A 51045-nucleotide genomic window follows, 5' to 3' on the forward strand; every position below is an offset into this window, starting at 1 on the left:
TGGTATTAATCTTAGCGAGGGGCTGCAATCCGATAAGCGGATATATTATTGTGTACACTTATGGATTTCTACATATTGTTGCGAACAAAACATGATGTTAATAATGACTCTAAAGAATTCATTATTGCGGTAACAAATGTAATAGATAAATCCCAGATAGAGTTTTCTATAAGACTGTGGTGAGTTATATTGTGATCGAATGTTTCAGTCTCAGTAAAACTTGTGGATGTCGGTCAATATCGTACACGTCTATACGATGAATAATTAAGTGGAATTGGCTAATAAGTCCCAATATATTCTTAACCTCTTATTCCAATTAGAATATTTACGGTTATATAGAACCATGTTAGAACCCACTACTGTCGAATCACTCCTTAGTCACATCCAATTCAATTAGACCACCCAATGTTCTACGTCGATCCAATTCCTATATTTGTCAAGGATTTCCAAACGATCAGGCTAAACCTCCGCAATATATTACTCAGACAGGCCTCGGTAATGAAGACAACACTCTACAAACTATAATACGCCATCTAAATGCACCGTCGACAGGCATAAACAATTGAAATAATTATTGGGATAAGCCGACGGGATCAGCCAGACCCTCGAGATTCTAACCCTTCCGAGAATCTGACAACGTCTTATGCAAATTCACGAACTTAACTACGATTACATTTACTTAAAACAACTAAACTGGATCTGCGATCCAATTTGAATCTTATTAGAGGGTGTCAGGTATTATAATTAAAAGTGGGAAGTGGTATCTTAGAGCTTTTTGGAGTTAGGACACATTCAATTGGCCCTAGGCTGTGATAACGAAACTTTAATTTATAGCTAGACAGTAAAATGTTACATCAGCATACAATACACGTAGTTAAATATTTCTCTAGTTCTTCTATAAGTTAATTTGAAAAAAAAAAACAAATGTATAAGTATAAAAATTCTACAAATTAAGACTATTGTGATTTATACAAATGAGACAATTGTATCGTTATCCATTCATTAAAATCTGTTGAGATATACGTTTGAAGTAATGAGGAATTAAATAAGCTTACCTCCCAACCAGCAAAGATGTCCTATAACAATAACTTACATCACTAAAAAGCTTTTTAAATGACGTATAACAGTGTCGCGGTGACAAGCTTGTTGTATAATAGCGTTTAATGAGATGATTTTGCTCTATAATCATACACAGCAAATTTTTCCCATAACAAGGTGATGTAAACGTTTATATCACTATTTTATATGGCGTTTATAGAGCAGCTCTTATCCAGATTTTGGTACAGCAATAACAGGACGATATTATCACATAACAGCGCTGGTGGTCTCTTTTTTACAGCAAATTAGTGCAATAAACGATTCTAGGGTAACCTTTATAGTCCCATGCCTATAGAGGCGTAAAAAAATCTACAATAGGACAATTTAGTGTTGTAATGGTTTTCCTTATTACTATTATAGCACTGTGAATCTTCATGGTTGCTGAAACTCCATAATAGAGCAATTAGGTGATATATCCGAGTTTTATATCACTTCTTTGTAACCTAATTGAATTAAATATTAGTGTTTTTCTGCCCATTATAACGCAGTGGTTTAATAGTTGAGTGGTCAGAGTTATAGGACTGATTTACTGTATAAAAGAGTTAATAACTCTGTTATATAACAAAAACGGCGTATTAATGTAGTAAAATGCGACACTTACGAGAGATATACGGCCTATAAGAGAGTTTCTTTCACTTTAAAACAACAAAAACCTGCCATATTGTCAGCACCGTCTCGTAAATAATTGAAGGGTTCTATTTAATAATCATGGATTGAATGAATTTCAAAAAATCGCAGCTTCAGTAACGATTGACACCAGACAAATTCAAGGTGAGGCTTCGAATACGGACAATGATTCCGTACAATCTGTTACATCCTATGAACAGAACCAAGTTAACAGCCATCATGTGGTTTGTGATAATTCAGAAGCAGACCATTCAGACACTAGTGTTTTGCTTGACACTTCGGGATCGGAATCTAAAAATCGGAATTTACACTAGAAAATACAAAATAAAACATGTTATGGGTTTTCTATTTACATCAGGGAACCCTACTAATTTTTTTTTTTTTTCTGTTATGGCAAGAAGCTAAAACTATTTGCCAGTGTCAAGTAAAAGGTAGGGAATCCATACACGGGAAAATAGGATAGTACGATATTTTTCAAGGTGATCAGAAGAGTTAGGCCAAAATTAATACAAGTTACATTATATTAATACATATTATTTACATAAACTAAATAGATTAAATAGAAACTAAAAAACATTATAATAAGCTAGGAATACACATATGTCCTATTCTCATGCGACTTATTGTAGATATATAACTAATTTATTTGCTTCAACACCAACAAATCAAGGTTTTATGGGGATTACAGGTTGAATTCTATAGTAATTCCTTCCCTTATGCTGTATCTGTCCAGACCGTATTCCACGCTTCAAAGAGAAATCGTTTCGGTAATGTTAAGAGATCATGAGAGTAGTTAATGTATGGATACATATCTCTACACTGCACTGCATCCTTGGCCAAGCTATCAGCCCTATCATTTCCGTGGATATATAAATTGAAACTATTGAAATATTTTTAAAACTAATGCCAACACTATTTACATATTTATTATTGTGCGCTGGTAATATTAGACGTTTAAATTGTATTGACTTTTTAATAAGTATGGCAGCACCTGGCACCACCATACCCATCAATTCTGTCATCACCTTAGATTATGTCATCACGAATACAAACATATCCGAATTCGAAAGAAGAGATTTGGTTTTAACCAAGTCTCAAGAGCAATTAAAATAGGATTGTGCTTATTTATTATATGAATTAGATCTGACTTTTTAGGTATCACGCTTCTGCAGTTCCACTGTATTATTTTGGAATCCATGATTACTAAATAAACTATCAATTACTTTATGTAAATTGGCAACGTTGGACGGTTTCAGGGTGTTATTTTTCAATAGAGTGTTGATAAGTAAAGTAATTATATCCATTATCTGGGAAGTTTCAGATTCATTAGGGGCTACTTGATAACCGCAGCCATTTTCAGGCGTAGGAATCTGAGCTTCCCTAATAATAGCATTATGAGCATTTTTATCAAAACCCTTATTAGTCTTAGGAGGCAATTTTGGTTTTAAAAAATAAGTCTTTTTGTAGGATGAATTTGAACTATTTACATTCAATCTATTTGTGGTTGAATAAGCAGATGAAGACATTAATACATCCCCATAAGACTTTGATACATTTGGGTAAAGTTTACTTGCTTCCCCGTAAGATATATTTTTTTCAGACATACTTATTTTAATATCCTTTTGGCGTTTAAATTCTGGACAGATTTTATTAGTTGCGAAATGGAAGCCTGAACATAACAAACATGATGCACAATCTTCTTCGACTGTACAAGTGTCGCCAGAATGATCTTGACCACACTTATAACATCTGGGTTTGGAACGACATATATTTTTAGTATGACCATATCTACAGCATTGAAAACATTGGATGGTAGGGAAAATGTAAAGATTAACTGGCAGAGAGTTATAACAGGCATACACGCGTTCAGGAAGAACTTGACCGTCAAATGTAAGAACAACAGATTGTGTTGGTCTCCAAGATATGGAACCATCAATAATAACCTTATAATTGATCCTTCTAACTTTTATAATTTTTCCACAGCCAGCTGGAGTTGAAATATTTTCTATTATTTCCTCTTGGGACCATTCAGAAGGTATTCCTTTAACAATACCAATGCGACTTATGTTAAATGTTGGTATTTTTGCACTTAGCTTATTTAATTCTAAATTTTTATTTTTAATAAAATCATTAGCATCCTTTGGCGTTGAAAATGCTACAATACAACGATTTCTCCCTATTTTTTTAACACTACCAGATACTATATTTTTAATATTGTTATTTTTTAAAAATCTACCAAAAGTAATGGGATGCAATGTTGTTCCATCGCCAGGTGTTGACTCTGTACGCTGAACATGAACAATATAAGGGAAGGAGTCAGTAGATACGTATTCTGAACGTAAATTTGGTAAAGCCGATTGTTCATTCATATTATTATTATCATTCTTAAAGGATTCATTAAAAGTAACATCAGAATTGGACTTTTTATTAGGCTCAGTGCTATCACTGTCCTGTTTCCTTAGCCTGCGTTTTTTAGGAGTGCTTTCCACCCAACTATTTTTTAATGCAAAATCGTTTTCACATTCTATACTTGGAACCGTAATATAACTAGCTACTTCAGGACCAAGTTGGAAACTTGGTCCTGAAGCTATAGGGTCGGGAGGATCGTTCATCGATCAGCCCGCCAAAATTTGAAGTGCAAAAAATTTTTACATACTATAAATCAGAATAAAATAGACTTACCAATAAAAAACTACTAACTACACTAATTTACAAGTTTATATATAGGAAACAAAAGATATATACAAAGCCAAACTCAATTGAACATTAATTTAAATTTTTTTTCAAATTAAATTTCAAAAATTACACCCGGCTCGTTCGAAGATTCCCGCGCTTTTTCACCCTACTAATTTAATCCAGTATATGGCATGACAGTTGTCAAAACTACGTTCGTTTGCGGACGTATAATAGCCACGGAGTTGCTATTTGGCATCCTATACAGCAATTTGGTGTAAAATTAGTTTTTTAATTACTTAAAACTCAATAATTCGAGGGGGGCATGAAAAAAAACAGCGTAATTATGCATATAATCTATCAGTAAAATTTCATTCACAAGTCAGTTTACGTATCTAACATAATTAACAGTGTAACAAAAATTAATACTCGACACCACGATGATGGTTCCTATAGTCATTTACTCGTTACTCGTTATCAATTGGTACACGATTTACCATTTTGTATTATAATTATAGCGTCGCAGTAGGGAGAGCGGGGATGAAAGTCACATTTTTATCTTTTTTTATGTAACTTCCAAAATACGTTGTTTAGGAATGATATTTGTATACCAAAAGATAGTGTAATTATTCTGTTACAAAACAAATAAACGTATTTTTGTGTAATATTATCAGTTGTAGAAATATTTTGTATTTTCACTCTAAAGAAAAATGTGACTTATAACCCCGGGTCAGGCATGGTTGTCACAATGCCTAGGGTAGGTAGTCACGTACTAAATAACAGGCAATTTATAAATAGAAAGTCACACTTTGGTCTTATAATTTTACGGAATAATTTTTAATTAAGAACTCTTAACCAAATGAAACCGTGTCTACGGTCTTTATTTCAGTCTGAATATTAATCAATCACAATTTTAGCAAACAATAATAATCGTGAGTCAATATAGAGTCATCAAGGACAGATGGACTTCCAGCAGGTTTGTTAGGGTGATTTTCCGGTGTTGATTGAAAATTTACGGCTAAAACAAACAACCTCAAAACGCAATTAAAGTCATCTCGCATACAGGGGGCTGGTTGATAGGTGACAACCAGCCCCCGAAAATTTGTGACAACGAGCCCCATAACACGTTTCATGAAAATAAAATTGAAAATAAATTCCGATCAATGAATATCTAAAAAACTATACTACGATATTATAAAACACATTTCATCATCATCAAATGAACTGAAAGATTATTACTGTAAAACAAGAACGTATAATTACGAGGTTCGACACAGCAGCACAAAAATTTACTTTTGCTGTGCGAAAACAATAAACACGTGTGAGGCCCTCACGGCAGATCGGAGCGGTCTGACGCGAAGTTGGGACAGCGTTTTCACTGTATCGCTCTTGCCACGCTGTTCAACAGACTTATTCGATAGTTCAGTTTTGTGTTAAGACCGCTGTGACAAACAACCCGTGAGACAACCAAACCCGGTCTCCCTACATCGCAACTTCGTGCTACAAAAGATTTGCGGTTACTCTTAAAACACAACTTCGCGCTGTAACAGCATCGCGGTTCCTTTTATATCACTACTTCGCTCTATAACAGCATCGCGATTCTATAAGTGTACTCTTCTATAGGTCCAATTGGCATCTGAGTTGCTGCTACAGCAACACAATACCATCAAATGGCTTTATAAATGCGCCACTTTGGGGTTTATACAACGTTCTTATCACCCTTATAGAACTACCAGTTAGCACCTCTGAAACGTTCTTATCCCTTCTATAGAGCAACGATTTGTTGGTTGGGCTATATGTACCTACATGAGAAATATTAATTGAATTTATCCGCAATGTGAACAATTTAATTGAATTTACATTCGTATTAAAATGGTATTATCTTAGTTGAAACTATTCAATAGGTATAGGTATGGTTTAATTTGTATTGCTTACAAAATTAGGACCTTATACAGCAAATTAGCACATTGGAAGAAAACTCATTCTCTATTTCCTGTACACATGATGTTGATCCTTTTTACTATATTGTACTAATCTAATAATTCACACATATAATAAATTGTTTATCAAGTAAGTTATAACATTTAACGACCTCTCACGGCAATCACGTCAATATAAAGATATCCTTTCATGTTTAGGAACTGGTAGTAATAATATCATTAAACTTAACGCAGTAATAAAAATTCGTATACAACGTGTAATACTAATAAATTTAATTTAAATAGATACGTATACATCTTCCACCCGGAACATTCACATTTAAATGTGGTTTAGTGAACGTACAGACATCGATGATGTTCTTTTTATACTAGAGATTCTTCGTAGCATTCGTAGGTACTTGTCTGAAAAAAAATATTGAGAACATTTAATTTGTACGTGTAGGTAATTTTGTTTTATTAAATTACTTATTAATTCTGTCGCCTAGCCAAATGATTATCGATCTGTAGGAATATGTAGGTAATATTATATTTCAGCCATATTAAGTAATAAAAGGTATAAAATTATAAAGAGAAACAGTGTTCTGATTAATAAATGATGAATAACGATGTGCCATATTTTCTTATAAGTTGTATGTACAGGATATTTAATACCTATAAGATGGAGTAAATAGATTCAAATTCAAATTCAAATTCAAATTATGTAGATTATTTTTCCGACCCAAATATCGACCAATAGAAATGCACCATTCGACGTCACGTGGTACAACCTACATGGTATTATACTGATAATTTTTTGAAAATTTTCTCTGGTCGTTGACGTCAAACTGACAGGTTCAATTCAATTGTGAAATTATTGGCCGACATTTGGGACGGAAAAATAATCTCCCGAATACCACACGAGCTTCAAAATTATCTGGCATTTCCCTCAAGGTTCCCTGCAAACAAATAAAGTCGTCAAGTTTTTCAGGAAAAATCACTCGCGCTTCGCGCTCGTGATTTTTTAACCTTGACTAAAAACTTGACTCCTTCATTTGTTTGCAACGAACCTATCGGAAAATACCCGATAATTTTGAAGCTCTTGTGGTATTATAAGTGATAGGTCCATAACTATGCGCTTACCTACCGTCGTCAGTCACAGAAGTAACAACTTTTTAACGTATCGGTCGACCAGCTGTTATATCTTTGTGATAAATTAATATCTTCTCAATTCATGTGTAAATAAAAAAAAATAAAAAATTCATAAACTAGCTTTAATTTTAATTTCAAGTCCTAGTCCACTTCGCAATCTACATCAAAATAATGAAAAAACAAAGCAACGTCAATGTACTCGCACCGTTTTAACGACGTAGGAAGCGGTTACATCAAAAAGAGATCCATCCCAGTGTGAGGGCTAAAAAGGGCCGGAGCAGCGGTCGTTACGAAATAATGCCCCGAATCAGAGTTTCTGCTTGGGTGGCCACCGATAACAATTATTGTTTTCACCCGGTATTTGCGAAAGGAAACACTGCCAAAATATCTAATTGGAATTTCTAATTAGACATCTGAAGCGCGGCCTAATTAGTTTTCAATGGATGCGTTTTAAATTATTTTGTTTATGATGGTTTTTGAATTTAAAGTCAAACCACAGTTAAAAGTGAATAATTTGATTAAATAACAGTTTATAGACCGGACTCTCAGTGGAGTTTCGTTTGCAAAAATCGCGGACCTAAATCTGACTTCTGATATATATTGTATAGATCCCAGACATCCTATAAACAGATGTTGCCAACCAGTTTTGTGGTCCCCCTGCCCGCACCCCGGTAATTAAATATGGCATACAAAGAAAAAAATAAAAATTTCCAAAACATGCCGTGTGGGGTATCAAATGAAAGAGCTTATTGAGTAGATCACGAATATATAGCATACTATATACATTTCTTACACTTTCTCTAAGATTTTTTAAAAAATTTACGAAAATGGTCCATTTTTGAGTTAACTTTAAACCACTATAGATTGAAAACTCATGAATATATTTTTTAAATTATTATTTTAAATAATTAACAATAGTCCATTGTTTACGATTCAATATTTCGTACAGTGAAATAGTTGCATGGGGGAGTGGGGGGAGCATTCAAAGATGGCGAGTATATTTTCAAGTTCATATAGTATATAGTTATTTTCATCAAATCCACCACATAGCTCACTTATATTAGATTACGAACTATTGAATCATAAACAATGGACTATTGTTAATTATTTAAAATAATAATTTAAAAAATATATTCATGAGTTTTCAATCTATAGTGGTTTAAAGTTAACTCAAAAATGGACCATTTTCGTAAATTTTCTAAAAAATCTTAGAGAAAGTGTAAGAAATGTATATAGTATGCTATATATTCGTGATCTACTCAATAAGCTCTTTCATTTGATACCCCACACGGCATGTTTTGGAAATTTTTATTTTTTTCTTTGTATGCCATATTTAATTACCGGGGTGCGGGCAGGGGGACCACAAAACTGGTTGGCAACATCTGTCTATAGGATGTCTGGGATCTATACAATATATATCAGAAGTCAGATTTAGGTCCGCGATTTTTGCAAACGAACATCTCCTTGGAGCCTGCTCTATTATTTAGTTTATTAAACAAATAATAATGGAGTTATTGATACAAATATGGTAGTTATAAAATCCGTCAGTCCTCGGATCACAGACACAATAGAAAATCTATTGTGTCTCGGCCCGATCGGGCCGCTCGGTGGTCAATGGGTTAAAGCGTGTGCTTGCGTATACAGATATTTGTTATTTATTTGCTTTCAACTCGCTTTTGTAATCAATTCGGTCAAAATTGCAAAAACAAAACATTCATTCAATCAAAATTAATAACTATTAATAAAATTATTAAATTCAAAATCTTTCGCTTTATTATATTAATTACACAACAATAAAAACAAAGCGCAACCGAATATTCTAAACAATGCAATATTGCCAACCCTTTGCCATAAATTGCAAGTGCGATCGCTATTTAAAACACACGGTTTTAAGGAGCAGACACGAGATGTCCGAGGGTCCGTTTGACCGTGGTCCGGGAAGAAAGGGCTCATTTTCATTAGCCAGCTAAGCGTTAGAATATACGTAGATTTATATTCTAATTGCAGTGGTTCTCAACATGTTTGATTAATGTAGTATACTGTCGATTCATTTAATGCAAGTATTTACAATGAGGATTATGCAAGGAAAGTGTTTATTGAATTGTATTAATTAAATCAGTTACTCATTAATTAAGTTAATTATGTTGAAAATGTTATCAGTATGTTATTTCAGTAAACTAAATCACTAAGGACAATATTCATACTGTACTATTGGATAATGTACAAACACTCTTACAATATAGTTAGGTACTTGTCCTGTTTAAATTAGCTAAAATAATATTTTCATTATTTATGTTATTAGAATTTTGAATAACGTGCCTACAAGCACTAAATGCTTGCAATATAAATACATCATAACATTATTATTTATGCTTGTTTTACATTTTTATACGGCTGTTATATGATATTAGCAGTAATAAATTACTCCAAATGGTCCGGGAGCCAGCAGCAGATTTTATGACCAAGTTCCTCTCAAGCGGTAATTAGTAAAATGCATCAAAGTATAGTATTATGAAGCCTCGTGAACGTCAGCTGGAGCTCGGTTGGGGGGAAGAGCGGTTGTAGCCTCCCGTATCAGCTGACGGTTTTTCCACCAAGATACAGCCAGCTGACATATATATTTATCCACAGTTACATATAAGCTATCATCAGGTAAATTTTTGTTTGAGAGGAAATAACGGAAAATAAATTTTTCTTTAAATTTAACTTTCATGTTCGAGACACCAGCTGACGTATAATACACCATGTTGTAACCAGCTGACTATTTTTTTTCGTTGAGATATTGGGTTAGCTACAATTTGACAAATTTTTAGCTGAGAGGAAATGAATGAATGAATGTATTTTTTTTCCTATGTGCGTGGGAGGCTACAACCGCTCACCCCCCCAACCGAGCGCCAGCTGACGTTCACGAGGCTTTATAATACTATACTCTCATGCGTCTGACGAATTATCTCTTGAGAGGAAATAATGAACCAAATTTGCACCTGGCTCCCTAACCAAAAGTTTGACAAACCACGCGTCGAGAGCGAGGGAGTCCAGTGACCCTTTCGTTTGAAGTGAACAAGGTGCTTTTTGCTTGCACCGGCTTCATTCCGCACCTTAGAAACCACGCTAGGCATCCTCTTTCTTTGAATTAACTTGTAAATAATTACATATGATATAAGCAAGTCTGCTCCATTAATAGATATAAATTACTTTACCGAGTTTCAAAATTACTTCATCACCAGAAGACTCCTTCCTTTGCGAGCAGCTAGTACTTTATAAGCTAGTAATTTGAGTAAATTTAACATCAATCAACCATATTCTACGGGTACTTTCACGGAAAACGTGACACTGTATCCACTTGATGATCCAAAAATGTCTTTGACAAGGCCGTACAGCCTTTGTACTTCACGCAAAGGGCGACATGCCCCGCCATTACACCCCACGAGGGCGGACTTGTTTTAAAATGTAGGAAATTAAAGTTTCTTTTTTCGTTGAAACAATTCTAAACTCGACACCAACTTCTGTTTTAGCGTCCTCACATGTTTGCTGAAGTTTTAAAAAAGTTTGATGGGGACTTTTAAATGCCGTTTCACTTTATCCCCGCAATAAGGGTTAATATTTTAATTGGGATTGTGTACTCCAGGGCTTGGGTTGGTGATAAATTTTATGAGAGAGAAGTGTTTTTATTCACGTTTATTTTGTTTAAATATTCTGCTTTATTTATTTATTAAAAAAATGATTTATTTATTATTGGGAAAATTAAAACTAACTAATCTAGTGCGTTCGGTGCTACGCAACTTATTTTAGGTAAGTTTCGTAGCAGTGAACTATAATATCATAATAATATCGTCTATACTTACTAGTAGTATTTAACGATTTCCATCTGTTCTATCATTTAAATTAAAGATTATAATGAATATGCAGCATCATAATATATGCATAGGTACGTAGTTTACACATGTATAAATACTGCTAGGTACTACGAAAGTTTCTACCGCTTGGAATGTTAAATACAATGTAACTCTGAGAATTAAAAAATATGAGAGAATTCAATTGGTTGGTGATAATCATCTGAGGGAAATTATTTTTTACGTACTGTATATTTTTATATTAAGAATAAAATGTATTCTTGTTATCCATATAAATTGAAGCCTCGATCATTCCATCTCAGCCAGCTCTATCAATGATATAAGAACATCTTCAATTCCATTCTAATCATCTAAACTGCATCAATAACACACAGTTCTTTTACTCCATACTCAACACAAGACAGTCACTCAAAGCTAATAAAGTTGCTCGTAACGGTCCACTAGCGGCAAACGATCTGAATTGTATATTATTGTAGCAGCTAGGTAGTCCAATTAATCAGTCTGTGCGTGCAGTGGCGGCTTGGTAATTAGATTTAAGAACAAGCAGGCGTCAGGCGGAGAATAGCCGGCATTAATTTGAGCTCTCTAACGAGGGCGACGGGCGACCGACTGGGACCTTGCACTTCTATGGGATGTGTGGAGTAGCTGTTTGTTTCTTTTTTTTTTGTAGCTTGCTCTTGTTAGATTTTTGGATTTTTAGTTTGAAAGCTTAATAAAAGTTCCATTTGCACACACATTTATAATTCTTACTCTACTTTTTAAAATGAGTTTCGAGAAAAAATAATCTCACCAATAAAATTAAACTGTCACACATTTCACGTACATGTCCTTTTGTTAATTTTACATACAGTATCATTGGGGTTATAAACCTACATACTGTAAGATAGAAAAGAAATTGTTGAGTAGTATTCATAAATTTGCATTGATTTTATCATGAAAGCTTACTATACAATCGTAAATAACTGTAAACACCTTGACAGAAAAATTTACTTTAGTACAATATTTTACTACATAATTATATCACATTTAGATTTATTTAAATTTTAAATAGAAGTCAAATTTACTCAAAAAATAAATAAATTCAAGCGTCTCTACAGTTTCCTCTGTGCCGGCGTAGTCCAGCGTAGCATCGGTCTACGCGTCCACTATGCTATGTTTATTGCAATCTGGTGGCTAAATGCTGCTTACCCGCCGTACCCTCTTTGTTATACCCGATTTTAGACCTTAAATATTTCATTTCGTTTTCATTGTATTCCCTTATTTTTTTAAGTTTTAATATTGTTAATTATTTAGGTAATTGTTATTTTAAATTTAGAATGGGATTTATAATTTATTTGCAGGTAGGTATAATATGATTCCACGTAAAGAATAAATCGTTATAAATACTTAATTAAACAATTATTACATATGTTATAAAAGACAAAAATAGCAACAAAGCATTTTATTACATTACATGTTATACAAATATCATCATATTAAAATGATGCAATCTATCAATATCTTTATTCACAAATACACTTATGTTTCAAACTGTCTTTAATATTGTATAAATAATTATTAAAATTGCTATTTCAAAGCATAGTAAATACTAAATAGTAATAGTTATTAAATTGGTAACAGTGCCTATCATGTCTGTCACTAATCTAATGCTGTGAATATTCTTACGATCTTTCACTAAAGTTACACAAAATTATACTAAAGACTATATCACATCCTCATCAAATTCAACTGCTATTCAAAATCATATTTCCATAGAATTAAAATCAATAACGTAATTTCGCAATCTGCTTATCCTTTGGTCAGCGAAAGGGTTGTTGAACTATCTCCCGAGGGCGATCCCTTGCAAACAATGCGCCCTATGTGTACTCGGACTTAAATAAAAGGTTTGATTTTGTGTTGTAAGGGCCACGTTCAATATTTACTGAGCGAACCTATCTGCATACCTTTCAGCTTTGTGGACTGAATGTATTGTTTTATTTATAGAAATGTCTGTTCAAAGTATAGTGACAAAGGTTATGATTTTTGTGAAGTTAGTGAAGAAGTTAAATAATTTTGCATCAATAGTGTTTACAACAAAATTCTATCAATCTATATATTATGTATTTTTATCTATCGCTCTATAGTCTTGGTCTAAACTCTAAACAAAGGTTAAATATGTTTTTTTAGGCTTGAACACGTTTCATATCTTGAAACTTAGCATTAGTTTAGTTTCTCTATTTTTCTATCCGTTCATCATATTTTCATTATATTGAGAAAAGCAGAAAAAAATAAAAATCTTTTCAGAGTAGTTGTAGGTATGCAGAAATAATAATTTGTTCCAAAATAAATACAGAGGATATAGAATATCTACACTTGTGGAAGTATTAGGATATAGGTATATATATATATATATATATATATATATATATATATATATATATATATATATATATATATATATATATATATATATATATATATAGATTTTCAGTATTCTGTGATTTTAATAACAGTCTAGGTAGACTGCAGTTATTAACATAGTACATATAGCTATATTAGATAGGCAGGTATGCCGTATGTTTCTCACTTTCTACCACATAAAATCTAAAGCGTCAAGGAGAAAACGTCACGAAAGTTCCATGTATTCTTGGTAACTCATTAAAACTAGCTGTGATGTGACACTTAGAAAGTTTTCCAATCACGAACTAAGCCAGTATGTGAAATCAGCAGCTGTTAAAGTGCGTGATTAAAGTTTCAGTTAAACAGGGCGTCAAAACTAGTGTGTGTGTGTTCGTGTATCACAAGGGTGGTGACACACACATGTGTTAAATACAGATAAATAAAAACTTTTCTTTGAAGCTCAGGATTTATTATTTTTTTTGGATTTTAAAATTCTATATTAATCATAAAAAATATATAAACAGTTGTTAAAGTAAAAACTTGAATCAGGAAACGTTGGTATTGTTACTGTTGGTGCAAATTAGATTAAATAAATAAAAACAATTAATATTTGAGTGACATTTAATCGAAAGAAAAGTAACATAGACAATTACTAAAATAATGAAAACGATATTATTTACACTATAAATAACACATTGTTAGAATGCAATAAACAAATACCACGCATCACTTCACCTAAACTGTCCGATATCCTCCGCTCAACAATAATTCACAAGAGCTTAAAATCTAGACTTATCCCTTAAGCAGATTGGATATATATCGGGGTGGTTAGACTGGCTTCGTTACCCCGAGACACCCTCATAAAAGTTATTAGATTGATTATTAAGATGCCACGTAAACAGTGTATCAAAATAATCTTTCATATATTATGCTAATATCTTATTTAAAAATATTGTGATCATTTTTGCAATAAATTTCCCGGTTAAAATAGTCAGTAAGTTATTCGGTAAGTGAATTTATTTGTAATTTAAGTATGTAGTTTCGAAGATATTGACAAATAGTATTTTGTTAGCAAATTAAATGAAAATGTGAATGTAAAAATGATTCATGTAGCGTAGGCGTAAATCGTAGCATGCGGGGTTACTGGAAATAAAAGTTTTGTATGAGACTACTTTGCAAGTAAACTTTTGCTTAAGTTGCATAAGTTTTATCCAAGAATTGAAAAATCGGTCCTTAAAGAATTATGCCATCTATGAAATTTTAAAAGGAATTTTGTATATTACAGCTTATTTTTTTGAATACCTGGCTGTTCGAACTCTACACAGAATATATTTTTGATATTAAAAATAGAGCAATAAGTTATGTTTACAATAAGTAATGTAAGTGCATCATTTTGCACGTACATACAATAATTAACACTATTCTAATATCAATATACATATTAGAATAGTGTTAATTATTGTGTTAGAGATCAGAATAAATTTGGAAATTTATTATTTTAAGTTTGAGCAAAACTTTTAAAGTATACAACACTTTCACTTTCCATCAATGCCATCACATACAACTTGAATCACATTGATTATTGCGAAGACGATCCCGACAGCGGATGGAAGAGGCTGCGAGGACGAGTGTCAGTTACTACGGCGACTGCTAAATGCCGCAAGAGGCGCGTGCATCCCGCTTGCTCCACCGCATTCGGGGCACCTCTCGCTCGCGCCGGCGCGAACACGTGTTTATTTGTATGTTTTATCCTTCGGCGGCTTTAAACCCAACCCACCCCGACCGCAAAGTGCGCTACGCCGCCCGCCGCGCCCGCGCCGTTGCCGCCTCTCTCGCCGCTGCCGCGGAGTCGCACCGACTCGCCCGCGAAACTTTGTCCGAAGTCGACGAGCGCGGACGTACACCGCGTATTAATAGCCACCGCGAGCGGACACCGCAATACGATCACGGCCCACTGCGAGTCTCATCCCGACCGCGCTCTACGACGCACGCACCCCTATCGCTCACTTGTAACCCTTCTTAGCGAAGCGTTCGATTCGAAACGTCAACGCAACTCGACTCCCGAAAAGTATGCCGGTCGCGACGAAAGTGAGAGGGACGTGCGTGCGATTGTAAATACGGGCACAAAAAGTGCCGCCGTCATTGAAACTAGTGAAAAGTTTTTTCGCCGCGCGCGGGGGAGACACCCCTCACGGCCGGAAAAAATCTGCCCCTCACGTCCCTCGCCCCCGAACCTTTCATTCACCGGGAAAAAAGTGTGGCAAGGCCGCTCCGTGACGTCATCGCATCTAGTAGCCACGCGTGTTTCCTAGCAACGTGTCACACCATCAGTCAATCAGTGCAAGTTCTAATGTGTTACGATGAGTGACCGTAAGTCGTCGCGGTCGTGACCGGAGTGGGTGGTAGTGAAATGTAGGGAGTGCGAAGACGGTGGACCTTATGTGTAGCACACAGCGGGCGCGGGTGTCGAGGATGCACCTGACGGGGGCATCGAGTGGCGCGGTGTCACCGGACACCAGCTCCACTCTGCTTCACGAGACGTATACGAAGATGACGTCCGATATACTCGCCGAACGAACTTTGGGTGACTTTTTGTCGGAGCATCCTGGAGAGTTGGTCCGGACGGGCAGTCCGCACTTCGTCTGCACGGTGCTGCCTCCTCACTGGCGGTCTAACAAGACGTTGCCGGTGGCGTTCAAGGTGGTAGCGCTGGGTGATGTCGGCGACGGCACGCTGGTGACAGTGCGGGCTGGGAACGACGAGAACTGCTGTGCAGAGCTGCGGAACAGCTCGGCGGTGATGAAGAACCAGGTGGCCAAGTTTAATGACTTGCGATTCGTCGGCCGGAGCGGTCGCGGTGAGTGCTGAAGGTGCAGTTATTGTTACACATGACATGATATCTACAACAATAATGTACCGTGAATTATTAATAGGTTTTTTAATTTTAAATCAAAGCATTATAAATATTTGCGACAATTTATCTATAAGCTTATTTAAAAATATTTAATTGAAATTATATAAAACTAAAAAACTAATTGCTACAAATAAGCACTTCAATCGCACCGCGTTTTAGCACACTCGTGAATAAAAACAATAATATTATACAAAGATAACAAACACTTACCAAAACCATTTAAACAAAACCCACAACACTAACCTTGAAAACAGTAAGAAAAGCGAACCAAATTGTTTCAAATATGGCATTCGAATAATCAAAGTGCGGGAAAAGTTCGCGACATTGCAAAAGGTTGGAAACTTTTTCCGAGGTACTTAAGGAAGTCGGATGAATGTCAAGTAGGGCGGGATTGCCCCGCGGCCGCCTTAAGAAGTTTGTGTTTACAAATTACCTTGCGAACTTTTACAACTTTTTTCAATGGATATTTAGCGCGTAATCGTTTTGATTGTTGGTTAATGGGTGTTAATTGTGTTGCTTATTATATTTAATACAATTAACGTGACTTTTATACAAAAAATAATAATTAATTAAGCAAAATAAGTAAATCAATTGATTATTATTTCTGTAATTTAAATTGAAGTGAATTTTTAATTATAATAATTATTGCCTTTAACTGTTCCTATATTGTGATAATAACAAACGATAATAATTCCAATTGTTTTAGGCCGGCAAATGATATTTTTTGTTAGCGTTTAAATTTACTTTATATTAAGCTCTGTTTGCATAGAATAAAAACCTATCATTATTTATGAAAATAAATACGTATTCATTATTTCATAACAACACAACACTACGATATTTTCGTAAATTTTATAAATCGCATAAATATTAGAATTTAAGCAAGTTTCAAAAATATTAATAAAATAAATATTTCCTTGCAAGTAGGTATTTATTGAATTTATTGCAGATTATTAATTTATTAACATTCAAACCATTACACCATACATAGAATTTTAGATTCGTTTTGTTAACACCTAACCAAAACAATCCAATTTTAAGTCAGTCAAATCCAACGTTTTATCAGTTCAAGAAGACACAAACTATGTTTTAAGCACTAAAACTTAATTTTCACCATTCCTTCAAATAAATCAAGTTGTTATCAATTATTATTATCATACAATCACAGGATATTCGAATACCCAATATGTATATAAAAAAAATCGGTTTATTACCTACCTACTCTAATAAGCGAAGGAAAATATCGTATAAAAAATCGAAACGCGACGTGACGAAATATCAACAAGGCTTGTATAGTGAACACCTGCAGAGTGAACAAAAATAATCTAGGTACGTATTTATGGTATGGAGATTTTAAAAGCACATTCAATCAATCGACATTCACAAATAAATAAAATCAACAAATATAAATTATGTAAAGTTTCTTCTCATAGCCGGTTTCACAGCTTCTGGATAAATTATGTTTAGGTTACCTGTGCCTGCCAGTAAATAAAGTGTCAATTAGGGTATCAGGGACTCTATCAGCGGGCTATGTTACCAGCCTTACCTTGGTATGTTAAAGATGCATATTAAACGTAAAATATGTAATCCTTATGATTTTTCGGGTTGTCTGGCAGAAATCTCTTACAGCGATAAGACCGCCCTCTTTACATATTATAACTTGTATCATTCTTATTTTGTAATCTTGTATTTTTGTGTGCAATAAAGAATTTTTCATTTCATTTCTTTAAACGTTTAGATTTATAAAAATAAATTAAGTAGGATTAGTTTACCAGGAAGTATGGCACATCATCACATCACTGCATAGAAACTAAAAAGTCACCCGACGCGTCTGTCTGTTTGTTCACGATAGGTAGGTAAACTGAAAAAGTACTGCACTAATATTCATTCTGTTTTAACTAGTGGATAGCGTGGTTCTCGCGTAATGTTTATTTATCTTTTATTTATTGGTGTTTTAGATAAGGCGACTGTTTATTGTAACTTTATTAAATTATTACTACTATTAGATAGACTACTATTAGATAATACCAACCTACGCAAGCTATTCGGGAAAAAATTGATTTCATTAAAACAGAATTAAAATATTTGTATGGTGTAATATTTACGTAGATGAGAATTGAGAAGTGGTGTGTTCAGTCAAACCTGTCATTCACTAAAGTTCACACAAGGGAACTTATAAACACACAATGCAATGAAGCCTTGTTTGTTTGTGTACTAAAACTCAATACATTCAAACAATCATTTATCTTTTCAACTAGACTTCCTCAAGAAGCACTTTTGAGTTATCAAAATACATAAATTGATATTAACTAGGTAACTCTGCAGTTACACTTTAAATTATCTACCTATATCAATTTTTAAGCTATTGCATAGCTTCTATCGCGGGCCTTGAGCGCGGCGACCGAATGTAAAAATTCCGTAACGAAAAAACCTAACACCCCCCCCACTCCAACCGGCACAGCGATGCAATAGCTTTACCGCGGCAGTCCTCAAGTCTTTTTTTTATTAAATTTTTTCATAATATATCATAATAATTATGGCAAAGAACTGTACTGTGGTTCTTAAGCGACAAGTTCCATGGATTTACATCTAGATACAGGGTGTCCCAAAAAGTATGGATGAACTGAAGCCAGGAGGTAGAGGACCTAGAGGGCTATCCGAATCACCCCCATGTATGTTATGCGATTTTTCGTAGTTTCGGAGTTATGACTCTTTTTTCAATTTTTCACTTATCGCCGAGTACGATGAGATTTTGACTCATGGTGACGTCAATTATTGCGGTAGATGCTTGATTTTTTTTGTGTGCTAAGCTGAAAGATAGGCCAATTCAGTATGGTAACATTTACTGTCGTAAGATCTTTGAATGGAATAAAAAAAAAGAATTAAATGCCAAGAAAGATAAAATCACCCAGTAAGTTCACAACTTCAAGGGCCCGTAAAAAATAAAATCACATAAAAAAAGTTTTCTGTTTGGCTTTTAAAAACTTGCTCCATCCATCAGGTAGCTACCCTAAAAATTTAATTTTATTATTCAGAAGGCTTCAATCGAAAAATTGAAATCTAAATGTGGTAAGTGTAAAAATTTAATTAACATGATGATTAATAAAAACAAATTAAAACCAATAACAAGGTGTTTAATTACCAGAATTGTTTAAAATAACCCCGCTGTTGGTCAATGCAAGTGCGATATCACCGTAAAAAGTGGTATTTAAAATGTCTGAATGCCCTTTTATCATTTTTAATGGTTTCTTTTGCTACTATGAATTTCGGGGTTATTTCGTCCAAATTGTGGCTTTCTCTCGTTTTTGTAGTATTCCCTCGGAAAAAAATCAATGGGATTTATGTCTGGCGACCGTGTAGGCCAGGCTAAAGAGCAAAGATACCCTGAAAGATGGATTGGTCGTTGCAGCCTGCGCATGCGTCGGTGACGCCTGCCTTAAAGCCTGGCCTACACGGTCCCCAGACATAAATCCCATAAATCCCATTGATTTTTTTCCGAGGGAATACTACAAAAACGAGAGAAAGCCACAATTTGGACGAAATAACCCCGAAATTCATAGTAGCAAAAGAAACCATTAAAAATGATAAAAGGGCATTCAGACATTTAAAATACCACTTTTTACGGTGATGTCGCACTTGCATTGACCAACAGTGGGGTTATTTTAAAAATTTCTGGTAATTAAACACCTTGTTATTGGTTTTAATTTGTTTTTATTAATCATCATGTTAATTAAATTTTTGCACTTATCACATTTAGATTTCAATTTTTCGATTGAAGCCTTCTGAATAATAAAATAAAATTTTTAGGGTAGCTACCTGATGGATAGAGCAAGTTTTTAAAAGCCAAACGGAAAACTTTTTTTATGTGATTTTATTTTTTTACGGGCCCTTGAAGTTGTGAACTTACTGGGTGATTTTATCTTTCTTGGCATTTAATTCTTTTTTTTATTCCATTCAAAGATCTTACGACAGTAAATGTTACCATACTGAATTGGCCTAGCTTTCAGCTTAGCACACAAAAAAAAATCAAGCATCTACCGCAATAATTGACGTCACCATGAGTCAAAATCTCATCGTACTCGGCGATAAGTGAAAAATTGAAAAAAGAGTCATAACTCCGAAACTACGAAAAATCGCATAACATACATGGGGGTGATTCGGATAGCCCTCTAGGTCCTCTACCTCCTGGCTTCAGTTCATCCATACTTTTTGGGACACCCTGTATATGTATTCAGTTAGCTCTTTCTCTTTTAATGTAGCAGTCGTGGAGGTACATTGAGGATGATAAGATAATTACTAAACGGTTACTTATAAAACCAATCTAATTTTCTAATCTTCTTCTTATATATAAAAATGAATCGCAAAATGTGTTGGTAAGCGCATAACTCGAGAACGGCTGAACCGATTTCGATAATTCTTTTTTTATTATATTCCTTGAAGTACGAGGATGGTTTTTATGTAGAGAAAACGTAAATATGTACCACGGGCGAAGCCGGGGCGGACCGCTAGTCTTATATATAAAAATGAATCGCAAAATGTGTTGGTAAGCGCATAACTCGAGAACGGCTGAACCGATTTCGATAATTCTTTTTTTATTATATTCCTTAAAGTACGAGGATGGTTTTTATGTAGAGAAAACGTAAACATGTACCACGGGCGAAGCCGGGGCGGACCGCTAGTCTTATATATAAAAATGAATCGCAAAATGTGTTGGTAAGCGCATAACTCGGGAACGGCTGAACCGATTTCGATAATTCTTTTTTTATTATATTCCTTGAAGTACGAGGATGGTTTTTATGTAGAGAAAACGTAAATATGTACCACGGGCGAAGCCGGGGCGGACCGCTAGTTATAATATAAAAATGAATCGCAAAATGTGTTGGTAAGCGCATAACTCGAGAACGGCTGAACCGATTTCGATAATTCTTTTTTTATTATATTCCTTGAAGTACGAGGATGGTTCCTATGTAGAGAAAACGTAAATATGTACCACGGGCGAAGCCGGGGCGGACCGCTAGTTAAAATAAAAAAAAGATTACTCTAACTATTAAGTTAGAGTAATCATTTTTTATTTTATTTCAATATACTTTTCAATAATACCATGCAATAGTTACCAAGCCACAGACCCGCTTTCCCAAAATTACGATGATAGAACGACTACTTTAATGCTCTGACTTGTGAAAATTATTTTATAACTTTCGAGATCATTCATCATTTCATAAAAATACAAGAGCTTAATATAGTCATAGTTTCAAAATACATCGCTAATATTATCGTCACGTTAAAAAATCTTATCTACCTTCATAATTTTGACAGCTTTTGTATTGGCATAGTTTTTCACCAATTCTTTTTCAGTCGTTTTTGTAATTCGTTAAAGATTACAGGTATGCACAATTTTTTTAATGAAACCTCCGAAATGTTAGGATGACCCGACGCCTATGCTTCAGGCATTCTGCATTCAGGCCTTCAAAAAATCTGAAACACAAATTAAACATGTTAATAATTTTTGCAGAGCTAGAGGCAAAGGATAGACAGGCAGAATACTTATCCTGATTTTTCTCTCTTCTCTCTTAAGATTTCAGTTTAAATTTAAAAATGAATGTAAGCTAGTAAAAAAATAATCTATACAATAATATAATAATATTATAAAGCTGAAGAGTTTCTTTGTTTGTTTGAACACGCAAATATCAGGAACTACTGGTCCGATTTGAACAATTCTGTCGGTGTTAGATCTAAGCCCATTTATCGAGGAAGGCTTTATTATATCATCACGCTAAGACCAACAAGAGCGGAGCATTGCGGGTGAAACCGCAGGGCACAGCTAATAAATAATACAAGCGGAAGCGAAAGAAACATAAGTAAGTATAAAGTTGCCGGACGACAACCTAGGTACGTCTAAATTAAGGTCCAATTCATCCAAATGGACGATAATTTTCTGATAGCATAAGTAATTTTGAAGCTACAAAATGTTTTGACACCGATGTCGTTCTAAGTCAATCCCCTGTGAGTGATCCTAAACATTTTTAGCCACTTTTTTTCACCGCAAATTATTATTGTATTCTATTTTTTTTTGACACAAGAAGGAATAAAATGAGATATTAAGCTACCACAGTAACGGTCAATTAGAATTTATTTATTTCGTTAATTAATTAATTGAAACGCATGTTCTTTACGCGATCTACTCGGAAAAAATGCATTTACAAATTTTCCTAATATTACAAATACACACCTACCTAATATTTTATTGATTGATTATTAAAATCGTGTTAATTTGAATATAAAATCTGACCCACATTAATTGTTTACGGGGTTTAGGAAACCATGAATTATTGCAACCTACCCCAATTTCTATAATTGGAATAAAAAATAATCACTTACCTATAATTTTTCTACATCTATATCTGTTGATATAGGATCATCAGTTTATTTTCCTTTTTGAATTATATACTAGATATAATAAAAAAATATACTAGAAAAATATACTAGAAAAATATACTAGATAATAGATTTATTAGGTTACACTGTTACTAGTCTAGTGACTAGAAACTAGCTTATCTAGCTTAAACTCGCTTCTTTAGTGTCGGGCAAATATCTGATTCTGTCCATGCACCATGGGACAAAATGTACTGACAAAACTAACGGGCTACACAATTACCATAACGTTTTAAAGAGGAGTGATATTTATTTATTTTATTTTTGTTTGTTTGTATGAAATAGGTTCCGAAGCTAATAAGAAATTTTAACCATTTAATTCGCGATGCGGATCTTTCACAGGGACCACATTCAGAGAACAGTCTTTGACCGTAACATAAAGGCTGGCCCAAACCTTGACGTCATTATGTTTTTTTTGATTCTTTACATTTTAGGAATCAGAATATACCCCATTGTGTGCGACGCGGGTTATTTGTGATATATCAATCACGTCATGTCACTAAATTGAATTCGTAAATGTAGTTTATTTAACGTTATGAATAAAAAAAAACAGTCATTTGGGATCTTCCCAGGTTTATGTTACAAAACGGAACATTAAAAAAACATCAACAGTTTCTTTAATAAGAAAATTATTTCACCTCAGAACTTTTTAGTGAAGAAAACTTTTAAAAATTATAACTCGAATACTAGGAAAAATCGGAGGACATACATGGGGTATATTCTGATAGCCCACGATGTGAGGAATCTAAAAAAAATATTGATGTCAAGGTTTTCACCACCCTGTATAATATACTCTTCTTATGGTTACGTAGAATTTAGACCACAGGCCGATTATTAAAATTGCGGTATTATTTACATTTTTGTTTTGTTTTAAATAAGTATCGTTTTATTATTCAATTTACGTAAACATAGTTAAGTGATTTGTGTACCTGCTAAATTACTTTTATAATTTACCCGCATTGCTCCGCTCCTGTTGGTCTTAGCGTGATGATAGCCTATATTATAGCCTTCCTCGATAAATGGGTTATCTGATACCGAAAGAATTTTTCAAATCGGAGCAGTAGTTCCTGAGATAAGCGCGTTCAAAGAAACCAACGAACACTTCAGCTTTATAATATTAGTATAGATTTTTCCACAGTTTTTTTTTTTATTATTGCATCCGAACGGAATAAAACTAAATTCAATGGGATATCTATAGGAAACTATATTGCACGCCTCATAAGCGAAGCGTTGAGGTGGGTACTACTGTCACTTCGCGCAAAACATCTGATTTTTCAAACTTAAAATGTCTTTATGTATCATACATTGCACTTGTAAGATAATACATACACACACATATTAAGAAAAAACACTATTTTTAACGTTCATGATATTTTTGATGTCATTTTTGTTATTTAAACTAGTTAAAAAACAGTTTAAAAAAGTTCTGTCTTGGACGTCCGTGTGTCTGTATGTGCGGATCCTTTTTCTTGTTAACACGATAGCGACCGAAATACTTTACTTATCGAGTCTTTTTTTTTCTCTTACGCTTGAGTATGCTCAGGAATAGAACCCTTTCATTTTTCAGGGTCTGATTCGATGTGGTTTAATTGTTATTAAATAAACAAAAATAATAATTAATAAATATTTATTAAAAAAAAATTATGAGGCGTGCACTTTTGGATTTTCCAAATTATTTTGAACTACGCGTGACCAATTTCTATTCCCTATTTCACTCGAATCAAGTTTTGTTTTTTTGACAAATTCTATGTCCTTTCCCACGAGTATTTCTGTTTTCATCAACATAAGTTTTGTGATAAGCGTGAAAGTGGAGAATGGTACTTATGATATTACATACTCAGTAAGTAATTTCTGTTATTGTTATATTTCGAGTAGCGAGTAGGTAGGTATATACATAGACATGAAATAAAGCAATTTCGAGCATTTGAAACATTTACTAAAATCCTAATATTTTTTACATACCTAATATCCTAAATTCACGACAGATTATCCTTATTTTCCAAACGTTTTATGGATTAACAAAAGCCCCTAGTTGAAAAATTGTGTTCACTAAAAGTTACCTATTGTGGTATTACCTTAGTTGGTGTCTCTTGTAATTACTCTCTAGGTACTAAAACAATTAAAAACTTTAAGATTATTAAGAAGATATCCCATCTTAGCCATAAGCACTACTACCTACGTTCGCGACAGACACATACCAAAATAGACTGTATTTCTTTTCAGTAAGGTTTAAATTGGAAGAGAGAGTGACTTAAGCTAGACGGGGAGAACCTGTATTCCTGTTTAATAATCGTAAAAAAAATGTATGATATTTATAATATTTAAAAGTCTTAACTGGGAAAAGGAAAGGAGGGGAATATGATGAAAATAAAAGGAAAAATAAATTACGGTCAATCCGAGTTCGGGAAGTGGGAGGGGGGAGCTTTTAAGAGAAAAAAATGGTATCTCTCGATTTCCGACTAAACTACAAGTCCTACGGAAAAAAGTTCAATGGCAAAGTTGTAGGTAATAAAAAGTTCTACAACTTTTGTTTTCACAATTTTTTCACATAACCTCAAAATTTAGGTGAAAAATTCAAAAAACCAAGTTTTTGGTTTTTTATTTTTAACTACTTCAAAATTTATTTTTTTTCTACGAAATTTGGTGGAAACTTACTTTATTATGTCCTAAATACACTGTAATTTATTTGATTGAAAATATGTACTTATTTTTAGGCCTTATTTTGAATTAATACCAAAAAACAACCTAATTTTCAATCGAAAAGTCACCCGTCAAAATATCAGCATTTTTCAAAAACTTGGGGAGCCTTTTATTCATTGAAATCTCTACTTTCATATGGTGTAAAAAAAATAAACACCACCATAGTAAATGTTCTCAGGAAATGCATACAAACAGTGTGATAATGAGCTTCTACTAAATCAGGCACACTTCTCGAACTCTATATCTTCTCTTGTATCAGCTTTTCGGTAATATTTCAAAAGAAAAAACATTATCTGTTCTAAGTATAATATTTTACAGTATATTCAAAAGCAAAATGATGTCGATAAAAACATTTCAGGTAGTTTGAGAAGTGTGCCTGATTTAGTAAAAGCTCATTATCACACTGTTTGTATGCATTTCCTGAGAACATTTACTATGGGGGTGTTTATTTTTTTTTACACCATATGAAAGTAGAGATTTCAATGAATAAAAAGCTTCCCAAGTTTTTGAAAAAAGCTGATATTTTGACGGGTGACTTTTCGATTGAAAATTAGGTTGTTTTTTTGGTATTAATTCAAAATAAGGCGAAAAAATAAATATTTTCAATCAAATAAATTACAGTGTATTTAGGACATAATAAAGTAAGTTTCCACCAAATTTCGTAGAAAAAAAATAAATTTTGATGTAGTTAAAAATAAAAAACCAAAAACTTGGTTTTTTGAATTTTTCACCTAAATTTTGAGGTTATGTGAAAAAATTGTGAATACAAAAGTTGTAGACCTTTTTATTACCTACAACTTTGCCATTGAACTTTTTTCCGTAGGACTTGTAGTTTTGTCGGAAATCGAGAGAGACCATTTTTTTCTCTTAAAAGCTCCCCCCTCCCTCTTCCCGAACTCGGATTGACCGTAATTTATTTTTCCTTTTATTTTCATCATATTCCCCTCCTTCTCTAATGGGTTTCATCCGACTGCGATTTTTTTTTTGTTTCAAAAATTATCTACTCTAGTCTAAGTCTATAAATATTATAAATATCATACACAAAAAAAAATGCTTTGCAAAGCATGGTTATCATTTGCAAAATTCCAAGATAAATACACACATTGCAAACACAGGACTAAGAAGATAATATATTCTTCTTCCTATTGTAATTATAAAAATTTATTATTCATATTTTTTGTTTAGTAAAAAAAAACAGTAGATTAGGTTTGTCGAAGTCAGTCCAAAATTTCCGAAACTGTGAAACGATTCTAAAAATTTGAAATTAAAAATATTAATAATAATGCATCATAACATCCACACTTGAGAAGCCCTAACGTAAATTTTCAAAGAACGTTGTAAAAATTTTCCTAAAATTGTCTCGATTCACTGAGAAATAAGTAAATCAAACAGTTCATTAGCTAGCATAATCCATAAATCAATATCTTCACATCAAGAACAATTCTAAACAACACAATACAGATACCTTTAATTAAACCAGCATACTTTAAAAACTCGAATAACCGCATGGCCAACTTCAGTAGAAGTAATATTTCAGTTGTGCAAATGAAAAGTTGTTTAAGAAGAAGATGTGCCCGCCTCTTCCCGCCAACCAATGGAAAATGGCGGAAAAGCAACGTCTTCCGAGTAGGCGGAGCTCCGCCTGCGGTCACAGCCATTTGAATAAAATTTTTCCTTTGAAGAAATCTTTATTCGAAAACGTAACGCGTGGGTTTTGCTTCGATACAGCTTTGCGTTTTATTACGTGCAGCGATGCGAGCTTTATTCATGATTTGCTTTGTTTCAATGGGTTCGGAATTTATATTTTTGTGTGGTTTGCGAGATGTTTTTATGGCCTCTGACTTTTTATACTAAATGCTTAGTTATTTATCACGTACAAAGTAAATAGAGAATAAAAACAATTGTAATTTCAAAGCGATAATGCAGAATCCTTCTGAAGCACATGTTATAGAGCTATTATCCTCTTAATAATCCATCCATCTCTATCAATCCATCTCTACGCTACTTTAGTCTTTTTAATATGTGCTTCATAAAATGTAGATAACATTATCAAAAGCTTCAAAAAACATTGATCTACATTGGCTTTAAAGTTCATGTATCTACAAAAATTATACTTACGAATCTACATACCCGATTTCTGCAAATATTAATATTATATTATGGTCTAATATTAATATTATGGTCATCTGTCTACCGTTCTTTTCATGTAGTCTGTCTGTATTTCACATTTTTTTATAATTTTTTCTTTTGTCATCCAACATCTCTATTGAAGCGTTAGATCGGCCGTTACGCGTATTCAATCCTCCAAGCAAGCATTACTAAAATAAAGAACTAAAAGGTTAGCACACGCAAACATCAGCACGCACGCGGTAACAGGCCCTTGTCAACCATAACGCGGCCACAACGGTTAACCGGGCCGGGTTAGCCGCGGAAAACTACCATTTCATTTACGGTCGCCTCTCGGTTTTCGGGTAGTTGCTAACTAAGCGCGGCCCGCAAGTTACGTAACTATGAGTATGCTCTGCGGTGACGCCCGATGATTGCTATGAGATATCACAGCGATGTGCTTTTGTTCGCTCGACTGTTTAGTGCGGATTGTTTTTGGTTGATTCTTCAGCGGTCAAATCACATACACTGTTTACATAGGTATGTTAATCGCGTGGACGAGATAAAAGCTTAATATGATTCAATTTAGTTTTCAAATAGCGATAATGTAAACAAAACACATTTCAATAGATACACATATAATAGTAAAACACAAATATTCGCAAAACGAAAATGTTATGAAAATAAACATCCTATTAAGTACAACTTACAAAATTGAAAAGAACAAAAAATCTTTGTACAAAAGCTATAATAATCTTTTTTATATAAAACAATAATATTACATACCTAAGTACTTGTACCTGTAATACCTACCTACCTAACCTACCTAATAGGAATAATCCAACCGCGCGACAAAATTAACGCGACTCCACTTCAATAATAGTTATATTCCTCGCATTGATTAGATTGCCACCAAACGTCGAACACCTTAGCTTACATCAGCATATTAATTCAGTCAATTAGCGATCGAGGTGAGGCATTAGCACGTCATTACGTCCGACATCGTCCTAATCGCGCCCTGACATCGCAAGGAGTGTATTTGACAGCTGTCAAATTGGATCGCATCTAGCTTTATATCTGTATTAAGTGTCTATGGTGCGAAAGGTTGGGATCGTGTAATTATGCCTTTATAGAAAAGTAGAAAAATAATGACACCCTAACAGTTTGAAATTTTTATTGTTTCTAAAATGTGCATAATGTAATAGATTTTTTAACCCTAAAAATATGAACTAAAACAATCATGTCTGTGTATTAATAGTCTATGGTGTGAAAGGCTTAGATTGTGTAGACATACCTTTTTAAAAAAGTAAATTAAAAAAAAGCATAATTCTTTAGAATTTAGAATTTAAAACATCTTAATTTGAAAGTTTCTATTGTTTCTGAATAGCATGAAAATTTTCATTAGAATAATTTAATACACAAGAAAAATGTGAAATGAAATTATAGTTCAACGTCTTATTTAATTACGGGGTAAGTTAATATTTATCTTTTTATCTTAGATTAGCTAAACATGTAATAATTGCTGATTGCAGTTTGCTTAAGTATTTAAACGAACTTTTATGTACTACTACAATACAGCTAATATTAGTGACACAATTTGTATCTACAAACGAAACATACGAATTACGAACAAAGCCTCACCATTGTCTTGCAACAATTTAACAAACATCAATAACCGTTACATAAATCAATGACAATAGACGTCATAGCGTGTCATAAGGAGGGTGTGGAGTGAAAGAGGAAATTGTGAGCTCGTAAAACACGGTCTCGTGTACTAGCTACATTAAGTAGGGGTTATTTATTTAGGCGCGGGTCGGTGGCGGACCGAGCCTGGTACCGCGTGCACATCACTCATACGTCAGATGGACTGCCTTTTGATCGGGCTCGATTAACATTGAGAGTCGATTTGTTATGATGTTGAGGTGTTTTTGTGTGGTTTGTATGTGTTAAGTATCGTGTTAAGCATCCTAACGGACAGGTAAGACGTCAAAAATATGACCCTATCAAAATATGTTGTAGTTCTCTAGTTCAGTTTTTTAATATAATATGCCCCTGTATTTGTGCTGTAGTGCCCATAAAGTTCATTCTTATTCTTAATCACTTTTGGTCTTTCATAATATGTAATAAATATGTATTGATTGACTTTATCATATAAAAACAATATCAATAATTCATAGAATAGCGTATAGAAGTATTAAGTAATATAGACTTGTCTCTTATTACTGATAATACTTTTTAAACAATGCTATCAATTTAAATTTCATCCCAGCTAAAATGATGTATGTTAACAACGCAACAACAGAAACCTCATAAGTGCAAACATGTCCTGTTAATAAACTTGGATAGGCCGCAACAAGCGGACTCATGTAAACGTCCATTTTTAACGAGCGGCACACACCGCCCGCAGAAAGTAGCCTACACATGAAATCACGTATGAATGAGGCCTTTTTTCAGTTTTTTTCGCGTGTATCCAGCGGTGTGCCGCTTCAGGCCCCATTAAAGCTTACATGTCACCCGCCCGGCCCTCGCCCCGCCGCCGGTCGGGAAAAATCACAAAATCGGTATTGGCCGCATCCCGCAGCGAGCCAAAGCGCTCTACAATACAGCTTTGACGGACGGTCATTTAATATTAACTGTGGTTTTTCCGCAGATGGAAATGTTTTTTTTATTGCCGACGTTATGCCGTGATGAAGTGGTCGGCCCGTTGTTTGTGACGCGCTCTGACGTGTTGTGGACGAGTTGCTCTTTTATGCCCTTCACGTTTGAATGAGATTTCATTTCGAGTGCTTATTTCGCTGAACAGTAGGCGATCCCGTTTAAATGGCCATCCTCTCGTCATAAAAATAAAAATGATCGCATTCCGTCGCAAGTTGAGAGTTACTAGTCTGAAAAACCAGTTATTTTTTGATAGACAATTTGTCGTCGCATCGATGTTGCAGTAAAAATTTCATTCGACACGCAAAATTGAAAACGAACCGGCAATAAATTTTTGAACTTTCCGAACAAGTGATCAAAATTGAACTACAAAAAGTGGGTTTTCGGCGAAAAGAGAACGACCGCAGATTGAATTTATCGCTTTCACTCACGTCCAAAACAGTTTATGTACGGAAATAAATTATTCTTTTAATTACTATTTTGTTATTGCTCGATTTTAAAAGGATTTTATATCAGACATTGTTTTCATTGTTCCTTTGCTGTGAAACTAATATGTGTATTATGGTTTTTGTTGCACTCTCTATTGCCTAAGCGGCTATATGTATGCGCTTACAGCATATTATTACATTGGTTTTTCATTGTGACATTAACAGTATAATAATTAGCGAATGAACTTAATAAATTATGAATGTACCTAAACTTCTTGAATTTTTAACTAGTAACCAAAGTAAATACATATAATTTAATCTACCCTTTTTTATCCTCAAATGTAATTTTATTACATTTGAGGATTCACATTCATTCAATAACAAGAAAGCTTTGTTAATAAACAGCCTGCATACAAGCGTACAACAACAGTAAATATACTTTCTATTGAGTTTTAATGGTCAATTAGGTATTTTGTAAAACTGCGAAGAAAATGTTTCCAACAATATTAAAATGTTAATATTTTGTTTCAGGTAAATCCTTCACACTCACGATAACAATATCAACGACGCCGCCTCAAGTTACCACCTACAACAAAGCAATTAAAGTCACCGTCGACGGACCACGGGAACCTCGTTCAAAAACCAGTTAGTATTAATTTATCTGTGATTATTATACTATGGTAACATTAAAAGTAAGAGCTGGCTGATTTGACATTAGAAAAAAAAACACAATAAAAAAGTGTAAGATTTCAAATTAAGAACGTGTGTCTGACGGTCGTAGTCTTGTTGTCAGAGGAAAGTGAATTCTAAACCATTCAAAGTGATAATTGATTGGCAAACGGAATTTTATTATATTATTGACTTCGAATGGTGAAGAAATTAAAATGACGTTTGTACCCAAGAAGCTTATCTATACTTCTATACTAATATTATAAAGCTGAAGAGTTTGTTTGTTTGTTTGTTTGTTTGTTTGTTTGTTTGAACGCACTAATCTCGGGAACTACTGGTCCGATTTGAAAAATTCTTTCGGTGTTAGATAGCCCATTTATCGAGGAAGGTTATAGGCTATATTTCATCACGCTACGGGCAACAGGAGTGGAGCCACGGGGGTGAAATCGCGCGGAGCAGCTAGTATCTTATACACTGGAGATTTCGGTATGAACATTTGACGTGTAACAAGAAAATTGTTGTGTTCTATCACTTTCACACCTAGCTTGGTATTGCCACTGTTAATACGAAGTTTTCCCAAGGCTACTATGTATGCTGTAATATTCTGTGCAAAAGGTTAGTTTTTGTACATGAGTTTGTTGATAAATTGCCAACAACGTCATTCAGAAGCATTGTTGGATGAGACAATTATTATTTATGCTAAATAAAATAAGTATCTGAACCAATTATTAAAAAGCGATATTCCCTGATTATGGGTAGTTACCATAATAAAATTGTAGCAACTCTCACTTTGACAATATGGCATAAGTGTCAAAAAAAAGTTAATATTGTTGCGTATTTAATAAATATTTTCCGAATATTAATAATGTATTGCATTGTGAAAAATTGCAGAAGTTTTTGGACACCAAATTCTGGCCTATAATTTCACAGGCAAGTGTATATTTACGTTATTTACAATATTCCTCAATACTCATGCATTTACCTGTTTAGAATCATTTTAATGGCAAAAATCGTCAAATTTATCATCATTTTACTAAGCAATCATGTTAAATAAGTTCTTTTCTTATTACTTTCATCATTTTTCAACAAGTTTTCAACAAACAAATTTAACAAGTAAGGTAACCATGATGATGGGTTTTTACGGATAGCGACGATAATATATTGCTAAACAATATTATGATGAACATTTAGAACACCATTTTAAAAAAAAATTATACTAGTAATGAAACAACACACGACATCGGTATTGCACTCACATATTGTGGTTTGTTCTTTTTAGGGTTCCGTAGCCAAAATGGCAAAAACGGAACCCTTATAGTTTCGTCATGTCCGTCTGTCCGTCTGTCCGTCTGTCCGTCTGTCACAGCCGATTTACTCGGAAACTATAAGTACTACAGTGATGAAATTTGATGGGAATATGTGTTGTATGAACCGCTACAAAAATATGACACTAAATAGTAAAAAAAAGAATTGGGGGTGGGGCCCCCCATACATGTAACTGAGGGATGAAATTTTTTTTTTCGATGTACATACCCGTGTGGGGTATCAATGGAAAGGTCTTTTAAAATGATATAAAGTTTTCTAAAAAACATTTTTCTTAAAGTGAACGGTTTTTGAGATATCAGCTCTCAAAGTCGTAAAAAGTATGTCCCCCCCCCCTCTATTTTTATAACTACGGGGTATAAAATTCTAAAAAAAATAGAGGTGATGCATGCTAATTAACTCTTTCAACGATTTTTGGTTTGATCAAAGTATCTCTTATAGTTTTTGAGATAGGTTGATTTAACTGTAATTTATTATATTTGCTGCTACGGAACCCTTTGTGCGCGAGCCCGACTCGCACTTGGCCGGTTTTATTTACATTGAAATTTATACTTTTTAACCTAATATTTTTTTGTTTTACGTATTTCAGCTTTCCAAAAATGAAATAAAAAGAAATAAATGGCTGTCCATAGTGCCTATCAAGGGTAAAATTTATCAACATGCCAGAATATGCAGTTTGCATTTTAAGCCTGAGGATTACGGTCCAGAAAAAAAATACCTTTTGAAAAGTGCTATACCTTTTGATAAAGTATTTGCTGATAAAGTAATTTTAATTATATTATAATTAACCACCATGAAACCATTAGTAACCGTAAGTACAGCTCCTGAAAGACATACGAATTTCTGAGAACTGTAATATCGTTACCATACATCAACACTAGCGATGCAACTCTCCCTTTGGAATATTGAAAAGTTTTAGACTGAAGCTTGAGTAACCAAAACGATGTTTTAATGTATGTAGCACTCATTTTAATTAAAAAACCGGCCAAGTGCGAGTCGGACTCGCGCACCGAGGGTTCCGTACAAACCTGCAAGGTTTACAAAGTACAATTTATGGTTTTCGTAATTTTTCCTTTATCTATGCTATAAGACGTTGCTTCGTACCAAATTCCAAGATTCTGAGTTCACGGGAAGCACCCTGTAGGTTTTGATTCCCTTGCAAGTGTCGAAAATTTGCGGCATAAACGGCTGTATCTTTTGATTGCGTTGGCTTAGAAGTTTGATTTTTTCACAGCTTCAAGGGACAGTAGACCTGAGTAATTGATATAAATTTTAGCTTCATACCTCCACGCGTTCCTGAGAAAAAGGGTCTTGACAGACGGACGGACGGACGGACGGACGGACAGACGGACAGCAAAGTGATCCTATAAGGGTTCCGTTTTTTCCTTTTGAGGTACGGAACCCTAAAAATCGTAGTATGAGATCAAAAGTTATCAAGCGTTATTTAAAACTATCATTCTCTACCAATTAAAATGGTATGTATCTATAAAGATGATAATTATTCATGTAAGTTGACCAGTAATATTATAATATAAATACTGTTAAAAATATATATGTCGTTATTATTTATAGACCATGATTTTTAGTTTTTCTTATTTCGAAAAATCCTGAATATACAAACCAGTGTGGTCACCCACAGAAAGAGACAAAAAACAACACTGACGTCATTCAAGGTTATATTTTCTTGTGACAAGTTAATGGTCATAGTGCAATCTCCAGTGTATTAGATATGAGCTTCTTGTTTGTACCTTTAATTTTTAATTTAAATGTGGTCAGGGAGGGTCAGGGCTATTTTTTTCTTTTTTTCTGGACAGAACATTTTATGGAGCTCATTGTTTTTGTTTAACGTCGAAGCAGATCGATTCAAATATCGATGTTTTGTTCCGGACATCGAATTGGATTTGGTAAACTTAAATATTTCAAGTAGGTGCCTTTCTTTTTCTAAATGAATGATATACCTACAGCTGTAATAGTAGGTTATAATGACAATAATAATAGGTGTCTACTTTTTATACAAAACTATCAAAAGCTCCTAAATTTTTTAACTTTACTTAACTTTTTACAGTTCATAGAAAACTTGGATTCCATAATAATAAAATATTACCATACAAATCTAGCTAAATAAAACATTCTTGTATAATTTCAACATGTAAATTCAAATCAGAAATCTCATGATATTCATTTTCAAAGCATTTCAAAATTTAAAATATAGTAAACCGCAAAACATTCTGAAACAAGCGCCATAATAAAGGCAATTTATTAATAATTTCTGAAGAACCAACCCAAACTCGTAGCATTAACTAATTATGATATTTTTGGTTTTCATTTTAAATCATACAAACCGCTCAAACTCAAACTCAAACATTTATTTATTCAATTAGACTTCTTCTAGAAGCACTTTTGAAACGTCATTACATATTTTTAACATTTACCACCGATTCGAAGCAGCAGTATCTACGGAGAAGAACCGGCAAGAAACTTCATCAATTCATCCAAACTCATCCTAGAAATGATGCAGTTTTCTGCTCAAGTGAAATAATAATTTAAAAAAATCAGTTAATCAGGTATCGGTATAGTGACATTAAACCTATCACTTTATAATTGAAGCATCAGTAAAAGATACATTAAAATAAAAACATTATAGGTTGCATGCATAGCCGGTGCGTCTGCATCAAGAATTCATCGAAATAAAACACTGCAGAAATATTGTTAATGACTCAAATAGTTTTCTATTATCTTACGAAAGCATGAGAAAGGTACCCAAACTATTATTTAAAACGTTTACATGAACATGCGTTCGAACTAAAACTGCTCATTTCATATTAAATTGACTACACTCCACTAACTCCAGTGTATTTAATTCATTACTGAAGCAATTCAACCAGTTTCGAGCGGGATGACGGGTACAAATGACCGTGCGTTCCCCAAATCACACCTAACGCTCTATCAATCGAAAGAAATTAAAATAATTGCGATGGAGGCGGGTGCGTAGTATATAAGCGAACTCTTTGTATCAACCCGTTATTGGTTTCATTCAAAACGATATTGAGATGAGTTCGCATTCAGTGGTGGTCATTATTGCACATTTTTTAATGACGGGTTAATGAATTGATGATTATTTTTTATGAGTTTTTGCATTATTTTGTAACTTAGGATGTTTCTATGAATGTTTTTAAAGATTATCTCATTTGGTACCTATTTTTAAACGTTAGGTGTAAGTGCGTATTTCAGAACACATTGTTTACGATTATTAGGTATTATTTGATAAACTAATCATAGCTTATAGAATGCGTGTTGTTTTAATTGTATTACTTATAAAAATAAATCAAAGAAAATAAATCTCAAAGAACTTAGGCTATCATCTATCATCGACGATAATATCATGTTATTCATTCAAAATCCCATACATGTTAGCTAGATAAGCTTTAAAAGCATACCATCCTTTCTTAGTACACGACGTAAAAGCTCAGCTAACTAAATACTAACATACACAAGTCTTCATTCTCAGACTATCCGGCATCTCACGGCTCAGTTGAACTATGCCAATGAAAAATGCGAGGATCTCATGTGTACCTAGACGAATGTGAGGGTAAAGGCTGCCGTAATGAATCGGCTGTTTAATTAATTAGTCAAGAAAGGGCCGTGGAGGGAACCTGCGCGTGTGTGCATGCCATGCATATTGATTTATTATGCCTCCAACCTCTTCGAAGGCGATAAATTATTTAATTCTAAGTTCCGACGCATGTATATTGTGTAGGATTGTGTGCGGGTTTATTAATGACGCGAACGATTTGTGCATGTTTCGCTTGTGAAAACTGTCTCAAATAGGTAGATGGATAGAGTTTGCATTTTATGTTTCTTGCCATTTATAAATGAAGTATGTAATTGAAATCACGAGTAACAATTATTATTAATTAAAACTACGTACTCGATAATCTAATAAAACACACATCTCAATGCACAATGAGCAAGGTAAACAAAATAACGAAGCAAACGAAAACACATTAAAATTGCAAGTAATAACGCTGCAAGCAGTAATTAGCTACTGTATGAAGACAAACTGGCACATCCCGGTATTGTTACGATCCTATTTTTATTCCCGGGTGGGTGGTTCGGTTTACAACTTCACAACGCAGTAGCCGCCTACAATTTAATAATCCCAGTCTATAAACAATGTTTTCTTGGCTATTTCGGATGCAGACCACCCGCACTTTATGTATTAGCTACCGTGCGCTGTAATGTCCAGCTATTGTTTACTTCACATGTAAACATGTGTTATGACTGTATGGATATCCTTTAAATATTTCTGTCTCTATTAGTGAAGGGTGCAGTGGCGCTAGGATGCGCTATGTTAAGATTTACGAGGGAAGCTGGTTCAATGATTGATAGTGTAAATTATAATGAAGACAAATATTTGAATATTTTATACCAGCGTGGATACTGGATAGGATAAGTAGGAGCATTCTCAATGCCATTTGTTAAGAACTGAAAACAATTTTACTATCAGTAATTGAATTGTTGGGATAGTTTTATAGGAATAAATTGATATGTAAAGTGTGCATTGCCAAATTTTATAAATGAATAGGTTTTAATTATAATAATAAGGTTGTGTCTTTTTCATCTACAAATTTTATAAATATCCAAAGTGCATCCAATAACGTTGAAAGCACATTTCTTTGACCAAGTTCACAGTACTTTCCTATATCATTTTAAAATTCAATGAAACTATTCTGGTCGCACTAGTCTTCCAAATTACTCATAACGATTACGATAACGAATCAAGGACATCAAAGCCAAACTACACCGTCCGAAGGATTTAAACAGCAAGCCGTGGCTAACTAGTTGAAATACTTGGCATAATAAATCTAACTAGACCGGACGCCACCCCAGTGTAATCCTTTAATCAGGTCCACGGTTCTGCACCCTATTTTTCCCTCCCATTTGTAACATACCCCCGCACCCGCTCGACCCCTTCGAACGGTGCAAATGACAGTTTCTAATTCCAACTTGCCATGAAAGTGTGTAATTGTTGCGATGTTGATTTATACACAAACCTTTGCAGGGTGTGTGTGTCGCGACCGTCTCCACTTGTGTGTGGGTGTGTGTGCGTCGATTGATAGGGCATGGGCATTAAATTACAATTTAATGTAAAAGTACGCGCATGGTATAGACGATATAATAGATGTTTTGTATGTGTGATTTATCTGAATTTATTTCCTACGCGTGTTACTCGTAATTCAATAGGTAATTTTTACATATGTATTTCTATAATATTATAGTCAATTTTTTTTGTTCATTTGAAAGCGAACCACTGGTTAGCTGTTTAAGCTGTTTAGATCTCCTCATAATTTCGGCCATGAATTCAAAATAATATAAGTTCAATTAGTACTCAGTCGTCTTGTCTCCTAGATATGGTTTCTAGTCAATAAAACTGCAATCATCTAAAAATTAGAAAAAGCATCAATAAGTCGTATCAAACAAGTAACTACTCAATAAGTACCATATATACATAATACCTACAACACTTACACCACCGCTCAATTAAATTCAATGAACACGAAATATATAGATCATCAATAAACACGTGCAGTACAAATGCCTACGGTGTCTCGAATCTATTGAGTGATCGTCAGAGGGCAGACAATATAGGCATGTACCTTGAATAATTTGCCGGATGAACGGCGGCCGACACCTGCCTGTTACCGGCGTGTCTCATGCCGGCTGTACACACTCGCCGAGACACACCGAGACAGGCCGAGAACGAGTATGTACATGGTGCATTCGTCTTGTCTCGCACTCTCGTGTCTCGCCTCGGCTGTCTCGGTCGCTGGTCGGTTTTTTGCGCCCGAGTCAAAGGGTCTCGTTGAGTCTCGCGAGGAAAACGAGAGCGAGCATGTACACACTCGTTCTGTTAGTTGCTCGCTGACGTTATTTATGAACGCACGTGTTTCACTATGTGGTCTAATGAACGAGAATTACAGTTTTTGGAGTGCTATCAAACAGAACCTTTTTTATGGAACTTATTTTTTATGGATTTATTTTAAACTAGCTTTCCGCCCGCGGCTTCGCCCGCGTTTTCAAAGAAAAACCCGTTCCCGTAGGTTTCCGGGATAAAACTATCCTATGTCCTTTCTCGGGTATCAAAATATCTCTATACCAAATTTCATGCAAATTGGTTCAGTAGTTAAGGCGTGATCGAGTAACAGACAGACATGCAGAGTTACTTTCGCATTTATAATATTAGTATGGATTGGCCAGAAGGTTCTGCCACCAACTCAGCCAATTGATTTTCCATTTTACTTCTGAAACAAAGAAGCGTTTCTATTGATTCCTTAAAAATACAATAAAATACATTAACTATTCAGGAAGTTTTTATATTTATTTCCCTGTTTCTACTGCGGTGCATAGTAATCATCCACCATCTTCTTTTTCTCCATGGTTTGAGAATTTTTTTTTTATAGTAAATGTTTAAAAAATTATAATAGCTCACGGCACAAAGACAAATAATTTGGAAAATCCAAAAGTGCACGCCTCATAATTTTTTTTAATAAATATTTATTAATTATTATTTTTGTTTATTTAATAACAATTAAACCACATCGAATCAGACCCTGAAAAATGAAAGGGTTCTATTCCTGAGCATACTCAAGCGTAAGAGAAAAAAAAAGACTCGATTAGTAAAGTATTTCGGTCGCTATCGTGTTAACAAGAAAAAGGATCCGCACATACAGACACACGGACGTCCAAGACAGAACTTTTTTAAACTGTTTTTTAACTAGTTTAAATAACAAAAATGACATCAAAAATATCTTGAACGTTAAAAATAGTGTTTTTTCTTAATATGTGTGTGTATGTATTATCTTACAAGTGCAATGTATGATACATAAAGACATTTTAAGTTTGAAAAATCAGATGTTTTGCGCGAAGTGACAGTAGTACCCACCTCAACGCTTCGCTTATGAGGCGTGCAATAGCAGCAGCTATTTCTACGTCCATTCTCGTGTAAGTCTTCAGTTCAAATGTTAGAACGAGTGTGTACAGGCATGCTCTCGACGAGAGTCTTTTCGGCCGAGGCTCTCGACGAGAGGCTCTCGACGAGTGTGTACAGCCGCGGTCAGATATTAGGATCGCTTGATGCGTAGTTTTTGGGATTTGAGAAAATAGGGCTTGGAAAATACTGTCTAGGGATATATTGTTAGGAAGTCATTGAGGTTTTTAATTATGCTTTTATGTCTAATTTATATTTAGACAATTTTAATTAAAATACAACGAACTGTTTCAAGATAGTTTTACGTGATGAGGGCATAATTTTTCAGTTTTAGAAAATCCATCCATATAAATTGTTACGTTTTTCTTTTCACTATTCATACTTTATTGGAAAATCAATGCACATCAGTCAAATTGATTATTCATAAGATTTATCAGTCTGGCCAATTCTTAAATCTGTATAAGGTGACTGTAGGTAAAAATTACATCATAACACCAGTTTTTCTCCGTCGGCCCCACTCTGCCTATACGCAATCGTGTGAAAAACTTTCTCCATATAAATGTATATATATCTAAGTAGGTTGATTTTTAAGTTAATCTAACTTTTAACTTACAATCTCCAACCATTTACAAACCATATAACATAATATAATAGTTTTAAACTTTTAGCTATTAAAGTGATAACATAAAACACACAAATAGGTAAACTTTAAGACTAAATTCATAACTTTTTATAGCTATTAATTACCAGATCCAATGGCACTCAGATCCAGATTATTCAATCGAATATGAATAGTACTGATTGAAACAATGCTAACATCGCGCCCCACTCCCTCTTATTTGCGAGCTTTCGATAATTCACAGACATGCCAACACCTGTGACAAACCAGAATATAAATTAGGGCATCTAGGCATTTAATTGACATGTAGTATTATTGTTTATAAATCGTCTAATCTAACAATTATTAATACCTTATAAGTAAAAGACATTAGACAACATAATATTACGCAAACAAATAAAAAGTTAAACATTTTAAATCGATAGTTTAAAAATATAGATACTTGAGGCCTAATGGTTAGATTAGCAGTAATGCCAAAGTCGATTATCTCCATGAATAAAAAAGAAATGGCTTATTCATATGCACTAGTGTAATGAATAAAATTCTTGTCACAATGTGCAAGTTATTTACGATAAATGCGATCGTCCTAAACTGTAAAACTTTTAGTAATTATATTTCATGAATAAGTAATTTTACTTCTATATTTAGATGTGGAATTGAACAAAGCGTTCGAAAATATAGGGTATGGAAAGTTATAACCGCAGCTATTTGAGAGCTTTTAATAAATAATGCTTTTAATATCATCGTATAATTATAATTCCGGCCAAAACAACTCAATATTAATAGATGAGCCGCTCCATTTTGTTGGTCCGATGATGCACATCCGAATTGCGTTACAATCCAATCGCACACCCTAATCACAGGCCAGACGTATCAGTGACTTTACGCGAAATGTGCATTTTATTGATGCGTTCTAAAATATATATGTATAAATAATAGGAATATTCTTACTTCTTCAATGTTAATGGGTATATAAAGGGATATTATTTTTTAGGTCTATGCAAAGCTTTTGGTAGGTATTATATAATTTAAAAATTGATATTTTATTCGATGTTTTTAACCGTTGAAAAAATTTTCGAAAATTACGAACTATCATAACTTGAAGCACTGGCTTTAGATTAAGCTTTTTGTTGATAAAAATACTTCGTGCTTGGCAATTTTTGAATTTGAATTAAGTGTGCAAAAAAGTGACAATGTGGGTACATAGAAAAACGATTTGACGCAACGAGACGTGTCTTTCCGCTTTATAATATCGCACTTTCTTGTTCGTATTTTCCTAACACAATATCCAATACCTGTATCCAGAGTTATATAAAAAAGCAAATACTATCAGCCTAGAGCAGCATAATCGTACTGATATAGTGTTGTCCCTCCTAGGGCAGCAGCAGCAGTTCCACTTCGCGTTCGGCCAGCGACCCTTCCCGTTTCCACCAGACCCGCTTGGAGGATTCCGGATGCCGCCTATAACTACGTGTCAGAGTAAGTGAATTATCTTCTTATTCTGTATTGTATTATTCTGACTCCTATTTTAATATTATGTAAACAATTATAACAATTGAATATGACTTAGAGCTAATATACATCCACTGATACGACAAAAACATTTTGGCTGATTCTTATTCTATTGTAAGAAAAATAAACTCTTGCCCGGTTTCAATATTCTGCATACAGCACAACAGTTCAGTATTTACAAACGCGCTGACTACAAATAATAGTTTGCAAAGCGTATAAACGCGATACCGCGGTGATATGCTAAACTATGTCCACTAAAGCGTGGATTCAATCAGCCGTCCAAAAAACCGAATTGAAAGCGAACCCAATCGAACAAGCATGCTTCCAGCCCGCTAAAATCCACGTTTGGCCCAAAACAACTCGTGTGCCACAAAAAAAGTCACAAATCGGCGCGCGTATCGTATAAAAACCGACTCAGCCGATCGCCGGCCAAAAACGGAACCGTGATACCGAAAAATAAAAGGCCGTAATACTCCGGAAAAAATAAAGTGGACGTATCGTGCGGGCTGCGTGGCGTTCTGTCCACTCTCGATATCTTTATAAGTGCAACTTGCACGCGTATCATTTTCGACCGTATTGTCGGGGGCTTTAACATCACGCTGCATTCTTGCAGGACAATCGTTTGTGTGCTTAGACTGGTTGTTTGATTGGAATATCTGTTAAATTAAAGAAGAGCTGATATACTTTCATTCTTGCGACGGCTGCAGTTTTTAAATTGCATTTTAGCTATGGTATAGATTATATTATTGGACTTCTATTCAAATACAAAGCGATAACTATAGGATATAAAAATTGTGACTGTTTTATATCTTTTATACCCAAAGTCGCCTCCTTGGTACAGTGGTTGACGCGTGAGCGTAGAACCGAGGGGTCCTGGGTTCGATTCCCGGTGGAGACGAAGAAAAAAAATGTCTCGGTCTGGCAGGACACAGAAGGCTGATCACCTACTTGTCCCTAAAGAAAATCGATCAGTGAAACAGATGTATGAATAATGCATCTGCCCCTTACCCCACTAGGGGACACGGGACTTCACTTTTTACACTTTTATACCCAAAGTTTTATACCCAAAATAATCGTTACTAAATCGACAGCATTGAGAAAGGTCAGCTGCTATCTATTATATTTACAATCCTTGTTAATATACTTTTTTATATATATCTACATACAATATTACGCCCTTTTTCCTTAGCCAATTTGGAACCAAATTTTCTGTATCTTCTTTTTCTAATACCAGTACCATTTACAAACAGTCCTTCTGCTTCTTCTAACACCACTTTTAATCCACAGACATGAGTCAATTCGGGTTAAGTTCAAGCAACTCCCACTGGGGCTACGGCGGCGCGGGCGCGTACCCCGCGTACCTTCCATCGTGCGCTGCGCCAGCCGCGACACAGTTCAACCCGCCAGCTCTGGGCTTCGCGGGCACTGTGCCGGATCAAACAGCGACACAGGACTTTACTAATAATACTGGTAAGTCAAATAAAATCAAATAAAATCATTTACTTATTTCTCCTCACAATTCCCAATCACTGCATAAATTAATATACATATTATGGTAAGTGTTGTTTTGTTGGGAGTAATAGGAGTTTAGTTGAAGTTGAGAGAAGAATTACAGAGACTCTAGTTTTGATCAGATGACTGAGTAAATACGATAGATATTTCGTATTGGACAATTTTCAAACTTTGTATATACATTATTGTTAGTATCGCACTTGAAGCGTGTCTTTGAAATGACATTGGTAGTAGCTGTAGCCTCTGAAAGCATATTATGCACTATGCAGTGATCATAATAGGGAGTGATATTTTGAGTTGAAAAGGACATAATAAATACAGTCATCCGTAATATTAGAGATGAAAAATTAATAGGTACTTAAGTAGGTACATAATTTTAATAAAATACGATCGTAATTAATTTTCGTTGAATCTGCTCATGAAAAACTTTACCTTGTGATCTTTGTAAAGGAAAAGATAGTTATTTCATTCTCCTCTACAACATCTATATAAGAAAACACAAATGTTTAAAAACAGGAACGGTTACCGCACCTTACGACCAGAAATATGGCTTAAAATATTTATTACAACGGAAGTAACGATCGATAGGAGGCCATAATTCATAAACCAGTATGGTGAAATTAAATATACCAACACAGTTTATGGCTGACATCCTCCTTGGGTGATTACAGACTATAAAATGTACAGGTATGGTGGTCATGGCCACCGTTGACCGGAGATATATTAGACGATCAAGAAATCAGGTTTAACACTTTGTTACACGTAATAGCTAATTTGCATGAATTTTCGATTAAATAAAATTAGCTTTCGGCTTGAATCGATGTAAATAATTTCCAAAACTAAAATTGGTGTAAAATAATTATTATAGTCAATAGTTTTAAGATTTTTAAATATTAGTCATGTAGTTTTCCTTTTGTCTTAGGAACCCACATTATTTCTCTGATTGAGTCAACGATTGCACATTACTTTATGTCATGTAACAAAAACTTCTAAGTTATTCCGTTTCCCGTAAAACATTTATATTGTCACCATACACTTATATTTATACTAGCGGTCCGCCCCGGCTTCGCCCGTGGTACCTTCATGTTTAAACTATCCTATCTCACAAGTTGGATCGAACTGCACATGGTGTGCGAATTTTATTATAATCGGTTAAGTGGTTTAGGCGTCTATTGAGGACAAACATTGTGACACAAGATTTATATATATTAAGACTAGTCATAAATTACAAGTAATACAATATTTTAGAGATAAAATAATCTCTCGCTTTCAATAGCTATGGAAGGTGGCCCTTACAGTCCATCCAACATTATACGAGCTCTCATTATAATTTACAGCATCCCCGACGTGTCCAATACACCCGATTAATTTATTGCCCTATACTGTGTTACACGAAAAATGTATTACAAAACAATGACATGACATTTTGTACATATTTCCCTACGATTTAATTGTATATACCTTTTACAAATATAATTTTTAATTATTAAACATAATTAAGACTTACCGGTTGGCATGGTTGGTAGTGGCCCTGCCTTCCAAGCCAGAGGTCGTGGGTTCGATTCCCATCCAGGGCAAATATTTGTGTGGTGAACGTAGGTGTTTGCTCTGAGTCTGGGTGTAAATAATTATGTAATATTATGTATGTTTATCAGCCATCTGGTTTCCATAACACAAGCGAAAGCTTAGTATGGGATCAGATCGTGCCGTGTGTGAAAATTGTCCTGAAATATTTATTTTATTTTATTCTTATTGTAATATTTCTTTATACAGTTCTTCCGGATACAACAGGCGTGGACCTCGACCAGCAACTATCGGGGCTAGTAAATTCATCCCCTTCGCACCACGGAAGTCTCCTACCACGATACAACAATAACACAGATTACAGCCTCTCAACCGGCCCCCGCTCGTTAAGCGACAACAGTTCCCAACCCGAATCACCCATACAGGACGACTTACTAACTTCCAACACGACAAACATCGGGCATAACACGAATAGCACCAACTTTTCCCTAATGGGCTCGCAAAACTCCACCTACGGAAGCACTAACTGCAACAATTCCCTATACCCGGTGCTCCCCGCGAGTCTCCTCTATAGCCAATTGTATACCGCCGCGAACCAAACACACAACTTTCACCCGTTACACTCGAACACAATACACTCGACGCAGAACCATCACAATGAGTTACAGACTATGATGGATCAAATATCGTCGACGACGAATAACCATAGACAACATAATAGCCACGGACAAGGAGATTTATTACTGGGAGGGGGGAATTCTTGTGCTGCGGCCGCCGCTAGAGGAGAAGATGGCAGAGTTAACAATATCGGCCAACGGGGGAATCCACAACCAGATAGCAACACTGTTTGGCGACCTTATTAAAGTTAAGTAAATGAAGTGTACTTTAAATGTCGTTACTATAATGTTTAGCGAAACTCAGCGAACGGTACTGAAGTGTGAGGTATTTTCAACGAAGTATGTATTATATTCCAAAGGTTATACCGCTCCCGTCCTATATTATACGATTTAATTCGCACCGAACGGAATTTTTCCAAATCAAAAATGTTATTGTATTTATGTTATAGTTTGTTTTTGTATAAATTGTAATTTTAAATTCGATTTTCACGAACGAATCATTCGGCTAGAAAATACCGCGACACCGATTTAAAATATTGTAAATAAAAATTGTGAATAAATTGTTGTAAATGCGACTTGTAAAGTGCAATAGTTGTGCAATTAAAGTTGAGTAGGTGTATACAATTCAATTAGGTGTAAGGTAAAATTTGTTGATTATGTGAAAATCTGTCCATTGTAGATATTCATAGATACCTCATGATTATAAACTGATATAACTTTATTTGACTAGATATTTTCTTATTATTTTAAAATTTATTTTGTTTGTGTTTCAATAAATAGATGTTATATTATCATCGTAATTATTATTATTTATAATTAATATACCTAAATACGGTTTCATTTAATTAAGTGTTCATTGTGAATGTCTGATACGAAATAAATTTATAATATATTAAAAATGTTAATAAGCAGCTTTTGACAAAGGTTAATTTCAATACAATTTCATAAGTTTGATTTTTTAAAGGATTGGATTTTTATATTTTGTTGTATTTATCCTTCTATTGCGAATTTTTATAACAAATTCATTGTAATAAGAATGTGATAACTACAATGCTCTCCTAATGTCTACGTCCTAATTTTTTACGTTCCGTAGATATTGCAAATATTTCAAAAACTGGTTGTGAAACCTGTATAATATAAGTGAACATTTTGAAGGTTTTTTTTATGTTTAATATCTAAAAAATGTGTCGATTTTGTGCAATACCATATTTTAATTATATAGATTTTATTGTCGGTTCCTGGTTCTTTATCTTGCGTAGCAAATAATTTTAGACTTGCTTCTTGTTACTTTTGACGACAGGTAGCGAAATTGATTTTTATTAATAAATCTCGAATAACATTAATGCTTTTTATTTTTACAATTTTACCTCTACTTATTCTAACAATCTTTTGTTTTGTGTGTTCATACCAATAAAGGGTTAAAAATATAAAAATAACATCGTTTTTTTTAATAATTAAAGAGCGACGATAAGTGCTCAAATTGAAAGAAAATAATTCAACTTTTGTTAAATTTTTTAATGCCTAGTTTTAGTGTTTTTCACGATACCTTCTAAGACATTTATAAAGTAGCAAACTTAAACATCGATTAGGATCCAAAGTGAATACTGACAAAATATACAAACAGCTGAATCAAAACAACACATCTAACACACGGCGATCGAAAACATTCCCAAACCGCAAGCACGCTATCAACATCGAGATTACTCCTTCAAAATATCCTGTTAATTATGAATATTGATATGCATTGTGCCTCGATAAATGGCCGCGCCCATATACCACAGCTCCAATACATATCAACTAATGAGCTCATTACTGCATCGCGGGCATCAGGCGTAACATTTGCATATCACCTGTCCTATACATAATATATATATATAATATCGGGTCGGGGTTGAATTGATATTTTGTCGGGCAAACGAAATCCTGAAATAAATATCCCACCCTCATTAATTTGCGCCAATGCGATACGACGGATAGACGCCTACTGGCTGCACACTTTGCGCTAATTTGGGACTGATACCTCATTAACGTTTTGATGACATAATGATCAATGATCATGCATTTTTTAAATAACTACATAATTCCACTGTGTTTAAATTTTTCATTCGTTTACAAGAATTTCCTTGGGTCAAGTACCTTACTGAACAAAAATTATCATAAAGCTTCGTAGGAGAAAGCTTTTTTGTGTCTTCAAAGTATTTGCGAAACTTTCAGCGTATCCATCACCTGCGGTGATTATTTAATACCAGAGGTAATATCAGAAATCCGTTTTATGTTCTGCTATGTTTCAAAGATGAATTAATGTAATCAGCAATGGACTGTTTGAGTTTTTATGTTTAGTTTCTGAGAAATATTAAATTAGGCAAAGCTTAATTGAGAAATAATTGTTATAATAATATTACTTAATCCCTGGTTAATTTCTTATTATAATAATACTTCACACACAAAGTCCATAAAAGTTAAATCCAACTACAAAGCTCTCAGATAGCTTTGAAGCGGTCCTTTAACCATTTTCATAAGGATATTACGTATTCGTCACCACAAAAAAGAGTCCTAAGGGTGCACTCACACACATCAGTCACCGTCACTGCACGTCACCGGACAGGATTAAAAAAGAATATGTATCAATAGTTCTAGTATGACTCTGTTCCCACACGACAGTCGCCGGCACGAAATCTATCAGTGACGTCCCCGGTCAGGCACGTCAAATAATCTTTCCATACATGTATCATACTTTTATCCCCACTCACCCGGTGCCGTCACGTCTCAGTTCAGTCAGCGTCGTGCTACCGTCAATTGCTACATGTTCTCTAGCGTGACACACGTCTAATCACTCACTAACCTGATGTATGTGTTCAATGATTCAGTCAAACCGGCGACGTGACTGACGGACAACATGACGGTGACTGGTGTTTGTGGATACGTACACAAACCGTCACCAATCAGTCATCGGTGACTTGACGGTGACTGATGTGTGTGAGTGCACCCTAAAAGATCTGGTCACACGAGTGTGTCACCTGAGCAATACAAACGATAATATATGCGATCCCAACACCAACGGTACAGCCTGGAAAAATCGATTGCAGACCGATTTGGGCGACGGTAATGAGATTTAAAATTGCGAATTAAATAATAAGTAGCTGCAGTGCTGAATATTTGGGAACGTTCTAGAATGTTGATGCAGGACAAGAGTAAGGTAGGTTGAAACCATGATTTTGCATGTATTACGCACAACTTTGATTGCAGTTTTATAAATCTGATATCATAAAATGCAGTTCTTTCAAGGAGCAACAATATTATCTAATTTCACAATATTATCTAAGAACATAATAAACGCAGATTTGTTAAAATTAGATACAGCAATAGTTAATAGTGTGGATGAGCACATAGGTACAATCAATCAGCAAATCACATTTATCAAACTCTTCAACTTAAAGATTATATTGATTAGGTTTTGTGAGTGATGGCATGTCTAAAAACTAAAAGGTATTCCCAAACAAGACAAGGTACCTATCACGTACCAAATTACTTACACTGAACAACAAGAGACAGATGAAACAAAACCAAACAACAAAGCATCACACAACTCCACTAAAGTTTTTGTTAAACAAAATAATGCTAACCAATTTTAAATTGATATCCATTTTATCAGTGGACTGTTTGCAATTAATTACAACAATCAATAATTTCACGCTTCGTTGAGCGAAAACAACACAAACTGTATGGAGCAGATAACGGCATATACTTGCGTCATGTTATGTACTATATAGTATCTCATTAGTGATTCCATTATGTAAATAAATATGTTCATATACGTATGTTTCAATTACGAAGTATTGCCATTGGTGAAATGAAAAGAGTGATGGTTCGATTATGTATGTGTGACCAACTAGTTTAGATTTATTCAAGTACAGAAAACAAAATTTTTACACCTTTTCCAATACAATTTCGTAATGTGAAACTTTATGGGGTTTAAACTATGGGTTTAAGATCAAACAACAAAGCGTTTTGCATATTATACTGGGTAAAGATATTATGGTAATTCGCAGTATAATTTCTTTTTAACGTTTAAAAGGCAAATAATTAATTAAATAACGAATAGGTGAGATCAGCCTTCTGTGTCCTGCCTGACCGATACATTTTTTCGTTGGCCTCCACCGGGAATCGAAGCCAGACCCCCAATTCTACGCTCACACGCTAACCACGGTACTAAGGAGCATAATTTTATTAATATTTCCATATTATGCTACTTAAATATATTAAAGTTTTCCCTCAAACGAAGGTAATTGAAATATTATTGTAAGGTTTCACCATAATTGACCAAAGAGCTGTTATAATATAATATTCGTGGTCGGTTGTCGTTTTGTATTTCTAACCACCTATTTGTGGTTTTAGCAGATAATCATTTAGATATAGAGTCATTCGTAGTATGATTTTATCGACATTTTGACATATTTCATACCGTTTATGAAAAACATAAAATAAATATGACATAGATTGAAATAAATAAATAAAAAGTATCAGTCTCACCTCTTGCTGATAATGTCCCTGATAAACAATTTAACATCAATTTTAATAAATTGTCTGACTTACACGAAATCGTTATATTTATTTGATAGCAATGAAAATTGTTTAAGTACCTAGATGTTGAAAATAAAATTAATCAGTATCTATGATCTCCATAGATACTGCTTTCCGAATCGGTGGTAAATTTAAAGAATGTAATGACGATTCAAAAGTGCTTCTGGAAGAAGTCTAATTGAATAAATAAATGTTTGAGTTTGAGTTTGATCGTTTAAAATTAGGTTTATGTATCGGCCCTTATAAACTCAATATCCAGGTCATTAGCTGCGTATAGAGAAATAAATTATATTCTTGGTTACTAATTATCAAATTCAAATTCAAATTCAAATATTTTTATTCATGAATATGGGTACAATTCAGATTTTATACAAACATAAGTCCCGCCATATCCTGCCTGTTAGGCATATGAAATTACAAATACATATTACAACTAAACAAATAATAATTTTATCTTTAAAGTCCAAAATTATTTTAAATTTAAGTCAAATACATTAATAAAATAAATATACACTAATAAGTCAATAGTTATGTAACAATTATAAGCAAATCATTATTACACATCAGCAAGTGATTTATCATTAATATAGTCCTTAATACAGTAATAACATTTTTTTATTAAAAGGTCTTTTAATTTGCATTTGAATTTAATTACACTTTCTATATCTATTATTGCCTTAGGTAGTCTATTATACAGTGTTGGACCCATACCAAAAATGCTTTTAGAGAAATGCCTAGATTTACTGGGTAACATACATATTTTATG

General features: G+C 34.2%; 3 protein-coding genes across 4 annotated transcripts; 2 read left to right on the forward strand and 1 right to left on the reverse strand.

Annotated features, from left to right (window-relative positions):
* Positions 1 to 2876: 2876 nt before the first annotated feature.
* LOC149480974 (uncharacterized) lies at positions 2877 to 4374 on the reverse strand. Its single transcript, XM_089706098.1, has one exon. It carries the CDS (start codon positions 4335 to 4337, stop codon positions 2877 to 2879), a length of 1461 nt encoding a protein of 486 aa, XP_089562224.1. The 5' UTR covers positions 4338 to 4374.
* An 11797-nt stretch (positions 4375 to 16171) lies between these two features.
* On the forward strand, positions 16172 to 16567 carry LOC149480975 (runt-related transcription factor 3-like). The gene has a single exon (XM_089706099.1). The coding sequence runs from the start codon at positions 16172 to 16174 to the stop codon at positions 16565 to 16567; it is 396 nt and encodes a 131-aa protein (XP_089562225.1).
* Positions 16568 to 29588: 13021 nt separating this feature from the next.
* Positions 29589 to 46992, forward strand: LOC149480976 (uncharacterized). 2 transcript variants are annotated; one of them, XM_089705886.1, is made up of 5 exons: positions 29589 to 29829; positions 31466 to 31579; positions 41896 to 42012; positions 43333 to 43515; positions 45331 to 46992. In XM_089705886.1, coding segments are annotated over exons 2-5 (915 nt in total). In that variant the 5' UTR covers positions 29589 to 29829; positions 31466 to 31578; the 3' UTR covers positions 45945 to 46992. The 2 variants fall into 2 exon arrangements, with proteins under 2 accessions (XP_089562012.1, XP_089562013.1); XM_089705887.1 differs by having other exon boundaries at positions 41911 to 42012.
* The last annotated feature ends 4053 nt before the right edge of the window (positions 46993 to 51045 follow it).

The sequence above is a fragment of the Colias philodice genome, chromosome 17 (assembly GCF_061535455.1).
Source record: "Colias philodice isolate Cphi_HAF_F1 chromosome 17, ilColPhil1 Martin Lab GWU primary, whole genome shotgun sequence".
NCBI classification, from domain to species: Eukaryota; Metazoa; Arthropoda; class Insecta; order Lepidoptera; family Pieridae; genus Colias; species Colias philodice.

Coding starts and splice junctions, on each gene's coding strand:
- LOC149480974 (XM_089706098.1), bottom strand. CDS start 4,337: ATGAACGATCCTCCCGACCCTATAGCTTCAGGACCAAGTTTCCAACTT.
- LOC149480975 (XM_089706099.1), top strand. CDS start 16,172: ATGCACCTGACGGGGGCATCGAGTGGCGCGGTGTCACCGGACACCAGC.
- LOC149480976 (XM_089705886.1), top strand. Junction 42,013..43,332: donor GCCTATAACTACGTGTCAGA/GTAAGTGAATTA, acceptor TTTAATCCACAG/ACATGAGTCAATTCGGGTTA. Junction 43,516..45,330: donor GGACTTTACTAATAATACTG/GTAAGTCAAATA, acceptor TTCTTTATACAG/TTCTTCCGGATACAACAGGC.